Raw genomic sequence first — 67,490 nt, 5'->3', positions numbered from 1 at the left:
GTGTCCTACAGCAGAGGTAAGGCCCAAGGCAGGTCGTGGGGAAAGCAAAGCAGACACAGAGATTTCCTTGGAGGAAGGGAGAGAGGAACTAACCGTCAGCTGGGCAGCACCAGGGTTTCACCTCATCCGATCCACTGCTGCTGCTTCCAAGGTTTATTTGGGAAGGGCCGTGTTGGCAGATGTCTAGGGGACTCACAGCAAAGGGTCAAGTGGATGGTGAGAGACAGTCGTTGGCTTCCCAAGGTCTGCAGTTTCCAGTCCTTCTTCTTTGCCTTATCATGGCAACGTAACCAGTCCACTTACCGGATTCTTCTGTTATGCTCCGAGTTTGATGATAGCAAACCAGTAATTTTTCAGAGAGGATCAAGACACCTCATTCCTGCCAAAAACTAAATCTGGTTCCACTAAAGGATTTTGCATTTTGCTCTGCAGCTTCCACAAGGTGGGGCCTGGGCTGGCTCCTCCTGGCAAGCGGGAGGCAGATTAAGAGGCGAAATCAGGACATTTCTGATAGTAAACATCTTAAAAGTGTATTAATTCTTCTTTTTTTCTTCTTTCTTCCTTCTTCTTGGTGTTTGGCCTCAATCTTCTGGGAATGGGGAATTGCAGCGTGCCTTCTATCTGACGGAAGTAAACCGCTGCGTCTTGTTTGTGTCCATGAAGGCCAAGTGGAACAGCAGCAGCACCTTGAGTAGCTCTTGCTTGGGGTGCTCCAGTGCCGTGCCCCAGACCCATGCATCCTGCTCAGGGACCCCTCCTGCAGTGTCCCGGGCCGTGGCTCCCCCTGCGGTGGCTCTGGCTCTTCCCGCTGTGATGCGCTCGGCATATAGGAACATCATGATGGTTTACGAGGCAAAAATCACGGTGAATTCCAGTGGAATTTTTTCAGGCTTAGCTTCAGCTTCAAGGATGAAACAGGTTTGAAGAAATATAATGAAGCAAGTTTTGGAAAAACACAAAAGTATGTGAGATTCAGTTTGAAAAAGAAAAAAAAGGCTCAGCTGCTCGTGGTAGATTTGCCATCTGTTGGTGGGCGCACACTGCTGCAGTCACTCGCTGCAGGATGTAACTGCTTTTTCCGACCTGCACTTGCCTCGGCTAACCTTAGGAGTTTACGTGAGAATTATAGTTGCTTAAGTTTTAGAAGTTTTTTTCTTTGGTAGTCTTTGGAAAGAGCTGAATTAGTGAAGAAATTCTTGTTGCTGAGTACTTAGAGTGAGGTTTGGTAAAGCTGGGCCTTTGGGTTTTTCACTGAGGGTCGTTCCGTAGAGGTTGGAGCACAGCTGTGGTTCTCTGCTGGGCTTTTCTAAGCACAGACTCCAAAGCTGTACGGAAAGCCCGAGTATCCGTCTCCACCGTGTTGCTCGTGGATGTAAAACAAACTACCATCTACTGCCTACCATCTAGTACCATCTACTTTGAGTTGCATGTCATTTCCCAAAGGACTTCGACAGAGAATGACTCCTCATTACTTTCCTTCCTTCATGTAATTTGTGCACGTTATTGTTAGTTATTTTAGATTTACTTCCAAATCACTAGTGAAAATGTGTACAGAGAAACCGGAACTTTCCCCACCCTTCATTTACGAGTGACTAAACAGCCCAGGAATCTTCAGCCTGGGAAGCAGAGCAGAGCACGGTAGGACGGGGGAGGTGGGATATACAACACACATAAAATCGTGAACAATGTGAAAAAGGTGATTAATCACTCGCCTTTACAATATAAGGCAAGGGAGCATCGGATGAAACTAAGCAGCAGGCTCAGAATGAGATATTTTTGTAATAAGATTTAGTTGTGGAACCTGTTTTGAGATGTTATGGTTGCTGAAAATTAAAACATTCAAGAAGGCTTGGGCAAATTGATGGAAGAAATATCCGTCAAGATTATTCTGTGCAAGATACAACCCCTAGCTCATGAAACCTGAATTGCTGGAGGCTGAAAATAAATCCTGGAGAAGTATTCTTAGCTACCGCTTACCCTGTTTGTATTTTCTGTCTGGCACCTGCTTTCTTGGCCAGAGTTGGAGGTGGGACAGTGGATTTTTAATTTGACTGCACATAGCTTTTCCTTTGACCATACAGAACTCCCGAGATGTGCCAGTTGGCTGGTTTGTAGCATTCACTCAGTTTGGGGGCAGGAAATTATACTGTAGAACGTTTGACTTCAAAATGTACTTGGAAATAAAGAACAACTATAAAGTTTTAAGTGAAAAAAATTTAGATGAGTGTCAAAAAATTTAGTGCCTATCTGCAGTTTTCATTCCCTACTTAATGCAATATGATCAGCAGAGATAAATTAATTGCATTTTCCATATGGCTGAGATCTTTCTTTAGCTCGTTTTGGACAAATGTGGCAAAATTTGCTGCTAAGTTTGCCCTGTGGTCCTAAAATAGCCCGAGAGATGAATGTTGCTTTGATGGTGAGATCTGAAAACATAGAGATGTTTGGTGTTGTGATACTAGTTTCTAAAATTGTGAAAATCTTGTTGTAGTATTTATCTTATTTGACCAGAGCAATTTACATGGCTTCACAGCCACAACTGTGCCACTGGACTTGTCTTACATCCATGTGAGATGTGAGGCTTTCCGGAGAACCTCTCCCTCTGCGTAAATCCCTTCCTCTGGAACAATCCTGGCCTAGACACAGGCATACAACAACACATTTTCGATGCATCAGGACAGTTCTTTTTCCTTCTGGCATGAGAACCCGTCACGCCAACAGAAGCGTGCTTTGTGCCCACGTAAATTCATCCACACAATGGGCGAGAGCGGTACGGCTCTGACTGCGCAAGGGTGGTTAAATCGCCTTGTACAGAAGATTAAAGGTGAAACGATGATGAACTTGAATAAACTTGCTCCAAGAAATTAACTGTATCCCCCCTAAAACTGCCTTCTCAACCGATGCTACAGTTCACGCTCTGCCTTGAACCAGATCTACAACAGCTAAATTTGTACCTGTTCCCTTTCAAGGGCTTTACCATGTAGTAAAAACAGAATAAAAACTTCAACCTGTCGGGCAGTTTCCTCAGACTTTGCTTTGGGTATAGTTTCCTCCCTGGCATCTCGCTGAACTAGACACTGTTCACTGATTCCCATATCCACACTGTTTTTTCTGCTTTGCTTTCCAGGGTGGAGCTGCGCTGCACTCGCCATGGTTAGTGTGGTTCGGATTCCAGTATCCTTAACTGGGGGGAGCAGGGGAACAAAAGACACTGGCCTGATGATAAAATTCTTATTTTTCCTTTCTTGAAAAACGTGCTGGGGGAACGAACACAAAGTTTGCAGGATTGTTCTGAAACAATCTTTTCTGGGGACAAGGTTGATACAGATTGACAGAAAGCTTAAGGGGGAACGCAGTTCTGTAACATGCCTCCCTGAGAAATGTCCTGCTAGGAAATCTGCGGGGATTTTTTTTTTTTTTTTCCTCACAAATAATCTATTGTTCATATTTTCAAGTGTATGACTGCTACTTTCAGGGAAATTGAATGAGCAAAGTAAGCATGGATGTTGTCAGTTGGCTGCAGCCCTGAGGTCTATAAAAGGGACAACTGAGAGGTTGGAGTTCACGTTACTGACACTGAACGAGCTGAATTTTGGCTGCAGATCCTGTTTATTATTATTATTATAATTCCTTTCCTATTAGGCTCGGTAAAAGAGCATTCTCAGCAACTTTGCCATGTCATAGGATTAACTTTAAAGTGAATGAATACATAGAAACTGGTTACTTTGAAACCCTCATCTAATAAAAGCACCTGGCAGAGGAAAAAGTGATTCTACTGTTGTGCTGATCATACAATGACCTGCTGAGGAGCATAATGGGCAGAACTTGCTGAACAAATTAAGGTACTGGAATGTAAAAAATATTCAGCTGAAAACTGCACACCAAGTGAGATCTGATATCCATACAGTCATGGACACGGGCTAGATTAGATGCTCTAGAAAAAGATAAAAAAATATCCAAATATATAATATTTAAATACTCATTGGAACCCAAGACATGAGGCCTTGGTCTTCCTAAATTAATGACTTGCTATTGTATTTTTGATGTTTTATTTCCCCGTAAAAGACTATTTTGGGCGGGGAAGATCTTGCTAAGTTTTAAATGTCAGTGAAGTTTTCCCCTTTTTATTGAACACCTTCTGCTTCTTTGCTTGTGAGACCTTGAGTAAAAGAAATTCTGAATTTACTTTTTCCTATTCAGTCGTTATTATATCTACATGTATCATAATTTCCCTTTTATAGTCTTTGACACAAAATGAATAACAATCCTAACTTATTTGATTATTGCTTTTGTCTGAACTTCTCAAACATTAGTGTTAGGACTTTGTGGATGCAGAACACTTGTTTACAATCTCTTATTGTTTCAGGAAAAAGGAAAAGCCTCAGTAGCATTAAAAAATATCAGACACAGGGAAATGGCAGATGCAACACAAGTTTTAGACATGAGTTCTTGCTGAGCACTCAAGCACTTTCAAAAAGTCACTTCTCACTTGATTTCCTTTATATTTAAGTTAAGATCTGCCTCATGGCACTGCTCGAGTACACACGCATTTAATCTCACAGAAAAGATTTGGCCATTTGGCTTCTTGTGGATGCACACCCGTCGTACCAACAGAGCCACGGGGGTAGGCAGCTGTGTGTGAACCACAGGCTCCTGGAGCTGGGGCTGGTCCCTTAGTCTCCTGTCACTTAACTGCTTGAAAAGCTCCTGAAGTCAGGCTGAGAGAGTTGGGCTTGTCCAACCTTGGGAAGAGACAGCTCTGGGCAGACCTTCGAGCAGCCTTCCAGTACCTAAAGGAGCTACAGGAAAGCTGGAGAGGGAATTTTTACAAGGGCGTCTAGTGACAGGACACAGGGCAATGGCTTTAAACTGAAAGAGGGGAGATTTCAATGAGAACTAAGGAAGAGAACTAACTAATTCTTCCCTCTGAGGGTGGTGAGTGACTGGAACAGGTTGCCCAGAGAAGCTGTGGCTGCTCCATCCCTGGAAGTGTTCAAGGCCAGGTTGGATGGGGCTTTGGGCAACCGGGTGTAGTGGAAGGAGTCCGTGAGACTAAGTACTAGTAACTTTAGTCCTACATTTTCTTGCATACTTTTTATTTTCGGGAGGATGAACATTCCTGGTACACGCTCCCCATTTCAGTCCAAAACATTGGTCTTTCACGGTTGAGTTACAGACCTTTAAAAATAGGTTTGCAATGGAAATGCTGACACACCGGCCGCCTGTGGCTGCGGTGACACACTCACAATTGGCAACTCTTCGGCAGGCGGGGTGGCAGGGAGCCGGCGGCCGTCAGCTTCGTGGAACAGCGCGCTCCGATTTAATCAAGGATACAGCAGCACAGCAGCGTACACTTGTTCCTACGATGGTTGACTTCTGAGTTAAAAAAAAAGGAGCACAGGAAAGCATTTGGGACTACGGGGTGTACTGGCTCGTTCCCTCAGTCGTGCTAATTTCATCAAAATTATTTGGCAACTAAGAACCATAGAATCACAGAATGGTTTGGGTTGGAAGGGACCTTAAAGATCATCCAGTTCCAACCCCCCTGCCATGGGCAGGGACACCCTCCACTACACCAGGTTGCTCAAAGCCTCATCCAACCTGGCCTTGAACACTGCCAGGGATGGGGCAGCCACAGCTTCTCTGGGCAACAAGAATGGTTTGAGACTTCCTTTGCTACCTTTACCTAAAGTGCAGGGCTTCATGCAGGGTGCTTAAATAAAAACTCAGTGTCAGTGAGGCAGTGAGGCAGTTTTCTACCCTTAAAAATACGCATTTTTGATGGCATCGCTGAGTGTTTTCCAGCTCCTAAGATCGAACAGTGACAGAGAAATATTACTTTTTCATCCACGATCTTTTTCCTGCCCCCTCAGCTTTGGAAATACTGCGGTGTTTCTCTCTAAACACCCGCTCGGAGACAAAAGCGCCCGTCCCCGCGGTGTCTGTGACCACGGCGGAGCCGCTCCGCGCCCTCGCAGCCGCGCACACGGCTTATTCCCGCGAAGAACCTCGGAGGAACCAGGCTGCGCTTTCCCACTTTCCTACCACCTCTGGATTTTGAAAAACAAACGAAACTTTCTGGGTTTTACCCCTCTGTCCCGCCGCGGGGAGGGAGAACCTCTCTCCTCACAGCCCCGAGTGCCGCCTCCTCACGCGGGAGCTGCGCCCCGCGCGGGCCGCCCGCGCCGGAGGGGCACTCCGGGCACCAGAGGGGCACTCGGGGCGCCGGAGGGGCACTCCGGGCACCAGAGGGGCACTCGGGGCGCCGGAGGGGCACTCCGGGCACCAGAGGGGCACTCGGGGCGCCGGAGGGGCACTCCGGGCACCAGAGGGGCACTCGGGGCGCCTGAGGCGCGGGCCAGGTGTTCCCCTGCGGGTCTGAGCGGGGGGTTCTTCACTCACTTAACACGATCCCTTTCCCCACTCCCTTTGTTTCGCTTCAAACGCCTCCGTGCCGCTCTCCCGCACCCTCCCTCCCGTCTCCCCTCAGGCGGAACCTCCAGCGCCCCGCTCCCGCCGCCCGTCCCCGTCCCCGTCCCCCCTCAGCGAGGCGCCGGGCGGCCGCGCGAACGTTCACCGCACGCGCGTCACCGCTCCCCCCGCCCCCCCCCTCCCCATGCAGGGGATTCTCCGGCCCGCTCTGACGTCATCCCCACGCCGCGCAGGCCCGGCCCCCGCCGGCCGCCATGTTGGGGGGTGTGCGCGGGGGAGCGCAGAGCGGAGCCGCCCCCGCCGGCCGGCAGCAGCGGTAGCGCCAGCTCCGCCGCCGCGCTCTATGGGCAGGAGGAGCGGGGGGTCCGCCGCGGCCGCCCGCCGCCTCTGAGCCGGGGAACGCGCAGCGGCTGGCGGCGGCCGCCCGGTGAGGAGGAGAGCCGGGACATGGTGCCGTTCGCTCCGCTGGAGGACGCGGAGGAGCCGGAGCCCCGCCACAAAATGGAGCTGTACGTGAGCGGCGGCGAGGTCAGTGCGGGGCCGGGGCGGGCGGGGCTCCCCGCGGGCACCTGCGTCCCCGCGCCGCGGCCCCCCCCGCCGCCCGGGAGCGGCCGGGCCGGGGGCGGAGGGCAGGCGGACCGCAACGCCCCCGCCCCCGGCCTCTCCCCGCGTCCGCCGCCCCTCACCGGTTTCGCGAGTCGTCCCCGTCCCCCCCCCGCCTCGCCCCGCCTCGCTGCCCCCGGTCACTCCGCCGCCCTCCCCCGCCGGATCCCGGCGCTCTCGGCGGCGCCGCCGCCGCTTCCCCGCCTCCCTCGGGATCCCCCCCCCGGCGCTGCCGGCCCCCGCCGCTCGGGCACCCGGCCTGCTCACGCCTCGCCCCCCGGAGCAGCCGCTCCGGGACCGGCCTTCCCGCGAGCTCGGCCCGTCCCGGGAAGGCGGCGGCCCCCGGGCGCGGCTCGCAGCCCCGGCCCGTCCCCGCGGGCCTCCCCCGCCGCCCTTGGCGGCCGCTGCCGCGCAGCCCGAGCTGCGCCCGGCGGCGGCTCCCGGGCTCGGGACGCGACGGCGAACCGCGCTCCGCTCCTGGGTGCGGGCTGCGAGGCAGCGGTCACACGTGCGGAGCGGGAGAGCCGCGGTCGCCGGTACGAACGGTGCCTGTTAACGAGCCGTGGAGGCGGTGGGCTTTGTGTCGCCTTCTCAACAGCGGTCATGTCACAGCTACCGGTTCCCAGTTAACTCTGGAGGGTTGTGGTTTTTTTGTGAACTGCCTCAGTTTGGTGGCCGCAGCTCCTGTGGAAAGTTGCTTTAACTTCGGAAAATTTGGTTGTGCTAAACTGGGTGCGTATCCAGGTAGGTTGGCGCTAGGAGAGGTCCCTTTGCTTTTTCATGGAGTGGTTGTGTGACGATTATCATGCACGCAACTAACAGAAAGAACTAGGAGTGTGTGACTGAGGTTTGGATGCTTAAATGTTGTAAAGAATGAGGAATGACTTCGAGAGTGTCGTCAAGGTATTGCTTAGTACTCTAGGTTCATCCATAGGCAAGTACCACATGCTATTTAAAAGAAAATAAATGGTAAAACTAGTTGTGCTGTAATAAGACGTGTATCTCGGCAGAACGTGACACTCAAGTATTAAAACTTTTGCACTTTTAAATCAGAAGCGTAGGATTGCGGATCAGGTATCATCAGGTATGACAAATAAAAGATTACACCTAGGTGTATTAAGCACACAAAAGATGTTATCTAAATAAAGCTGCTTAAAACTGGTCAGACTTGCTTTCCGTGATGCAGTAGGCTTTTCTTATCATAAGTAAAAAGGTCTGTAGCAAATTTGTTTCGAGGGTTAAAGTTTTGGAAAGAGTGAAAGGATATACTTTAAGGATCTTGTTGAAATTTTATTCTCTGATAAAAAAATTTACATGTAAAGGAAAAAAAAAAAACCCAAGAATTCACAATAGGAATAAAGCCATGAGGTTTTAAATTTCTTGGGGTGGGTTTTTTTTTTTACTTTTCGTAGCTGAGTACTGTAATTACTGAACATGCATTTCTACGCCGTGGCTGCTGCACTGTAACACTTTAAAATACTCTAATGATCTAATAATACTTGCCGCAATCCCTATTCTGTAATGTTAGAGAAATCCTAATTATGTTAGTGAAGCTACAGGTGAGGATTAAAAAGTCAGCAGAAGTATTAAGGCTTATTTGTTAATCTTATGGTTTGTAAAAATAGTATGCTGTAGTTAAGGCGTGAGACTTATTGAAGGTCTGAGAACTTTCTTGGCCCTGTTGATCCGTTCTTTAAGAATATCGTGATACATCAGTGTTAAAATCATCAAACTTAAAGTATGGCAACTGAAATGTGAACACTTGTGGTTATTGCGCATCTCAGTATTTTTTTAGCTGGACAAATGCTCCTCCGTGGAGACTGGTGTGACTCTGAATTGTGTTCAGTGCTGCCTTTATGTATGGATTTTGCTGTAAGTAGTGTCTTGGCAGGAGGCTGGAGAACCAGCCCTAGGTCCAGCACAGCGGAGCTCAGACAGGTAGTTCTGCTGATGGTGTTGACATTTAAGTTGTCTCCGAATTCGTGGCTGGGCTCGGGCTAATGAAGAGACGTGAGCTTGGCAGCGCGCGGCGGTAGGAGCCTGGTTCCGAAGTCACGCTTGTCTCGCTAGCGGAGCAGAGGGTGATGGATGTCCCACTGACACAGCACTGTGTTCATGACATCTGAAGGCAACTGTTGGCAACAATCCTTCTTCAAGTTGTATTTTCTGCAAGCCCGTACATGAACTTATTACTTAACAGGGTCTGCGTAAAACTGTTTCTGTGGTGCTCTGATTAAAATGAGACACCGTGTTGTCCGTGTTGCGTTTGGCTGGCAGCGTTTGAGACTTCATTTGTGCCAAAACCACTTTCTTCAAGCTGCGTATGAAGTTCCCAAATTACGTTAGCAGATACTTGTTATTGTCATAAAACTTTACATTAAAGTGCATCTCAGGGATGTGCAGTACTTTTCACTTGTCGGAAATCTACATTCACATGGTTTGAGGGTTTAACAAAGTTTTGTGTTAATTAATTTTGGTTTGGTTTGGATTCTTCACTTAAATTTTATAGAATTCATTATAGCCTGTAGTACTTACTACAACCTTATGTTGGCGATCCGATAGAGCTCGGTGACCTCAGCCTCTCTGGAACTGCAGTCAACAGTGTTACTGTCAAACAGCCCTACGTTTTGAAGACTAACTTACTTGCGTTTACTAGTGCTCTTGCCCATCACTTGTGGCATAGGAGGAAAAAATCTGAGAAGCAATTTTCTCTGAGGAATCTGCTTGTTGACTAAATTTAGGATGATGTTATTAGAAATAAGTGCGTTTCCAGTGAAGCAGCGCTCGTGTTGACTTGACGAAGTGAAAATAGTTGGCAAGGGAAGGATGCGATCTTAAAGGTCGCAAACAAATTCTCATGCTTTCAAGGCATAAAAACAACATGAACTTTTGGAAGAAATTTAGGATTGAATTAATTTGCCCTTTTCCCGTTGGTGGTCTCTGAAGTGCTGGGGATGATGTTTTGGAGTGTACACTGTGCAGTTCCTGTCTGTTCTGATATTCCTGTGACAGTGCCACTTGTGAAGCGGGTTTGTGACTGTGGGAATTCCTTAAGCCGAGGTAGGAAGGGTTGGTGTCATGCAGTTTAAGCTTCAAATATTGAGTGAGCTTCTTTCCTCCTAAATATAGGATTAGTGAGTGTTTTCATGGTAATAAAAATAAGTACAAGAGTGTTGATTATAATCAACTGTTGTAGATTATGAAAATATGATTGCAGCCTACAAAAAAACAGGAAAGTAAGTGTTAACATTTTATTGACCAAGCTGAATGAAATGCAAAATTACTTGGAATTGGGCAGGATACAGTAATTTTGGAGTTTTCTGCCCCTTTAATAGAAGTAGTCTTGAATTTAGAAGTGTAATTGACTTAAGTGCATGCTGTTTGCAATACATGAATGTTGTGAATTGCATAAATGAAACCTCATACTCAAATATTTATTTTTGAAATAAGTACCTCAGAAACCAGTTGCTTAATTGGCTGACAGGGACAAGGGAGACAAGGCTGGAACAGCAAAGTGGCTGGAAATTAAAGTATTCTGCTAGAAAACTGGGCTGCGTTGAAAGTTGCTGCCTTCCAAAAGTCATGCTCATGGATTGAGCTTTGCTGCTGTTGTACGTGGTCTGTTGCCTGTGCCAATTTAAATAAATACATCTTTGATTTGGGCTGATGATTTTAGTCCATCCTCTTAAGCGTGTTGTGAGCCCGGTCTGTCAAAGGCCACTGAATTTTGTCAGTGTTCGGAGTTGCATAACTCCTTTGTGAGTAATTACTGGCAGTGACGTGGATGACTCAGCTACCTAGTTTTGTGCATCTCTGAAAATCTCCACAATTAGATGGTGTTATGTTAAGAAAAGAAGGTAACAGGATTGCATGTAACTTGGATTGAGTGCCCTCAGCCATTGCCACAACGGACAGTTTTTATAAAGACTTAGGAGAACAAGCGGCCTTAAAAAAAAAAAAAAGGAAAAAAAAAAAAAACACACAAAAAACACAACCAGAAAAAAACCTAAAAAAAAAAGCCCAGTAATACTCTTAAATGGCAAACAATGAGTGTCTTTATGCATTGAAAAGTGCTGCAATATAATGACTCTGTTTTGGTCTACCACTTTTGAAGATCATTTGGGAAATCTGCTATGGTATTCTGAGTCTCTAAAAGGAGCAGGGGGTCTGTTTGAGGGAGCTCACCTTGGTTCCCACGGGATAGCTTTGGAGAGGCTTCACAATAACCTAAATCAGAGGAATGGCATGGTTGTTAACTCCTAATATAGAGAATTTTAGTATTTGCATAGATGTACTTCTTTACTACATGAAGAATAAAATTTCCAGTATGTTGTTTTCCTCAAGTTTAAATTTTGCCCTTTCCCAGCATTCTCTTATCTGCCATTAAACATGATTTCCATGTTCCACGCTGCCCTTTGATGGGGTTACAGTCATCTCCTAGACAGGCGGTAGTGAGAAGATCTCAAGTCCTTTACTGGTTCAGTGATCCCTGTGCTTATGGTTAGGTTTGTGTCTTGTGATGGCTCTAAGTAGTCTGAGACACACGTAATTCGCCCCTGATCTCTGATAATGGGAAGGATCAAAATGTTCTCTTAAAATTATATGTTGCAGAAGGCTTGTTATCCTGCCTGAATATGTGGTTTATTTGCCACAGGAAAAGAACTTTAGAACTTTACCTAGTAATTGGTCACAGGTTTAGGTTGTTGGTGGTTTTTTTCAAGGTAGTTGGCTTTATCTTCCTCTCTCACTTGGTAAGTTTAAAGAGAGCATTGAGTTACCCAGCGTCTTCCTCCTGCGAGCAGAGCCGAGGGGCTGAGGCCACAGCAGAGGGTGGGTGGAGGAGAAGAAGGTTCAGCGGAGACCTGCAGAGCCTCACGTCGTGGGCACCGCAGGCAACCGGACATCCTTCCTCCGGCCACGTCAGGGCAGGGTGGGACAATGCGTCCGGTAACCCCAGCAGCACCAGTTCGCCTTCCGCTCTGTAGGGTCGGCTGCTGTGCTGGGAGAGATTGTTCCTTCCCAAAAGCAGGTGAGCTCAGGCAGTGAAGAGCACCGAATCCAGCTTGGGCACCTGCGTGCCATAACAATATCTACTTTTTTAAAAAAGTAAAAAAAGCCTGTTGCACGGAGAAAAGTTGTGGATGTTTTATAGGAAAAACAGGTGCCTTCGAGCCTTCAGTTTGTTGGCAGTGACTTCTAGACAATCTTCAAAAAATAATAAAACCCCCCACCTGTGTGGCTGTGCACAGAACCCCCAAATTTCTCAAATGTGTCTCGGGAACCCCCAAATTTCTCAAACCTATCTCAGGAAATAAGATTCAGTAGGCCAATGTGTTGCTAATTAAATTAATGATGCAAACTCTCTGCAGATGTAATTCAATATAAATGAGGAACAACTGTCGTCGTCTTAACAGGATTTTTTTTCAAAGTCTTTTCAAAATAATTGGGATTTCTAATGTAAGCTTTGACTCTAACATTTTGAAATACAAAAGTATTACTCAAAATACTTCTGTGAGGAAGCAAACTGGTTTGTCTTGTGTTCATTTGGAAGAATTGAGAGGTGTAGGTCTGGTGACTGTGGCTGCAGTAACTTTGCAAACTGAGTGCAGTGAAGGAGGAGCCGTGGAGGGATGCAGAAGCTTTTGTTGATCCATGTGTAGGATTTTACCTGTTTGAAGCCAGACTAGATTATACGTGAGTGGTGACAAATAACTCTTTCTACTTCTAATAATACTATGATTATAAAATTCCCAGTTGTTTTTCTATAGATTTTTTTTCATTCTGTTTGAATGCCTAGATGAAGACATGTAAAAACAGGGCAGAATGAGCCAGCTTTGTATCTTCTATTTTTCCACGTAGTTAGGCATTTTTGTTGGCTGTTTGTCTAGCTGCTTTCCACCAAAACCTATAGGTCCACCAAACCATAACGCATTTACTGTGTAAACTTAAAAATCCTTAACATGGGGCAGACGGTAATTACAGCAGAACAGACGAATCCCAGTATTACCAAAGACCGAGATGATCAGGGGAAAAACATGTGCAATAATAGTTAAGCTTTTTACCAGCCCACAAAAGCCCTGTGGATGTTCTCCCAAGGTGGCAGGGTATCATCCCAGCTGGCCATGGGACCCAGCGCTGCTATTTAAATCAGATTGGCGTCGGAGGATTGGGTCTCTTAGCCTGCATCTCTGGAAAAGTAAGTTTCTTACCTGCCAGGTTGTCTGACCTTAGCTTTGTTCTCTTTTTTTTCTTTTTTTTTTTTTATGTAGTTGTTTTAGTTATTTTTGTACTGATCAAAAATGTGGACTTTCTCTAATTGAAATTAATTTTATTTGGAAAGTATTGCCGCTCTTTGCCTGAATGTCTGAGCATAGTTTGTGTTTTAATGAAAGTTAATACTTCAAATGTTCAGTTAGTTGTAGGACTTTAGCAGTACTGAAAAGCAAAATTATTTAGGATGAAAGAATCTCCTTCAGAATAGTGATACTTGCTTCCTTTCACCTGTTCTCTTAGAGATATGTTCTTTCTAATTTGCAGTAATAAATTTAATTTGTGTGTTCATAGATATTTACTAAGTAATGACTTAGAGTAAAATATTTCTGTTCTGTATATCTTTCTGCATAAATATTAATGATTAAATCACTCTAAGGGATCTCAGTTGTCTGTGGAAGCAGAATTTGGTTTCCATAAAGGTGGAAATTAAGTATTAATTGTAATTTTTTTTTTTTTTGCCTAATACGAGAGATGGTGGAAACTTCTAGTTACTGAAACTTGGCCAGTATCAGTAACTGTATAGAAGATTAATTATTTTGGTTTTGTCATTGATTTTTTTTAACTGAATAACTAGCCAACTACCAGTTTTTTAAAACTACTAGACTTTGGGTTGTAATCCAACAGATTTGTTGCTGTTTGTTGTTTTGGCTTGGTTTTATTTAGTGGATAGCGACTAGCTTTCACAAGCAAATAAGGCGAAAGTGTAGTCGTGTATGTCGGGCAATAAAAGTAGATTCATGTACTTGAACATCAAATTCTTTGGACTAAAAATTGGCAGGCATCCCAGTCTTTGTAGTTGTAGAGAGACTGGACACGAAAAAAAAAAACAAAACACACCAATCCATGAGCAACAATGAAGGGGGAAAGTGCATGATAGGAAATTGTTAATTAAGATGACATTTGATTACCTGCCATAAAAATCCAATAACTTACTCTATTTGATTTGCCAGAAAGCTGAAATGATGCCTACGTGGCGTGCTCAGGAACTGTGTAGCTCGAATAACGTGCTGATTTTTGGTTCAAAACCCCGTGCCAGCAGCGACAGCTTTCTGTATCGGATCGCCTGGAGTTACGCTACTGTTTTCAGTGTATCTGTCGTTCCTCTGGCTAGTGGTGTTGGTTCCAGAGCTTAAATTTAAGTAAAAAAACCTTGGAAAACGTTGACCATATTTAAGGAAAGTAAAGCTGAAGTGCACCCGTAAGTTCACTTTAAATTAAAGTCCATGAGCGAGGAATTGTATCGTGTTTCTGAGCATGTGGAATAGGAACCCGGTTTCTTACTTGGTAGAAATAAGTTTTTTGGACAATTTTGGTGGGCTTCACATTAATTGACGCTCGATTGTAGCCTTGTGATTTTGTGAAAAGAAATCAGGTGGCAGTGAACCATCTGAAATGAGGCTGGAGTTCATATCTCGTCTGAACTTCGGCGTTATTTCTTGATGTATCTGATTAATTCATACAATGACAAATATAGTGGGCGTCATATCCCCCTCGGTATCTAATTTGGAAAAAATAGTTATGTGAAAAAGAGTAAGATATGTAGCAAACGAGTAGCGTTGTTTTCTGTAGCGTATGTGAGGTTTCTGAAGCCAGGGTAACAGTGATTTTTGGCCTTGGGAAATTAGAGGGGCAATGCATGATACGTATGAATGAGGAACATGTGTTGAGCGTGGCAGCACTGGGTTGAACTGGTGGTTTATAGTTAATAAGAAGAGAATGTGGGTAAACTGGGGTTAAAATAAACAGAAACTCAGACAAGAGTGAAAGTAGCCAAAGCCTCATGTTACTTTCCTTGATTTTTTTTTTTTTTTTTTTTTTTCCAGTGAGGATGTAGTCTGGAAATAAGCACCAGTATCTTGATACAAAAATTGGAGATTTGATTTTATCAAAATCCCTAGTTTAAGACTTGGCTCTTAAAAGCCCTCCTTGAAATGGGGAGTGCTGGGCGAGCAGTGGGAGTGTTTGAGGTTTTGCTTGGGTGACGCAGTCGTGGTGGTATATTCCTGTCCCTTCAGCCCTGCTCGTTAGTCGGGTTTTTTGGCTAGGTTTTAAATCGGAGCGTGGCCTAAATGGCACGTCAGGATTCCTGTAGTCCTGCGTTTTACCGATCCGCACACCGATAATCCCACCAGGTCTCGGTATCTTAGGCATGTATTTCAGAGAAATTCAGAAGTACAATAAAAAGTCATTACCCAGTTCGAGAACTTAATCGCTGCAACTTCTGTTTTCAGGAAGTCGAAGTTTTCTTATGTTACTTGTGGTTTGTATTTTGTGCGAGATCTGTGCTGCATGAAGGTAGTGTTGCTGAGCAATTAACATATAAATAAATTAGCAGTTATCGCTAGCAACATCCATAATCAGCTTCACCTGTTTTGTCAAGTATTTCCAGTTTTTAATGCGTTTTGCGTGTTGAAACAGCATATCCTTTATATTTCTGATTTTTTTTGTTGTTTCAGTTGTTAAACAGCGTCGTTTGTTACTTAAGGAGAGCTTAAACTAAATGACTTCCAAATTATTTTTGCTGTGACTGTGGCTCGGCATCTTCTTTTTGCTTTTGTTTGAAGGGGGGGGTTAGGCAACTGCTAGCAAGTATTGTGCTCTTCAATTTAAGAGCATGTCATTTATTTCCTTCTGTCCACATCCATATCATACTTTTCTGCCTCTTACAGGTGTTATTTTTGAAATTGATCCGCAAATGTTTTAATACACAGTTTCTAAAGTATTGCATTAGAATTTGAGTACTCTATTTGCTAGATATTTAAATAACTTTCGATGCAAGCAAATTTTTAGAGGAATGTAGTTTTTCTAAGGAAATAGGTAATTATTTTTCTGCATAAGAGTTCCGTGATATATGTATTCTCTGTTCTACTTGGTCTTACACTTTTCCCTTTGCCCCCAAAAAATTTGAAATCACTTTTGAATCTTTTCTCCCTAAACTGCAAATTAATTTGCAGCAGCAGCCTTTAGTATTTTAGGTTTCTAAAAGCACCTGCAACATAAATTTTGTGCATAATGGAATAATTTTACATTAGTGTCATCTTGCATGGATGGAATCTATAGCTTTTAAAGAAGGAATTTTACATTAATTCCAATTAAATAACACTACGGAATGGCATTTGCAAAGGGATATGCTAAATTATACATAAGGGAGATGCTAAATATAACAAGTTACTAAGTAATAGTATTTGTTTGAAACTGAAGTTTTGAATTAGAGCAACAAGAACACCTGTTTTCATTTGTGTACTCTGAAATGTAAATTGGTCAAATTATGAATTCTGCTTATTTGAAATTTTTAGGTCTTAATGTTGTTTTTTGTTGTTTGGTTTTTTTTTTCTCTACATTCCCCTTCCTTCCCCTCTGCAGCTAAATGGCCTTAAAATGGCAGATGAGCCCATGGAAGAAGGCGAACCATATTCCTACCACGTAAGTATATTTGATGAATGTTCAGTTCAGACACTCGTTAGCTCGGCTTCCTTTTGAAGCACAATTTATGCGTTGCCTGCTCTCTAATAACTTTTTTGAACCTATCATTTTATTTGACCAGATCTGAAGAGGCTCTAAGTCTCAAAAATGATTTTGAAAATTAGTACCTGGATAGAGGCCGAAAGTGCCTCGTTTGGGAAAGTTTGTTGCACGAGGCAGTGCTCTGTGGGAAATGGATTCTGCATGCTGGAGAGAGCGTTTGCAGATCCCTCAACCTCTGAAAATGCTCAGTCCAACCTTGAGCCTTTTATACACAGGGTACTTAATGCTGCTCTTACTACACTGTCATCTGTTCTTGCGTTGTATTTTTTAATGTAGTTGCTGGACATTCACCTAGAAGGTACTTAATTCCTGCTGTTTTAGAACGGGATTAATTTTTACACTGGTATGTTAATTTGGCTTTTATGTAGAAATATCCCAAATAAACCCTGTTGAGCATGATTTTTGTCCAGTGCCTTGGTGCTGTGCACATGTAGGAGATGCAGAAGATGGACGTTCTGTATGCTGGCTGAGTCTTACACTAAACTTCGGGCTAATTCTGCGTGTGATGGAATGCCTGACTGCATGGAAAAATTGACCATAGCTTTTCAACACACACATCCATATATTTTTGAACAGGATCCTGAAAGAAGGTATCAAGTAGATCTTTTTGCCAGCTGTAACCGCTGCTTTGTATTGCGATAATAACTTTTTAAGTGAGTGTTTTGGAGAATAAACTCTTGAGGGTAGAAACACGAGGTGCTTGGACGTTTCCTGGTGTGGAGTAAGTAAATAAACTGTCGGTGTCATAGTCACCTTACACGTAGCAAAGAGAGATGAACACTGAGTTGTCTCAATTTTTCACTGTACTTGAACCACAAGGATGTTGCTGAGCTTGTTTGTTAGGTGCCTGGAGCTACATACCAGTCAAGCTGTAACGAAGTAAGGTGGCACAAAGCCATAAGTGATTGCGGCGTTTCTTTCAGCGCTTTGTCTTCTCTTGAACCTGCTGGGGGTCGTTACCTCTTCTGCAAGGCGACTCAGTGGGAGCTGCTACCTGAGCCCTCAAATAGATTTGCTGCTCAAGCAGCAGAGCACAAAATCAGATAACCAGATTTGCAGTTCATGGAGGCCAGACTAGAAATGGAAACCAAACTGGCTCGTCTGTCTGTTCAGCTCTTTACATGCTTGTTTCTTGTTGATGATGCAGAGATCTTTTTATACTCCAGTGTGTCAATTTTTAGTACTTTAATGATAGTTAAGAAGGTGAAGTTATATAGACGTCTTTCGTGAAGGTAAAACACTTTATAAAAAATAACTCATTTCGTACATCTGGAGTTATTCTTTCTCTGCACGGAAAACGTTTTCTCTCCGCAGTTCACATTTAGAAATACTCCGTTAGTCTCCGCAGCAACCGCGTGTGATGTCACAGGCTAATGACTCGAGGTGGGTGATCAGCAGAAGAGCAGATCAACTCTTAAAGATGTTCCCTCAGGCAAAGGGTCACAGTGTTAAGAAATACAAATTAGGGTGTCCAAGTGAAAAGGCTTCTGAATAGACTGTTTACGTATTTCATTGAAAGAACCAACCACACAACTTGATGTGTAACTAGAGGAATTGGTGTGTTTATCTATTGTCAGGTGACTTGAAATTGTAGTGTTCTTACCTGCCTTAAATTCCAGGCATGTGTTTAAAAAAGTAAAAAGTGAAGATATGTGCATCTTTCCTATGAATACATATATGCATAGTCAACAAGATGGATGGATGGATGAAATGAAGTTGGGGTCTATGTCAGCTGTTGAATTTTTGTGAACAAAGAGGGGAAATAAAGTAGTTTAGAGTGTGAATTCAAGAATTGACTTTGTTATCCAGCAGTGTCTTGTGTTAATACTTACCTTTGTGTGGGAAGCAGGTGGAACAAACAGGCCTCTTCCAGAAGGAGTATGAAAGTATGATGTAGGGGAGGGGAAAGGACTTGTGCTGTAACAGCTGGACTTCAGTTTGTGAATATACTAAGATATTAGCTTGAACTCTTTCTTCCTCACTCTGGACAAACAAAGCAATTAAGGCATAGACAGTTAATGCAGTGTGATGATTGCAAAAAAATCTTTTTTTTTAAATTATTGCAGTAAGCACATAAACATATTTAGATCATCAGATTTCTACCCTAAATTTCTGTGTAAAGCCTCCTAGAGAATTTCATCTAGATACTTCTGTATCAAGTCTGATAACACTGATTATAAGTTTTAATGGACAGTCTTGGGCAGCAAGACTTTCTGTAGTCAACCTGACTATAAAACAGTATTCTTTCCTAAAACCAGCTGTTTCATAAAGTGGTCAGGTGTTTTCCTGGTGGTGTTCATAGTTGTCATTGAGGGAGAGCAGTGCACTGTAGGTTGGTAGGGTGGTTTCTGGTCTGTACTAAGAGAAGCTTTCAAGAGGAAGACCTAAAGAGAGCATAGGAGCACCATTAATAATCATTTGGATACCCTAAAAGCAAAATACTGCAAATCAGTCGGGCTTTTCTGTTGTGATCAGGTTGTATTTGCTGTGCACGAGTAGTTCATTGGTGGTATTGATAGGGCTGAGAGGTGCTGCTCCTTCTCTACATGCGAGCTGAGGTTGCTGTTGGAGGCCTTAGCATGTGGTTTGCAGTTTCAAGGGTGCTTATTTTGACACCTCACAGAAATTCCTCTTGCACCATAAAAGCTGCAATACCTTGTCGGATTTGTTTTCATCATGAATGTTTGTCTTTTCATAATTGTAGCTGCTGTGCCCTGCTTTGATAAAGATGAGAGTAACAGGGAAAAGTCAATAGAATTCTAAATCTTTTGCTTACCTCAGAATTACCCTCAGCTTTCTGAAGGACGTCTCCACGTGGGATAGCCTTTCTGTGAGCTTTGCACCCCAGAGCTGTTTCTTCTGTTGGATGCAAGAATTTGCAGAGTTCTTAAGATGACTCATATCCTATTTATGCTCTTCAAATGATGCATATTCCTTTAGCTACAACTGAATGACCATATTTGTTATCTGCTGCTGTGAAAAGCAATAGTTACCTAAAATGATGAAATTCAATTTAGCTTTCACTAAGACTATTTCAGGAAAGGGAAAGATGAGAAGAGTAGTCACTGGGAAAATGAAAGGCTGATAAAACAGAGGTGAGGCACGGAAAGATTATCTTAGACTTGGATTAAAAATCTGTGTATTTATTCCTTTCATGTAAGAAAATCTGTCTTTGCTGTAGTTGTAATATTTGTGACAAAAGGAAATGAGCATTCTTTGAGAATTTCTTCAATTTAGAAATTTCAGATGCGTTTATTTAAGATGGATGGGAGAACTCATCATTCAAACAGCTTTCCCTTTGTGTGTTTTTAGAATTTCAAATATCTTGTTTAAAAAAAAAAAGCAAGCAGGCCTTTAGATGCACTTCTAACAAGAGTTTCTTAATTCAGGCCTGTTCATTGTTGTATTTTTGTTTGCCTTCAAATAATAGGATGAAGGAAGTGTGAAAGAAATTCCTATCACACACCATGTGAAAGAAGGATGTGAGAAAGCAGATCCTGCACAGTTTGAACTACTTAAGGTTCTTGGACAGGGATCGTTTGGAAAGGTAAGGTAAAAAATTTTGTCTGCATCTGATGTCCACTTTGAACCTGCTTTATCTTATTGATGTTTTACTTCCCCTGTTTCTATAACACCAGAAGGTTAAGTGTAAATGAGTGCCGGTAGGTGTGCTTGTGGAAATTGCCCTGTTCGGGAGGAAGTTATCCGTCCTGTTTTGCAGTTGGCTGATGTGGGTATTTGGTTTGGTTTAGTTTATACCATGATAAACTTTCCAACTTTGCATTTTTTTTAGAGGAAAAGTGACGTCTTTCTCCATAGATCTGTCCAGACAGTCAACCTGGGAGGAGTTAACTCAAGTACGTTTTTGGATAAGACAGACAGTGCCGTAGCAGAGTCACTGGGAATGTCTGAAAAGTTATTGACAAATTTAATCTCTTTCCAATCTTGCTGTGGTGCCAAGGGAGCACCGTTGATAGCAGGACACCAAGTAATATAAGAGACAGAGAGGCAACAGTCTGGGTCTCTAGGCAGGAGGGTGAGTCAGTAGCAAATTTTAGGAGCTCTGCCATGGAAAGTTATGGTTTGCTTTAACTGGAGAGAGAGGCATGTTTGTGGTTCATCTGGACTCGCGTCTGCAGCTTCATGGGAACGATGGCACCAACAGCAAGGGATTTCACCAGTTGGGTTATGGAGTTAGGAGTGGTTTTTCTGCAACAGCTCTGGTGTTGTCAAGCTCTGTTTGCCTAATGCCGTGGCTATTTGAAATAAAATCGCGGTGTTTTCAACTACCTCAAGACTTCATAGCAGCATCTGGTGAGGAATCGGAATGAAGGATGTCCCTGTTCCATATAGGTTGCCTTATGTCTCCTGTAGGGTAGGTTGATGCTTGGGAGGCACCAGTCGTGTGATAAACATCGATAGACACTGACAGAGGAGACAGCAGTTTGTCCTTTAATAATGGTACTTGACATGCTGTGAATGTTTGACTTTTTTTCAATACATCAAAGGTGTATTTGTGTAGATTCAGAGTAGTGATTGTGGTCATTTGGAACTTGAACCAGAGTAACAATAAAGTAAAGAACCTGGGAAATGTATTTGACATTTTTTGTTTTGCTGTATTTGTCAAGGGATCTGCAGCTAAAAGGCATTAAGTGAACAATTATTCAAATAGGTTATAGAAGAAATACGGCAATTTTTTTTGTTAAAATAATTTCTTTTTGTAATGGGTCACAGTATTTCATACTGCAGAAATGAAATTAAAGATCAAATGTCTTCAGTCACTGGTTCAAAACACATTAATTAAAGTATTAATCCTAGTATATAAGAAGTATATAAGAAGCTAATTTATTTTTTAAAACCAGACTCTTAAACTAGATCTTTTGCAACACATAAAAAATAGACAATCGGCTTTACAGATGTTTCCATTTTCCTGTTCTTCTGCTGGTTTGTCTCTTATTGCAGGAACAAACTTCTGCACAGTTGTATGAGAGGGGGAAAAAAAAAAAATACAAACTAGATATTACTAAAACATTCTGGAAATAAGCGATAGTTTAGAAAATAGGCTTTAAAATATTTCTTAATGTTTTACAGCTTAAAAAGCATTTCTTTATCTGGTAATGTGGGTTGCCAGTTCCCTCAAACACTTCTCCTCTTCAGAGGCTACAAGACTCCACGTGTTTATTGCTCCTGCCTTGAGATGCCTTAAGCTGTCTTGGGGTTCAGCACATCGGTACGGATGTCTTAGCCCTGACTCAGCCAGATTCTGACTTTACAGAGCTCAGACTTGTGATAGCGTTAAGGAACACTGGCTCAGAATCCCACCAGCTTGGTGGGATTAGAGCTTTTGGAACCTGGCAGCGCTTGGTTCAGGAGCCTGCTTTAAGAGTCAGACAGTGGTTGTTGCACATCTGAACAGAGCTGCTCTGATCAGTGTTTGTTGTTTTCCGCTGAAAAGAGGAAACAAACAATGAAGATCAACGGCTCTTGCCTTCACGGTGTTGGTTTTCTCTCTCCAGTTCATATTTCCCAGGGGAAATATCTCCCTTTGGATTTAGCAAACACATGGTTGGTTTGCTCTGGCCTGCTCTAGTGCTACAGCCCATCCTCTGCCTGGCTTTCTGTGCAGGGTTTAACACTGCTGCACAGAAATAAAGGGTTAAACACGTGTCTGGTACTCAGTTTTTCTCATGAGCCTTGAAGAATGTTACAAGGCTTCAGCACCCAGTCTGCTAAAATTTCATAGAAATTTTAAAATTTCTGCTAAAAATGGTCTTTGGTTCACCGAGGTGAATCGCTTTGGGCAGTATGTGTCTGTCCTGATTGTGCTTTGCAATTAACAACCAACTGTTGCGTCTTCACGAGATGTGGGACTACGGAGGCTTTGTCTGCAAATGAAATAGATGGAAAACTTGAAATTTGGGTAGTTTTCAGTGGCAGCTGTTTTCATCCTTATCAGCTCAAATTTGTAACCTGTATGTGAATTCCGTACATTCTTGCAAGTACTAGTTTTTAAGCACTAAAATTTATTTGTACATGCTTATTAATATTTTACTTTTATAATTTTGAGTGTATTAATCTACAGATGTCTTATTTACTGGTGTTTGAATTACAGCCTTTACTATTTGAGCATCAGCATCATATAATGGGAGCGCAGTGCTGTGGGTCAGTGATTGGGCAAGTGTTAGACAAAACAAAAAGCCTGATAACCTTGAAACATGATGACATTTTTCTTCTAAGCAGAGCTTAAAATAAAAACAATCCTTTCCCAACTCTGTACAATTTAGTCAGGGACAATGTATGAATTTCTGATTCTTGAATGGCAAATTTGACAAGCTTATTTGATTATTTTTTTTAAAAAAAATCTATATTTAATAATTCCTAACAAAGTGTATATGTAAATAAACCTGATGTTAATGAAAATCTGAATAAAGTGAGATCAAAGAGGCAATTTTGGTACCTCTTGGCAATTTTTGGTGACTTGTTCTTTTTTTTTTTTTTTACAATACAAACATGCCTCATAACTAATAATAGCTATTATTAGAGCAACAACTTAGAAACAGGAGCTCATACCAAACCATTTTGTAAACTGAAAGACCTGGTAGGTAGAGTATTAGCGAAGATAACATGTATTTGTGCCGCATTGTTCTATCTAATCTTATTCTTTTCCTAGTGTCAAGTTATATACCATCTATCTTTAAAACTCCTCTGGAAAGAAAAGAGTAGAAAAACCTGTTGGAGTTGCTATTCCAGAGGGAAAGGGTGCTTTGATCTTAACTGGTGAGGTTTGCTTGCTTTCGTCTCGCCACTCTTTCGGAGTTCATGAATACAGCCTGCTACATATTTGAGACTTGGGTCAAAAATCTGAAAAATCTCTTAGGAGGTGGCAGACCAGGTAGAATTGTCCTTCTTTGAGAAAGTGATATCAAGAAACACATTTATATAAGTACTTGTTTTATAAGTACCTATTTAAATGGCTTATGAACTATACATTCTTTCTTATAATGACCAATCTGAATACTTCAGAGAGCTTGGTCGTGCGTGCGCCTCTAATCTGATGAAGGGAATGCAATTTTGCCTTTCCTTTCAAGATGTGTGCTTAGGAAAGAACACTGGAAGCTGTCTGAAATTAGTAGGAGGTTTGGAAATGCTTTGTGATAGTTGCTTATTCAATTGCTAAGTTTGCTTATGCAGAAAGACTTATTGTGAATATTTGGAGTCTTCTCATTCCTCGGAGTCTTTGAGGAATGGGATGGGACGAGGGACGTGCCATCTCTTTGTCTGTGTAAATAAAGTTAAAAGTAAGACTTAGTAGTCAGGTTTACATAAAATACTTTTAGCAGTAATTTTAAAAGTGGTGTTTGTTTTACCAGGTCTTCCTCGTACGGAAAATAATTGGTCCTGATGCTGGGCAACTTTATGCAATGAAAGTATTGAAAAAAGCTTCTTTGAAAGGTACGTGTATCTTCTGAATTGAAACTTTAGAAAACGGTTTTCAGTGCATCTGTATCTCTTAAACAAGTCTTGTAAGTACTTATTTTTAAAATCTTTTTTTAAATCTTCAATATTTTTCAGTGAGTTCATGGCTCTTGTCTGACAGTAACTTTTTTTCTAGAGTAACTTGTAAGTTCATGTTTAAGAATTACTTTAAATCTGACCAGGTAGCTTTAATTATGCGGTAAAAAGTACTCTTTCAAAGTTAAAAATTGCATGATTTAATTCTGTTTAGTCTTTTCATTATATTAAATTAATTTCATAAGCAATTTTCCTTTTGTCTTTTGTTAAGCTAGAGCTCTACTGTGGTTAAAATTGTTAAGTCATTAGCTCTTGTTAGAGGTGCCATAGCAAGCTAACTTACTGCTTTGGCTTTCAGAAGACACTGTAGTAGATGAAAGTCCTCTGGGTGTAAATAGGGACCATTACTAGTTGAAGAGGAAAAAGTAATTTTGAAAGACAGAAAGTATATTTTCAGTACAGATAGTTCATTCAGAGGTTGAAGTTAAGTGCCTGGAGATGTAGATGCGAGCTTTATTCTTGAAAGTGATGTGGCTTGTCACAAAATATTGGACTGTGGTGGAAAAAAATGAAGACAAGAAGGAAGCCGGGTCAGGTCAGAAACAAAATAAGAGTTTTGTCGTCTGAAAAGATGTGTTTTGTGGGAGATTTAAAAATCAAAACCATAAGGTATCAAGGAAAAGTATTTCTTCAGACAGCAAAGACTTTGCATATGCTAAGTTCTGCTCCGTTTGTATCACACCTAATACATTTGTTTCATGCTGGTCTTTTGTTTTCTCTCCTCAGTTCGGGATAGAGTTCGTACAAAAATGGAGAGAGATATATTAGTAGAAGTAAATCATCCATTTATCGTCAAACTGCACTATGGTTGGTATTTATTTTTGCTACACTTGCTTTCATTACTAGAAGGCATAGCAGATCTTGTTCTTTCTCAGCCTTGTAGTGTCCAATTTAGTGCCTCAGTTAGGTTCCAGCAACTTCAAATCACAGGACCAAAAAAGCAATGTGAATACACATGTATATACAAGTTTTAGGTTAAGCCCTTTGGAAATTAAAGATTTGGAAAATTCTTACAAGTTCTGCAGAGAATTTTTTTACTTTTCATTGAGTAAAACCAAAACACAGTAATTCGCATACTTGGTGTTTCCCTGTTTGACAAAGGAGAAATAAAAGAACAGTATTTTAATGATCTCTTATGACTAAGATTGTCTTCTGTGAAGAAGCAGGTAATCATTCAATAAATTACCTTCTGTGTTGCTGAATTATTTCAATTTCATAACAAAAGTATTGCCTTTCACTGAAATTTCCAAGTTGTAAAAGCATTCAGATCACACAACTATTTGTCACACAACTGTTGATTTTATTTTTTATTTTTTTAAGCCTTTCAGACTGAAGGGAAGCTGTATTTAATATTGGATTTTCTCAGGGGAGGAGATGTATTCACGCGATTATCCAAAGAGGTAAGTACCTAAAATTTTATCTCCACTCAGTGTTAGATAGAGAGTTTTTTGCCAGTATAGGGTTGTCTTCTATAGCTGTTTCTCCCATATTTCTTCCATAGTCAAGTTTTTAATAACTTAGTTGGGCTTCCCTTATATGTTCTAGAATATATTCCTTAAGGAACATGTGTGTATTGATTAGTAGCCTAAGTTTTTCTTTAGTATCTGCAAAGTACAGTTCTTTTGTCTAAAAATGTTTTGTTGCTTGGAAACCTAGCTGAAGTAAATTAAGATTTAGCAATAAAGAAAGGGGATATATAGTTCTCCTGCTTGTAGTCAGCTTAGGTGCTCCTGGAAGTCTGCGTCTATAAGAGGTTTCTGCTGCATTGTAAAATTTCATAATGCTGTAGTACAAATCCTAATGCTTAATCTCACAAAGTGGGAACATTTAGGTTTTTTGAGACCACTGCCCTTCATCTAACATTGGCATGCGACTGCAACTTTAATTTTTCTATTTTTATTTTCTGGAAAAGAGAGCTTCAGAGGAAGCAATATGATGCAGCCTGGGTTTTTTTGTGGTGGTGTGTTTTTTTTTTTAATCATCATCAAATATTTATTATATGTTACCTTAAGTATTATGAACATGTTTATAAGACTTTTATTTTCTTTTTGCAAACCTTCAATAAAGATCTAAATCTTTAATGGCAATTTCACAACAACCTCACAGTGAAAGAGCTTTTCAATGTTTTCACCAGTGCAAATACATTTCTATTGCTACTGCATAGGAAAAGCCACTTTCTTAAATGAGAAAACTGGATATCTGACTGGTTTTTCATGACTTGGAGGTGGTTGTATCCCCAGTATGTAAGGCCATGAACTATTGTTTTTTTTCCCTCATATACTTTTTGAAAAAATAAAGCTGTACTTTAGGAACAGGCAAAAGAGAAGGAAGAATTTCAAGAGGTTTTTGTTTTCCTCTTTTATAAAAAGCTGACCTTGGTAAAACAGGGATCATCACTAAGAATTGAGCTCAAAATTAATTAACCTTGAGGCTGAAATGGAGGTTAAAAGCTGTCTTAAACAAACAGACCGACTTGTAAAGGGTTATTGGAACAGCAGGTAGGAAAGAGGTCAATCTCTGCTTTGATATAGGATGTCTAATTATAGAGGAAATTCTGGTATAGCAGGAAGAACTATTCACACAGCTGGGATTACCAAGTATGCAACATTCTTAAATAAGGGATGCGAGTCTGTCCATAATGAGACTAGCTAGGTGGTTGAAAGAGGCATGTATTCCCTTTGGGAATAAAGAAGTAATAATTCTCAAGTTCTCTTACTGTTAAGTCTCTACGTGATTTTTTAAAAATATTTCATTTACCTTCTATGATGACTTTTAAACACTGTGTGTATAGATAGGAAAGAAAAATCAGGCCTTTTTATTTTCTGGTGTGGAGACAAGGTATTTTCAAAAGTACATGGTAAAACAAAGACAGTGGACAATACACAAGGATAAATTCCCCATGGCATTTCATATTTGCCACACAAGGATTATTTTACATTAATTCGGTTTAGTACAAGGTTATTAAAACACTTTTGTTGGTCTTTAAATTCTGATGTGGGTATGAGAGTTTCAGCTGTGGACGTGAAATGAGTATTTAATGACGTTTTCATGCGTAATATTTAATGAAGTTGACATGCATTGTATTTAATTTGACACAGAAAGCAGTTTTAAATGAAATTATTATTGTGAGATTGTAGATGACCATTTAGCACCACTGCATTCTGAGATTTGTGTTTTGGCTGTTCCGAGGAGCAATGATATCCAAGGTTCCCTCTTGCCTTTTTGGATATGGATGAAAAACAGTATCAACATTGCTTTTTATAAAATCCAGGTGAAACGTTGTGTAGCATAACAGCTTTATCGTTCGTACAACGTTAACAGGTGTCACTGTGGAGGACAGGAATATTTCTGTTGCCAGCAGAACAGATTTCATGTGTGCCATTCAAAGCACTGCTCAGTTCACTACTAAGTCATTAAGCTCAGTTAATTTAAGTCTCGTTAGCTATCTACCGTGCGGTTGAGATGGCTCTTCTCCTTGTTCCTGCTGCATTCGATAAACAGGGGAATAGTTCACTGAATTTTTGGAGTTGAATTTGAAGTTTTAAAGGTTACTAGCTCCTTCGGTAACTTGTAGAACGTGACAAGAGCCAAAGCAGGCATGATTATTGTATGTGAAATTAGAAGCAACCTGTAGAGTATTTAGGACAGAAATGCATCTCTCTAAAATGCTCTATGTCCAACATCAGTTGGCTTTTCCAGCATCTCACTAGGGTTCTTTGCCTTTCTTCTCCTAAGACCAGAGTAGGTTCTTCCTACAAGTCCTACAGCAGATTCACATCATCGTTGTTTTCAGAGTGTTTTATTTTGCATACTTTTTGCTGAATTATTTCTACTTTTTTTTTTATATATATTGGTAACATGAATTCAGAGCGCTAGTCACCCAATACAGCAGTCATATACTGAATCTTATGATGCAGTGGAAAGCAGTCTCTGTGTGATTGTGGCAGAAGGAGTGCTGGTGGTCAGTAATGCCAAATGCAACAACTAAATTTATTACCTTAAAAGTTAGCTAATGCTCTGGAGTAATTGTTGATGTTTAAGTATTGCAGATAGTTGTTTGGTGTACTTGATGATTAGCCTATATGAGCATATAATTTCTGTTAGGTGAATTCATAAATTACGAGTTCATAAGGTACTTCTAAAACTTGTGTTGATGTTTAGGCAGACAGGTATTTTTTTTTAGATTGCAGTTTTAAAAACTGAAGACAAGATCAGAAGGTAAATCTATACAGTTCTTATTAGGTTATGTTTACAGAGGAAGATGTGAAATTCTACCTCGCAGAACTGGCCCTTGCTTTGGATCACCTTCACAGCTTGGGAATTGTATACAGGGACCTGAAGCCAGAAAAGTAAAGTAAAATGTATTTTACCACTATTACGTGTATTTTGCTTGTTGCTTTGCATTTTCCACTATATGTTATATTAAATATATATATTTCCACTATATAATATTATAAATGTTTTTGTTAGACTACGTAAACAAACATAAAATGTAAAAAAATATATATCTGTGATTTAAATTAAATAATATTGGCTTGTTAAATTAATGATGGAAGTTGGAGATCAAAGTTGTGAACTATTATATTTTAAATGTTATATGTAAGCATTCCTCTCTATGTGTATTGGTGAATGTGAATTTTAATTTTCAGCATTTTGCTTGATGAAGCAGGACATATCAAGTTAACAGGTAGGTAACATTTATTAGTACAGCACTTTGTGAACAAATTTCTTTTTAAGCCTTTAATTATAAGCCTAAGATATGTATAGGGGTAGCTGGATTATGTGTCCCAGTGTTTAGGATTTTTTTTTACTGAACAGATGTTTTCTAATAAATCTTTATCCTTTCACTATATAATAATTCTTTATATAGCATTAAGTATTTGTGTTGAAGTATTTAGATAGTCAGAGACTGTGTCTAATGGTTTTGGTCGTTTCCAGATCCCGTTGTTGGTGCAGGTTCCACAGATCAAGACGTAGTGTTAGCAGCAATATTGCTGTAAAGCACAGATGCTAATTGCTGTAGTAGAACGGAAGAAATGTAGTTGAAAATAAAAAAAAAGCAGACATTGAATATGTTGGATTTTTTCTTTTGGGAGCTCTAGTTCAGGTGTTGGTGTGTTAGTAACTAAAACTACTCGCTGTTCAGGTTAGAAAGTGAGCTGTATCAAGATTTGCTGTGAAAGGCCTTTTAGGTGAAGATCAAGAGGTTATAGGCCAGGCTAACAGTTGCTGACTGTGAGACTTTTAAAAGGCAGATTTCTGAAATACTACTACTGTTTTGTGTTTCTGGATTATCACTTCTAAATGCATATAAAATTGCAGAATAATGTTTTATGAGAAACAATTAAAATATGTATATTCTAGGAGATTATATATACAAAGGACTGACTATTTGGAAAACAAATTACTATGAACTTCTAAAAGCTTTAAATTACATCTAAGATGATACTTCTGTATTACAAATTTCATTATATATTTTGATCTATAGATATTGCACTTAGATTCCAAGAGAAAAAGCAGCTTTTTAAACTCTCAAAGTTTTGATGGAATAATGGAAATCAGATTTATAAAATGCATAACTTTTAAAGTTTTGCATTATATATTTAAATCTGATTCAATTCTAAAATTCTCACTTGCTTCTGAAAGTGGAAAGAATAATTGATGGGATTATTGATTAGCAATGACTTACCCTTTGAAAAAAGGCTTGAGACCCTCGTCTTGAGAGTTGGGCTGGTATCAAGGACTTGTGTATGGAATAGCACTATTCAAACAAGGAAAAGGATTCTGGAAATAAAGTGAGCAGATATGGAAGACTCTTTACCGAACTTGAGTCAGGTTGCAAAACTGTGTTGTCTTATATAACAACATTATTTTTAGTCTAAATTTAATTATTCGTCATTCAGTAATACTAGACCATGCAGACTGTGTTCTCTTTGAAACTCATTCTTACTTGTATCCTTTTTTTGTGTGTTAATAAAGCAGGCAATAAACAAAAAATGAGAATTTTGGATTACCTTAAGGCTCTAAATGCGTAATGTTTCAAATAGAGCCGTTATTATTTTGAGTAGTAATATCGATGGCTGTTCATCAATTTAATGTGACTTGTAGAATGGTTTTGGTAATATGTAGGAAACTAAATGTCTGAGGTGTCTGTAGATATCTGCAGCTTCTTGTTTCGTGAAGAGCTAGGATAATCACATAACATTACTGACAGCAAACAAAACCTGTCAACCCTTTGATTTTGACATATTGTATACAATCTTGTTGGTTTTTTTCTTTTCTAAAGTTCTTTACTGGCTATGTTCTTGTACTGCTGTTGTTGTAGACTTTGGACTCAGCAAAGAATCAGTAGATCAAGAGAAGAAGGCCTATTCTTTCTGTGGTACTGTAGAATACATGGCACCTGAAGTAGTAAACAGGCGAGGGCACAACCAGAGTGCTGACTGGTGGTCCTTTGGTGTTCTCATGGTACTGTACGCTTCGTTGTTGTCTCGCTTGAAGTCACAAATACGCTGCGTGTGTCTGAGTGAATGCAAAACCGTGTAGTCAGAATACACCTGAGCAGATCTAATTACGAATGCTGGGGTAAGGGGGAGAGAAAATTCAGTAATTGAACTGCTACTGAAATAGCAACTGGTTGGAATAAAATGTCTTTTTCATCTGTTTAGCCCTGTAAGGAATACTTATCGGGACCCATGAAAATCATACATGTAGCCCGTTAGTAGTTTAGAATAGTTGTAGTCAGTGTGAAACTTAAGTTTGTATATTTATTTCGCATGGTACTGGATAGCTAAAGAAAAAAAAAGACTTGGTTTATTGGAATATTTGCATTTTTGTAAGAGTAAGCCTGTTGAATGAATACTGGAGCAGAGGAGTGAAATAAACCATTAACTGCTCGCACTGATGCCTTTGTCATGATGTGTTAGAGCATCAGGCTGAAATGTGCATCTTGACATTAAAAGTAAAATACTGGTTTAGAATTTTTTATTCTTGCTTTTTTCAGGGTATGGCAACATCTAAACGGATGGAGGGGATTTTATTACTTTAAAGTAACTTGTAAATGTAAAATATTCCTACTTCGTTACATTGCACTCGCCACTCTTGTTGTGTAAACTGCCAAAACCAAAATTTTGCATTTATGAAGTTTTTTTAATAATATTTTAAAACCTTTCAAAAGCTCAAGCCAGTGTGTCTAAAGCAGTGATAGGGAAGAATACAGTACTTAACACTTTGTTTGAGCAGTTGGGGAAAGAAGTGTTGATTTAGATTAACGTTTGTTCTTTTCAGTTTGAAATGCTTACTGGTACACTACCATTTCAAGGTAAAGATCGAAATGAAACTATGAATATGATCCTGAAGTAAGTATATCTTCTTACTTTTTGGAAAAATCAGAAATGTAATTTTAATTTTAACAGCTTGTGACAACTTCTTATGCTTAAAGAGCATTAAGCTAGAACGGGAACGAAAAAGCCAAGCCCTGCCCCAGGAAGGTTTAGATCCCAGACCATGCGAATATTAAGTATCTACAGGAATTAAAACCTTAGGGATGTGCTTGTATTTTCATTGTAGGTATTGAATAAAGATTAAAACAGTACAGTAAATGAGATCTGCATTATTTGCTGCTCGTGTTGTTACACTCTTGCTGCTGTTACAGCATACCTCATTTTGTAAGCAACAGTTAGTCAGGTGTTGCTTTGTGTACGTATATACAGCGAGTGCCCTTATGTGCCCACATTTTTCATATTACATCACCTCAGTTACAACAGGAGCTGTCCAGCAAGACAAACTGGGTGAGCTGGTGATTAGTAAGTGAAGCTGTTGGGCAAATATGTTCTCGTCTTAATTTGTGCTTGGCTAACAAAGAATTTCCTTGAGACCACATGCAGAGCCTTGGGCCTTTTGAGGAGGTGAGAGGGAAGGGGATGAGAGAGCAGCTCTGTTCTTACCAAAGAAGGGCAGTTTGAGCTTACCCTGAGTGTGAGGTCACTGCCATCCCACCTGTGAAAGCAGATTAGTTACATCACTAGCCTCTCTTGGAGCTCTAAGTGATGCTGGAGTTCTGCAGAAGGGATTCTTGCCTTCATGCAATTGTTTTCATAAAATAAGCCTTGTAAAGTCAGTAAGCTTTTATATGATGGCTTAATGAGCTACTTCTTGAGGCTCTTGCTTCAAGAGGAACATCAGCAATCACTTCAAGGACAAGTAATTTTGGATTTGGTGAGTCTCTTCTGGCATTGATTCTGGTAGAAGTAGTTTGGTTATAACTTACTGGTGACGTGAAGATATCTTTGAAAGTACTTGAGTATTCCTGATATAATTGGTTTACTCTATTTTAGCGTAAAGCTTGTTTTGGGGTCTAGAGGAGTTTGGGGTTTTTAATCTGGTGTGGTTTTTGCTTGGAGTGGGTTTTCTGTTTGTTTTTTTGGAAACCACTGGATGTGAAAACTAAAAATGTGAAGGATGTCAAACTTAAAAGCTGATGAGTTAAATGTATACACTCTACAAGACTTTGGAATAGATCCTTGATACATCAAATTGTGCAATGAAGTCTATGTAGACAATTTTTAGAAAGATACATCTCTTCTTCTTACTTGTTCTGTTTTCTTTTAGAGCAAAACTTGGAATGCCTCAGTTCCTCAGCCCTGAAGCACAAAGTCTTCTGAGGATGTTGTTTAAAAGGAATCCGTCAAATAGATTAGGTTGGTTCGTTTATTTGTATCTTAGAAATAAAAGTATTTGAGTTGAGTTGATCTATTTAAAGAAAGTAGCTGCTAGAAACTATCAAGCTCCAGATGGTCAGTAAGATTTGTGTTTACATACCACTTCTTGTTAGCTTGGATCATGACTTCCTGGGTTTGGCTAATGAATAGTTACTGTCTTAGACCAGTGACTCTCAGCACTAAGCCAAAGCTTTGACAGTGTCAGAGCAAAGAATATTGACTCTCTGTATTTATGGGCTTCTTGCACTCTATTTGCCTTCCTGATGAGGTGTACGCTACTTACTTGAGTGTTTTACATTCTTGGACTACTTCTGCGTTGACAATTCCCTCAAATAACCATGTCTATGCAAATTTTCTAGAAATGCACTAATTTTTAGTGCAATCTTTGTCAAAGACTTTACCCAAAATTGCTTTAAATACAGTGTTTTCCTTGCTCAGGAGCTGGTTCAGATGGAGTTGAAGAAATCAAGAGACATCCCTTTTTTTCTACTGTTGACTGGAATGTAAGTACAAAATGATCTGAACGATAAAGCTGGCTTTAATTTTTTGATGTGTTGTAGCATTAGAAGTATTTGCATCTGAATAGGGCACAATAAACATTGCAGTACTGCTGACTGTTACATTCTGGCTGCTTCCATAATCTTACTTGGCAGATACTTGTAGTGTGTATGGTATAGAGAGTATTAATTATGAATTGTGCATTTACTTTTTAAACAATTAACAGTTGCAGCATTCTAAAGCTTAAATAGTCTGTTAGAGCATCGTAGTTGGGAGAGGATGCTGGTGTTCCCTGTGTGCAAGAATCCTTCTCTTCAGTAAGTCTCTATCTAGTGCTTCTGTGCAGGGGACAAAAACTTGCTGTGACTGTAATTCTCTTTGACTTCTGTCTAGTTAGCCACAGCACATTCCTATTTTATCAGGCATATTCCATTCACAGTTGAAGTATTGACTCTGGTGCTCTGAGACCATCAGAAGTCTGTACGAGTTCCTGATTGCTTGCTTAAATTTTTAACAAGCACCTTGATGCTTTTCCTCTGCGGCTCTCTGAGCTTTTGAGACGTGTTTCCCAGAAACGTTCACAAAAACTGAGATGCTTTGTATGAAATAAATCCGCTCTGAAAACACTCCTTTGCTATAATACCTACAAAAGGATAGACACAATAAATAAGATGATGTGTGCTGAGTACCTGCAATGGTAGCCAGTGCTGTGCTCAGCTATTTCTGTAAAGCCTGTTGTCGTTATCCTTCTATTTATCTCTTATATTTCCTTCTGAGAAGGTGGTTTCCTAGCTGTGTTTGTGCAGCATCTGCCACAGAGTCCTGATTAGCAAGTAGAGTTTTCAGTAACAGCAGAACTTCACTGTTTTATATGAGCACACTTTGTAAGAGAAGCCTGTGTTGTTATGGCTTCATCTACTTTTTGTTTTGTAAGGCACTGACATTGAAATAAATACCAGCAAGGATGCTTGCAAGATCTGCAGTTCTAACTCTCTTTTTAAAAAATTTTTTTCCTTTTTTTTTATTTTTATTTGACAGTGCTTTGTATTTATTTCCCTATGGTGGCACCGCTGACCACTTCGGTATTTTATCTCATTATTTCTTTGGGATGAATTCAGGTCCCTCTTCCTTGTTTTTGTTTTAAAATTGAAATACGTTACATGTTCTTGTGCTGGAAGATCAAATGGGGGGGAAAAAAAAAAGTCTGAAAGGATGAGAAAAATGCCAAAAAATGTTCTCAGAATTTCCTGAATTTTGCATGGGGCTTCAGCATCATTAGATGCGAAATTTTCTCTTCCTTAACTGTAAATGGGACTTATTGCTGATTTGAGATTGCTTGGGCAACATGTTTTTCTAAAGCATGGTGAGTAAAGGAGGAGAAAAGGAGAAGCTGTTCTGTTTCCCTTACCTTTCCCCAGCTTACTTTAGTAGATTAGGAAAAACCTGGAATAGAGCTTTGAGAATTGGCTGTCCCTTGCTAAGAGGGACACGTCTGTCTCTCGTGAGAGGTCTTTGGGACCCAGAATAGAGAGGTAGAGACTGTGTTCCATGTCTTCCCTTTGGGGTGGGTTTTTAAGGGTGATGGCAAAACAGCAGTGGACCAGGTCTGAGATGATGATTGAAGGTCAAGTGTACTATGACTGTTCCATGTTCTTCTGAATAAGCCAAAGATGAACCAGGGGTAGGAAGCAGCCTGCTGTTCTAGTTTTAAAGGTACACATCTGGTAGATGAGGCAGATTCAGGAGAATAAGGAAAAAGAGCTCTGTATTGTTTGACTTCTTTGATAACATTTCCTGTAGCATTTCAAATCAAAGGTAGGTGAAAGTAACTCAGTTTTTTTCCGTATATTTGTGTTTTCTACTTGCTCTGTATTATTCAGTCTTTCAGAAAACTGTTCTAAGGCAACAGTAACATTTAAGCTGATTACCTTTTAGCTTGGCAAAATTACAGCACCCATGGAAGTTTCATTCACTCTTAATTGTATGACTTTGTCCTTCCACTTTAGAAACTGTTCAGAAGAGAAATTCAACCTCCATTTAAACCTGCTTCTGGAAAACCAGAAGATACTTTTTGTTTCGATCCAGAATTCACAGCAAAAACGCCAAAAGGTAACGTGCATGGTTATAAATTGATGAGGTTCATAGGGCAAGAGGGGTCAAATTAATGTTACAATAATAAGCTTATTAAGAGAAAAAGCCAGTGACAAAATTGAAGGGTACAACAGGGTTCCAGTACTTTGAAGGAGTATATTCTCCTCAGTGGGTTCCTATTCTTTGAAATATTCTGCTAAACTTTGATTCATTAAAAAAAAAAGAAATATTAAGAGCTGAATTAAGGTTTCTATTTATGGTTTAAAGTCAGACATGCACGTTTTGACAGGGGGAAGTGTTTAACACTGAAAGTAAACTAAATTTGATTCCCACAGTTGTTATTTTTAGGGTCAGTATCCCACTGAAAATGACTTGCTTTAAGTAACTTTCTTGAGCCTATTCATTATTATCGGTATTAAAATTAAAACTAGCACTATAATAACTTCTTCATTGAGCTACTCCCCTCACTACCCGTGCTGGATTTGGCTTCTCTGTCATCGTTTTCTCAAGAGTAAGGTGGGGAAAATGTTCAGTGTACTGGGTACCTGTACTGCTAGGTCAGTTGCAAAGACATCTCAAATAGTTTCAAGAAGTTTATTAGAATTTATCTTTAAAATATCCCTTAGATTATTGCACTAAAAAAAATTTCCAAGTAACTTACTTTGCAAACGAAGACATTAAGTGCCAACACTTACTGAGTCGAATGCTTCAAGTTTCACTTCAGACTTTCTTTTATGATTTTTTTTCTTTACTGGTGCATCCAACTTACAAAACCGCTTGACATGGTTGTTTGGAGAACGTCTGTGGTTCTAACAGACTACGCAGAATTATCAAGCTGTGCTTACTGTGAAATTTCACACAGTGAATTCGGAGGTGCACATAACATCTGAGGGAAAACTTGGTTCTAATTATTCAGTAGTATCACTAATTGAATATTCTTGTATTGCCTCACTCCTGCCTTGCAGCACACCTACCGCTGAAGCAGCAAAGTCTGTGGGCACTCTTCTTTTGTTATGCAGTCCTTGAACATAAGACTATGATCTTTATTTCTCTCTCATAAGTAGTGTTGTGCTTCAATAAACTTCTTCCTAAAAACATGTACTCGTACATCAGTTCCCCAAGTGTTTTGCAGTTTCAGATAAAACCCAGGAATGCTTGCTTTGTGTGTGTTGCTGGAAGAAGAGAAGACAGATAACTGACTAGAAGTCTCATTCAACATCTGGTGTTGCTCTTGTTTACTTCCCTTCCCTCAAAATGTTTCTCCTAACATCTCTCCTGAATGTTAAATAATAGCCTTGTTAGGATTTAGCCACGCTAATCAAATGTGTGTGCCACTAGATTCTCCCGGAGTCCCACCTAGCGCGAACGCACATCAGCTCTTCAAAGGATTTAGTTTTGTTGCAACTACTACTGTAGAAGACCACAAAATATCACCACTCACCAATATCCTGCCAATAGTACAGGTAACGTTTTGGTTTTTGAGAAACTTTTTTTGACATGCCAAAGATGGGCCAGTATCTAGTGTTTACAGTCTGTTCTTTTTGGCTGGGGAGACTGTTACAAAATGTGCATTATTAAAATGCCTCTGTAGGATATTTTTAAATTTTAAAAAGCAAGTTGCTGTTTTTCTGAAGGCAGAATTCAAAAGAGAAAGCATAGGCAAGCAGAGGAAACTTTTGCTGTTAAAAACAGTATCATGGCAAAGAGTGTCTTGTTGCTTCAGATGACAGCTTGTATGTGTTTGTTTTTTTTTTTTAAAGCAACTTCACGGGAGCAGTGCGCAGTTTACAGATGTATATGAACTGAAGGAAGATATTGGTGTTGGTTCCTACTCCGTTTGCAAGCGATGCATACACATAGCTACAAATATGGAGTTTGCTGTAAAGGTACTCTGGTTCTGAAATTACTGTGTTGTAGATTTGTAAATGTAAATGCATGAATTTTCTAGTTGCAGTAGCTGTAAGAAGTTTAAAACGGTGTTTTCTTCATTTATTTATATTGTGTATTGGCTTCTGCAGCTCTTCTTTTTGTGGGTAAAGTTGTGGCCTTGAAGAGTTGGCTGTGCAATTAAAATCTCGAAGCCTGAAATATTGTACAATGATGAGTACACCTGAAATTAAAAAAAAAAAAAATCCAAAAGGATGGAACTGGGCTGCAGGGAAGCAGTGGTGCTTCAGACAGTCCGTTGTGTTTCCTTGTCCATTGGAGAACAGACTGCATGAACAATACAGTTCTAACTGGTAGCAGGGACAGAGCAAGAAATGAATAAACAGTGGGATATGAAGCTGGGAGATGAATTAGTCATGGTTGGTAAGAAGGATTGAACTCTAGAAAATTTTTAATCTGTTATTGAATTGAGAATATAAATAGAAAAGAAACTTCTTTATTTAATAAACTTTGTTTAGCCAAGTTGTTTTTCCTGTTGCTATATTTTGCAGATAATTGACAAAAGTAAGAGGGATCCCTCAGAAGAAATTGAGATTCTCATGCGTTACGGACAACATCCAAATATTATTACTTTAAAGGATGTACGTACCTCTTTTTCTCTGCTGCCTCTTATTACACAGTAGTCAGTAAGTAAATATAGATGTAAGGTCTTTATTGGGATTTATTAAATTGCCGTTACATAGTAGAATATATTGGGAGAGCAGTACTTACAGGAAAGTGAGTATTTCAAAATATGATATTGTCCTGATAGTCATTTTTTCTAAGTGCTGTTTTAGTGAACCTGAAGTGGGAAATGGTGTGAAGGTTACAAATGTTGTATTTCCTCTTACTTCAAATAAGTAGCTAACGTGTTGGTAATCTGAATCTGAAAAAGCAGTTGCATGTCATCCTGTATATGCAAAAACTCCCCACGGAGGGGAAGAGCAATAGGGAGTTGTCGGGCTACAACAGAAGTTCCAGGACTGAAAAATTTAATTCTGAGTCACGAATTAACAGTCGATTACCTCAATGTCTCACAGAATGACACATCAGCTTTCTTCTACTTTGTGCTTTAAGGCTGCTGAATTATAGAATTAGATTTTTCAGTTCCTGCTGTTTGTACTTCATGTTCATATGTGAGTAGGTGAATGATCTAGTCTGTAATTTCCACATTTATCAGGATGTTTGAGTATAGACTATCTTTTTAATATATATGTGTGTATTTATATACTTATGCACTTGTTAAACTTCTCATCAGGTGTATGATGATGGTAGATTCATATACCTTGTCACGGAGCTGATGAAAGGAGGAGAGCTGCTTGATCGAATTCTCAGACAGAAGTTCTTCTCGGAACGAGAGGCTAGTGCTGTACTATACACCATAACCAAGACTGTGGACTACCTGCACTGCCAAGGAGTGAGTGGTTTCTTCTGCAACATAGCTTCTTTCACACTTCTTAAAATTGACATTTTCCTTTTGTTACGTGCTTTGGTTGGCTTGTCTTTATGGCAGAAGGGAAAAGAAGATTTGAATATTTTATGACAAAGGTGAATAATAGAAACAACTCATCCTGTTATTCTGGCAAGCCCTTTCGACTCCACTTTTGCAGTTTATGAAACAGCAGGTACTTGTTCTCCTGTGCTTGTCGGCAAGTGGTTATGTTAGTTCCAGCTGCGTTACGAGCCAGTAAGCTTTTTTATGATGTTACTTGAACTAGAATTTTTTGTCCCTTGAAATTTATATAATTATGTAGAACTGTTAATAGGTATAGTGAACTAGAGAATATTTGATTATAAATTGCAATTTACGTGCAAATGTACATGCAACTTGGAAATTATAGATTTTAAAATTTCTTTGTTTAAAGGTAGTGCATCGAGACCTTAAACCTAGTAATATTTTATATACGGATGATTCAAATAATGCTGATTCTATCAGGATTTGTGATTTTGGATTTGCAAAACAACTTCGAGGAGAAAACGGACTACTTCTAACTCCATGCTACACTGCAAACTTTGTGGCACCAGAGGTATCTTAAACTGCCATGTGTTTTCCCTGTGCTATTTTTGATGCATCAAGTACTTTTTAGCAGTGCTTAAAAGAAAAATTCTCCTAGTTTTCTTTAATCTAAGCACTGATGCACATGTTTATTATAAACCTGCTTTAAAAATAGCAGAATTCACCCTCAAAAGTAAGATGCAAGCCTGTTGAGAGTCTTAAGAGGTGATGTTCTCGGAACAAGAAATATTGTTGATAGTTACTGTAACCTGTATATTGAAAAATAAATAATCAAGCCTCAAACTATCCTGGAATTAACTTACCTTTCCTTAGGCTGTGTGTAGTGGTATTGGGTTGGGGGGTGGGGGAGTCTTAATATATGAAAGGTCTTTAACACTCTTTGTTTTACAGGTTCTCATGAGACAGGGATATGATGCTGCTTGTGACATATGGAGCTTGGGTGTTCTTCTGTACACAATGTTGGCAGGGTGAGAAGTGTTTCGTGACTTTTTTGTTTACCTGGAATTCCAGCATGCTGCATGAATCCATGCTTTCATTGAAATTGTGAGGTGTTACCTCACTGATTTGAATGCAGAATGACAAAGACACTGAAATGAAACAGGAAGCTATAAGTAAATGTGTACATAAACTAGTACCCTTGTAGTCCACCTTCTTGTATCTCCTGCCACAGGCTTGACTCCTGGCCCTTTCACAGAACGCACTGGGTTGTAACCTCTGAAGTGTCCTAAACTTCTAAACTTTCTCTTAGGCACTATGAAGTGCTTAGTGGCTGAATGATAAAAGGTTTTCTGAATTTTGCTCTAACAGAAAAATACTAGATAGTATTTATCTATAAGTAAAAAAAAAAAATAAATCTATTGGAAACTATTCCTCTTGATAAATTTGTATTTCCACATGTAAGATCACCACCCCACTACAGTTTTGCTATCAAAACTGATTGTTGTCTGATTTAAGTGCAAGTATGCAGATATCAGGCAGTATAGTGCTTGCACACTTGAGGAACACTGAACAAAAGATGTGGCAGGTCAAAAGTATGGGGGAGGAACAGTCCAGCATGATTTCCTGTCCTTCCATTTTGCTCCTCTTAAGCTCATCAATGGAAAGACTAGAACTAACTGGCTGGGATAGTTTCCAAACCTCTGTCGAAGATCAACCAGCATCATTCTTCTATGCAGAGCTTTCAGAGTACTAAGATAGAACTCATTAAGCTCTAATTGTTACAGTCTGCAAGCTAATTAGAAATCTACGGGGTATTATGATGTAACTACTTAATCTGAGTAAGTAGTTAACTTTTTTAACTATAAAACCCTATAAAATTGGGTTTTATAGTTAAAACTAACTTGTTGCTAGCCTGTGATCATAGGAGATGCCAGAACATCGTAATACTCTTGACATTGTTAAAAGGTGTCTTTAAGTGATTCAGATCAGTTTTCAGATTTGCCAATTTCGTTTTTTCAAGTTCGTTGCAGCAGGATTTGTAGAAAGTAAGCCAAATTTACAGGAAAGCCTGTGAACTGTTACAAGCCTCCAAAACCAATGACCTTGTCGTTTAAGCCTCTCAAACTCACTTAAGTCAAAAAAAAAAAAAAAAAAAAAAAAATTCTTGTAGCTTTTTCCCAAATGATAAGATGTGTGTACATTGTGCTCGTTCTCTGTCTCATTAATTGCACATCCCTAACCACAGTATTACTCCGTCTTTATTGGGCCATTCTGCTAGGGTACTGTTCCAGATTTGGATTAATTTACATGCTCCGGTAATCCAGCATAATTTGTGTTTATGAATCACTTCTATTTAACTTGACAGTCTGCACTGATTAGAATGCGTTATTAAGATATTAATTAAGACATCTTTTTAGTCTGCATTTCCAGTTTATTCTACTTGATTAACCACAATTATGGGGAAAAGAAAATAACATAGTTTCAAAGATGAAATGCTAATATAAGAAGTGTTCAGTAGTATATAGTGTGTTTCTGTCAGCAATGGGATATCTACTCAGAATGATTCATGAGACTTTACCCATTTCTTGCAGCTTCTTACCTGTAACAAGGTGTGGGTTTGTTTTCTTTTTAACAGCTACACTCCATTTGCCAATGGTCCTAATGATACTCCAGAGGAGATCCTGGTACGGATAGGCAGTGGAAAATTCTCTTTAAGTGGAGGCAACTGGGACACCGTTTCAGATGCAGCAAAGGTGTAAATGTGTTTTGTTTTGTTCTTAAAATTTTGTAGAATTCAGATGAACATCTACTGAACTTTATAAAATAGCCTAGTCTAACACAGTAGTTTGTTATTATTACCTGCAAACTTTATTGCAAGAAGGTCGTCTAGGTCCAGCCTCCTGCTCAAAGCAGGGCGAGCTGTGAGATCTGACCAGGTAGCTCAGGGCCTTGTTCCATCTGATTTTGGAAACCTCCAGGGGTGGAGACTGAAGAGCTTGCTTGGGCAGCCTTTTCCACAGCTGGACTGCAGTAATGAGGAGGAAGCTTCTCCTAATTTCAAGCCAGAACATCTCATGTTCTACTTTTGTCCTCTGTCTCCATTCCTTTGGCCGTGCTGACTAAAGGAATGCGATTACCTCCCTCAGACTACTCGCTGCGCTTTGGCCCAGGGTGCTGTCAGCCTTCTTGGATGCCAGGTCACACTGGTAGGTCAGGTTCAGATGACTTCCTGGTCCTTCTCAGCAAGCCAGTTGGTCCCTATTCTGTACCTTGGTGACAAGTTCTTCCTTTCCAAGTGCAGGACTTAGCATTTGTCCTTGCTGAATTCTACGTGGCTCTGGTTAGCCCATTACTCCATCCTGCCGAGGTCCCTTTGGATGCCTGCCCTGCCCTTGAACTCATCAGCTCTTCTCCCCACACCTCCAGTTTGGTGCCCCACCGCAGACTTGGCAAGAGTGCGCTCAGGTGTTTCCCCCAGGTCACTTTAAATAAGATAACTCCCAATATAGGCATTTCTAATCGTCAGTATTTTTTTATTCCTTATTTTTATTGGACCAAAATCAGGTGTTTGTGGGATTCTTTAAATGGAAGGGCGACTTTTTACAATTAGCTGTTAGTTCTACTTGCTAACTAGTCTGGCATTAAAAGGTTAATTTTTTTGTAGTGCGTTTCTTTTTTACATGTTGTTCAACACTGAGGTAGTCATGTCTTTTGTCTTTGTTAGTACTTACAGCAATTAAACTAGTACTTGAACAACCAAATATATCTGGGTATCTTGCCAGAAATCTTGATGAGCTTGATTATGTGGCTGTCCTTTTGATTTAAAGACTGCAGCTCTCATCAGTTGCTGTGTGCGTGTTCTGGGTTTGCTGTTGGCCTGGTCTGTAGGTATCTTAGTCACCACTGTTACCTTTTATAAAGCTTGGCATTAATATTAAATCTTTTCCTGATCCTTTGGAACTGCACTGTTTGTTCATTTCAGTAGGAGTGATTCAGAATACTTGTTGGCTGATGCTGTCTTAGCACAACTAATTCACTTCTGTATATTTAAGAACGCTTAACATTTTGTACCGAAAACAAAGGGAACATTCTGTCAGCTTGTTCATATTTTGTTTTCTTTCAAGCTATTCCTGTCTCTGTTCTGTGCCCTTCCCACCCAGCTCTTCTTTTGACCAAGGTTGTAATTAGTAGCTTATTGCTAATGCTTCTAAACAGGCAAAAACAAGTGCCCATTTCTGTTGGCTTTTCCCTTTCTGTAGCCCCTTGTAGGAAAAACTCTTTGGTAGCGTATCACTGTATGTGAATTCAATTGGAATATGTAGTCAGCAGACCCCAAAATGTGTAGTGCAAATGAGGAGAGATCTTTGCAAATAACAGCTTTCTTCCGTTAAATGTCTGCTAAATTTTAATAGGATTTCTAGTATTTTAAAGACTATATTAGTAATAAACTAACTGAAATTTGAAACACACAAACAACAGTAAGTTTCTTTACAATAAAGGCTTGCTCTGTTAAACTGATTAAATAGTACAAGGCATTGTTTTCAGACTTCTGCGGTGTCAGGGCACAGAATGATCCAATTTATCTGCTGATTTTTCTGTGTGTGTGTTTGCATTGTGTTAATCCGTCCCACACAGGGTACTTTTTTCATTGCTGCTGTAACTACTGCCTTAAAGTCCGTGTAAGATTATTTTAACTGAATAATACGTGTGGTTTTCTTTTTTATCTAGGACTTGTTATCACATATGCTTCATGTCGATCCACATCAGCGGTATACAGCAGAGCAAGTGTTAAAACATTCGTGGATAGCCTGCAGGGACCAGTTGCCACACTATCAACTGAACAGGCAGGATGCACCACATCTAGTAAAGGTAAAACAACCTGAGGGCTGAATGTTGCTGGAGCTGCTGGATGTGCAGTGAATCAGGTCACTTTTAGAGCTACAGGCAGAGCTCGTTTTCTTTCTTTAGAAAAGAAATCAACTTTCTTTTGTTTTCCCTAGTACTTACATATTTCACTTACATAAGCAAACATTATTGGTAAACTAGTTTTTTTTTTTAACCTGTGTGTAAAGGAATAGATTTTTCTGGGTGTTTTTATTTTCAAAGATCACGGTAGCTTTGGCCATGTAGGAACCTGATAAGACAGTTAGCTGAGACTGAGCCTTCCACAGGTCTCCTGGCATTAGTCAAGAAATCTCTTGGAATTTGTTTCTATGACTGGTTCATATTCTGCTCCCCTAACTGCACTGTAGTTTTTCCACTGGTATTTTATCTGTTGGTTCTGTGGCTGTGTTTCTGACTTGTGACGCAAAAACATTCTGCTGTACATGGACAGCTTTTAATTTGACTTCATTAATTTTGTTGGATTCGAAAACAAGAACCTGTGATAGCCACTCTTAAAATTGTGTTGTGTTCCTAAGTCGGAACCCGAATATCCACATAAGTGGCTGTTTGATAAATTGATGCTCATGTTTCTTGGAAGATACTAATTCTGATCCACATTAAAATGTTACTGCTAAATCTAAGGTATGTAAAAGAAATGCACAGGAAAGAAAAAGAAATGTCAGATACCTGTGCTTAGAAACTTGAAGGATTCAGCAATAAATAGTGGGTTTTTTCAAAACAAAGTTTAGCAAATGTGCATGACCTGCCATAAGTCCTGTGTGGCTTTTTTTATAGCGTTAATTAAGAATTTAACATTCAATTGCTTTACTTTCTGATAAAGATGACCTTTACAACCTTTTATGTGTTTTGTTGTTCTCCAGGGAGCCATGGCTGCTACATATTCTGCGCTGAATCACAAGACATTTCAGCCAGTGTTAGAGCCTGTTGCAGCCTCAAGTTTAGCTCAGCGACGGAGCATGAAAAAGCTAACATCAACAGACTTATAGATCCACTGGGACACCTTAGCAAACAGCAGCAAGGGGAAAATCCAATAAGTGGCTCTCTTTCTGCCTGACCTGTGATCAAAAGGCATCTATGGTTTCCTGCTACACTACTTGAATTCTGTAAAAGTCCTTTTTTTAAAAAGAAAAAAAAAAAAATCCACAGGTTCTTCATACTGTGTTGTTTTACAGGCCGTATCTGTTAAATTAATTTAAACACCAGGTACACCATAATGAATTTCTCTACACTGTCCTTCAAGAGATCTGTTGCAAATATTATTTCACGTTCTGTATAGTTTTGCTGGGTTCGTTTTAAAAAAATAATAATGGTTTAGGGGACCGTTGCCAATGACCAAGTTGTACATAAAGTGTCAGTGTAAGTTTTCTTTTCTTCACACCTTTAGACCCTGCTGTGAAGGACAAATTCTTAATTTTGTAATTGGGCACTTAAGTCATTCAACTCAATTCATTTAACTTGTTCATTACTATTTTTAAAAGCTGACTAATGTATTGTGCCAGTGTTAAATGCATTAGTGTTAATTTGGAAGGTCTGTGTTTGCATGGTGCCAGTAACTGATAAGTTTATGTGAAAATACAAACAAAAGGGGTGTGTAAGATTCTCCACTTTGCCTATAAACTTAATTTGATCACTTGTGACCCAAAAGAAATGCTGCTAAACAAACCTCTTACAAGAAAATGAACATTTTTAGTTGTTACCACAAATGGTGGTGTGTCCTGCATTGAGGTGGAGAAAGTAAGTATGTGTATAAACTGTCAGAATTAAGGATCTAACATTGGTACCACTTAAGGCAACATCATGCAGTCCAATAATTTCTGTTATTTATAGTGTCTACCCATTTGTACAATGACTTTGTTACTGTTTCCTCAGCAGTCGTTCCCACTGAACATACCCAATATTGGCCTGTAAGACAAACTGACACTTTATTATGACAAACTTGGCGTGTGGATTTTAGTTTTTATTTATTTGATTTTTATAGAACGTTGCTTCTATCCGAATCTCTTGCCGCATGTACAAATAATACAGAACATAAATGCGAAAATTCTATTTGCCTAACTGTAGGGGTAGTGTGGGAAAATAAATAAGCCTTGCAGTGTGCCCAGGCAAGGGAATTCTGACCAAGGAATTTCACAGTTACGGACAAGTTACTGACAGTATCCTGTCGCCAGCACTCGCTTGCCCTCTCTGTCTTGGTGTTAGGACTTCAGCTGCTTCTAAATGCTGTGATGGAGAGGAAATTAATTTCAGGGCCAGAATTATCTTGGGGTTTTCTTATTCAAAGCCAGTGCTAACTGCTCATAGACTGGTAACTAATGCTTTCAGAGATGATGAGCTTAAAAATATTTTTAAAATTTGTAGACACTACTGTGCAACAGTACTGTCACAGTAGGATGGTACGCATTTTAAATATTAAGTATATTGGTGACCAGCAGTTAGACCGTGAACAGTTAGAGAATCCAAGTGACCCAAAATCAAATGTAGTTGACTAATTTGCCATCATTGAATTTTCTGTTTCGGATACCTTCAGTAACCAGTTACAGGACAGCTGTGATGGCACAACTTGGTGTTTTGAGACAGGAAGATCAGCTCGCAGGAGGCTTGTGTCCCAACTGCTGAGAGTAGTGGTGGTAACTCAGCTCTTACAAGGCAGCGGGTGCTGGCTGGTTTTTGTTTATACCTGTGAAGTACTTGGTGGCATTGAAAGTACTGTTAGATAAGCTGCTTTCTTTTGTGGTGGGGGAAGATGGAAATTATCTGGCCAAATAGTTAGGTATGAGTATATGTAGACTTGAGACTTAATGAATATAGCAAACATAGGTGTGCGATTCGTATCATGCAGAACATACCCCATACTAAATTTCTTGAGTGTTTGATAGATGTTGGAAGCTTTAGGGGCCATTTGTGCCTAGTTTTGAGGTGCCTGTTTGAAATGCTTGAAAGCTTATGAAAGAACACGACTGCTTCCTGGAAAGCTTGTTGTTTGGTACAAATTCTGCCCCTTACGCAGCTGGCTCATCCTTCTTTTCATTACTGAAGACCTTTGCCTTTACAGAATGCCTGTAAACCTCTTGTCGACAGTCTGTTGGTATAATTTTTTTTTTAAATTTACAAATAACTGCCAGAAGAATTTGAATTCACTTTAATAATAGAAAAAAAACAGTGGTGGAAACAAAGCCACCTTAGCCCGAGGTCAAGGTATAGTGTGGGTTGAAATGTTGAAATGTACTAGTAGAAAAACTATGCTGGCGATGGAGGGTAATGCGAGGCACGGAACACAACGAAAATGTCAAACTTGAATTGTCTTCAGCTTTCCTGTAAGGTAGCAGCTGGTCTTTAATGGCTTTATTCATGAATCATTCAACAGTGTTTGTATTGGTATTTTCTTTTAGCTTGCTTAGAAGCACCACGTTATAAGCACCTTAAAAGCATTTTGCACAAAAGCAGCTGAAGGTACTTAAGTTCTTCTCGATGTGCAAAACAAAGGTGGTAAGAGGGAAAAGTACACTAACAAGATGGATATTCTGATCCTTAGCAAAGAATTTAAAACATCTTCTATAAAGTTATCCCTGCTGGTTTTCTGTCATTACTAGCCTTTAGTGCAAGTGGTACTCCTGAGGTAAAAGCAAAGTTTCAGTGACTGCAACATTACAAAGTTGTCTTCTCCCAAGGAAAACATATGGACAAACACCTTTGTTGTATCTGACAGGCCAGTGTACCCTGGTATGCCAACTTTGACCCTTAATTTCGGGGAAAAGTTCCCTTGCTATGAATATTTCAACATATCAATCTTTGAAACATTTTGGATATACAGGGATACAAAAGAGTTCAGTTGCAGTTTACTCATATAGCATTTAATGATCATTGTCTTCGTGATATTTCTTTTGGAATTTCTTGCATACTTCTCAGCTTTTTTTCAAAGTTAGGTTTTGATCAATTAAGCGATTATTTTAAGCAGCAGAATGGTCTGCTCTTGAGTGGTGATTTAAATGTTTGAAATGGAAGAACACTTACTTGAACTTGATGTTGGCTGGAGTGAAAGGTTAGTGTAAGTTATTTCACTTTCATATGGTCTTTGCACCATTCAAGATTACCAACTAGTTACGATTTTATCTGATTTTTTTTTTTTAAAGAGTGAAATTTTTATGAAGGCTTATAATTACAAAGAAATAGATATACATGTTACATATTTAGAGGAATTTCCAGAGAACTAATGAATATCTTAAATGATCTAATTCTTTGGATGTGGCTTGTGTTACTGCCAGCAAGCAAAATAGCTTCTAATCTGATGTTTGGTAATGGCAGTTATAGATCAGTGCTAGTTCTTAAGTGCGGTTCTCACTGAAGAGAGTAGATTCCCACAGACATCAGCTGTAGCTGGAGCAGGATCCTGACGTGTTTTGCTTTTCGTTCATCCCTTGGGTATCACAGTTGCTGTCTTGGGTTATCCTTTTGATCAAAAGTGAGGAACTCTGTTGTATTCCTGTTATCCAAAAACTCTGCATCAGTATCAGCCAGTGGTGCACGACAAGGAGTGCCCATACCCCAGAGCGTTGCCATGGGTGGATTCATGCAAGCCACTCTTTTGTGGCTTGTGTAGTCTCAATGCCATTGTGAGAATCTTGTGTCGGGTTTTTTTGGTTGGTGGCTGTTGGTTTTTTTTTTTTTCCCCATTCTGCTTGAAGCTAGTAAACTCTCTTTAACCACATGAAGAGCCTGAGGAGTAGGTGGTTGAAGTGTACTGTCCAGTTGATTGTCTTCCATGTGTTAACTGATTTTTCCAAAGTTAATCTTCATATGTCCAGTAGTTAAAATTACCTCTAGCAAACTTCAACAATTGGAAGTTACTTGTAATATAAACTGGTCGTTTGCAGTGACAGGCTGCTGCATCCAGTGTTCTGCTCTCTGCCCTCCAATGTTACAATTAAAAAGTTGAGACAGCTTGTAAGAATGGAGTTAAATGAATTATGCAATACTGTAGTAAATGTCCCGATTTGTATCGCTGAAATTAGGCTAAAACATCAGTGCAAACGTGGAGGTTTATGTACTTCTGTAGCACTTAAGTTTTTCAGTCCTACCCAGAATTAAAATGTTGCAAATATTTGTGTTTTGGACAGGAGGAGCAGGCTTTTCTTCCTGCAAGTTTTTTCCTCGAAGTTTTCAGAAGGCTTCTGAACCTGTGATAATAGAGTCCTTAGGTAATCCAGTTGCTCCTTGAAAGTTTATTAGAATCCCAGAATCCTGGAATGGTTAGGGCTGGAAGCTACCTGTGCTGTCGTTCACCCCGTACCATCCGTCAGCATTAACACCTGCTTAGTTCAGTACCTTCTCATGCTGTTTGTCCCTATTTCAGTGTAGTTTTTAAACATTCACTCTCCCAAATAATGTTCTTGTTGAGAAGCCTACGTTTTCCTTCGGGAATAGAAGAATGAATCCAATATTAAAAAAAAAAAAAAAAAGACCCACCCTTAGTGTATAGCTAAAGCTGACTTGGGTATTGTAATAATTTATGTAATTAGAAGTCCCCCCTCAAAGTAATCAGTGGCTGGTCTTCTTGGGACTTTTCCAATGTAGTGAAAGCAAACTTTCTTTGAAAGCTTTAAAAGATATTTAATTGATTTTTGTCTCTTAATTATTAAAATTTGGGCAATAGCTTATTACCAATAGTGAGTCCGAATGACATCGAATCCTCTTTCAGGTTTGTATTTTGAAAGTGAGAGCCGGAAAGGTGCTCGAGGTGGATCTCCTCTGCAGGACAAAGTGTTCCTGTTTTGTGTGGGTTTGCATTAGGCTCACGAGCAGCGTTTGGGCAGGAATCGCGTTGCCGTAATATCCCAAGCACTTTGGCGTCTTGCACTGATACTCTGGTTAGAGCTAAAACTCTTCTGGCACGTGGCTGGCTACAAATCTCAGTCTACGAAAGGGCATTAATTGAAAACAGTGTGCAATGAATTACATGCTCTCTGAGGTACTTCAAAGATGAAACTATACAAAAGGTCCCCGTTATCGGATATTGTAACTCGTCATTTCTTTCTCTAAGCATATTGTGGATTTTGTATCATATTGTATTTATTTCATTTAATTTTAAAAAAAAAAAAAAACAAAAACAAAAACAAATGTTTTCTTTAAAGCTCTGTATATATTGACATTAAAGTTTGCATTGTACTACGTTCTCTTCTCCTTGTAAGGCTGAATCTAGTAGTGCATTGTATGGTATGTTGTTTTTCTTTGCACTGTGCTGCTAAAAGATACTATTGCCTTGAATTACGACATGCCAAAGACGACCTCAAAATTGTATTTATTTTTGTTAAACTTTGTGAATAATGATAAAGGTACAGTTTTAAATAGCTGGCACTTCCTTGAGTACTAGAATAAAAAGGTTGCAAATTCATAATATTTTATAATTGACAAAACTCCATCATTTATGATTTGGAAGTTCACCAACTCCTTTTTTTCTTTTTTTTTAAATTGGTACAAGAACCAATGAGCAAACATTCCTAAATTAAATGTACTGTCAATTGCATTATTTGGTAAACCTTGCCAAAAATCTCACCTACATCAAGAGCTGTTTATCAATTTATACTCACAATCAAGTGTTTCATGCCACACTTTCAATAAAACATACATTCACTGATAGGATTGATGTATTACTTCAGGGTGGGATGATCTGCCTTCTGTATGTTTTTCAGGTGTCCAGATTTGACTTTAATGTACTAAGAGGAAATAATTTTCCTGCAAAGACCTGCTCCTTTTGAAAACACAGGTACTTGCATTCCGAATGAGAATTACCCCATTAAAACCAGTGACTGCACCTGGTCAGAGCTAAGCCTGTGTGTCGGGATCTGCCATGGGAGATGTGGGGAGCTCTACACCGTCCTCACACCGCTCCATCTTTGGGTTGGAGCTGCTAAATTCCTGCAGATTATTGAGCTTTTCCATCTTATATGTGAACGGTTACTGTGAAGCCAAACGTGGTTGATGACCTCACTGCCAGGTGGTGGTTGATGACCTCACTGCCAGGTGATGGAACAGCTCAGCGTGCAGCTAAGGATCCCCGTCACGGGACGAGAATAGGAGGTTTTGGTACCACAGCAGTGATGTTGAACTGGCAATACTTGGAAGGTGTTTGGTAACTCGTGTTGATGTTTGCATTCCAACAGATGCCTCGGCTTTCGGTTACCCTCGCAGCCCAAAGACACAGAAAGGATTTTTCCACAATCGCCTAAAGGAAGCCCGTCTCCTGGATGAGGTTTTCACACATGAGGCTTTTTAGGGTTTAGGTTTTTTTTTTTTATGGTTTCATTAATAAATTGGTAACTGAAATAGGAAAGAAAAAATAGGAACTAAACGAGGACCAGGCTGTTTGTGGCAGAGAGCTGTTCCCCTGCCTGGCAGTGCCAACCTGCAGTGTGCTGGGGGGCTCCTGTGCCAGGGGGTGCAGGGGTCGGGCTTGGCAGAGCGGTGGTGGTGGTCCTGGCGTTTCCTCCTGCACATGGAGAGCAAACGCTGTGCCTTCAGCTGGGAAGATCCAGATGACTAAAGCCATATAGGAGGCAAGTTTCCAGATCAAGTTGACATCATCAATAGAGACGATGATGTATGGCCATGCTGGACACCGAGGAACTGGGACATTGAGGAGACTGGACTGTGCTCCTCCTTGAGCAGAACCTGTTCAGTGATGAACCTCGAGGATGGAGAGCAGGAGGTAAGGACTGAGAGCAAGGTTAGATGATGCACTGGTTGTAGCAGAAATCCTGAATGAAGAGCTCCCTTTTCAGACCATTCCTTGTCTTTGTGAAGTGAAGGTGGTGGTTTACTACTCACTGGGATGTCCCCTTTAGTAGGGCTGCGGTGGAGCAGTGTGTCTGCTGCTGCCACACCATCCTCCTCTTCAAATGCATCTCTGCCCTAGCACTAGTGTGCAGCAGGAAGCCTGTGACTGCTGGCCAAAATACAGAATTAACTGTATGTATTTCAGTTTTTATTTAACAACAGAACTTCTGGGGAATTTCTCCTAAAGAAAAAGGCTGGGGCTTCATGTATGCTGCTTGAAAGACACTAGAAAACTCTTTTGCCAAAGGTTTCACCATGTGGAGCCCTCAGTGTTTAAGCAATAGGGTTTAATGTCCCAATAGCACAAATCGCTTTTCTCCTGAACCAGTATGTTTTTGGCTCTCGTGGCTGTCGACATCAAAGTTTGTGTCCTGGTTTCTGCTGGGATGGCTGGGATTCACAGCTACAAGGGCTACGTTCCTCTTAATTTGAGGGGTTTGTGTTTGCTTTTACTTCTGAAGGCCTTTGAAGGGGGGTTTAATGGTGTTTGAGGAGCACGGGCACTGCATTGCTGACTGGCAGCTGGATGTGCTGAACACCTGAAGGTGAGTTTGGAGGTCGTTGCAGTTCAGCTGAACGTTGGTGGTGTGGGGAGGTGGTAGAAGCAGGTGCTGGGTTGTCTTTCTCTTCTTTGTGATCTGAGCTAGGTGGTCCTGCTCTGGCAGGGGTTAAGGACATGGAGCTACTGGAGTGAGTCCAGAGGAGGCCACGAAAGATGATGCGAGGGCTGGAGCACCTCTGCTATGGAGACAGGCTGAGAGAGTTGGCATTGTTCAGCCTGGAGAAGAGAAGGCTCTGGCATGATCTTATTGCAGCCTTCCAGTACCTAAAGGGGGCTACAGGAAAGCTGGAGAGGGGCTTTTTCCAAGGGCGAGTAGTGACAGGACAAGGGGCAATGGATTTAAACTGAAAGAGGGGAGATTTAGATTGGATCTAAGGAAGAAATTCTTCACTCAGAGGGTGGTGAGGCACTGGAACAGGCTGCCCAGAGAAGCTGTAGATGCCCCATCCCTGGAAGTGTTCCAGGCCAGGTTGGATGAGGCTTTGGGCAACCTGGTGCTCTCTCGTTGCTCTCTGGAAAAACCGGTACCGGTGGGGTACAGCAGCCTCGGGGGCAGGTTCCTCTTGCCCCCCACCCCTCGCAGCGCCTGCGCGGGGCTTCCGTGGGCTTTAACGCGGTTTTCCTCGCCTGGAACCTGCCCGGCGGGGGCACCCGCGGGGCCGGGCTGGCTCCTGGCTTCGGTGCAAGCGGCGCTTCGGTCCCAGCGGCCGCCGCCCGCCCCGCTCCGGCCCCGCCGCCTGCGCTCCCCGCGCTCTCCGGGAGATGGAGGCAGCGCCCCGCTCCGGCCCCGCTCCGGCCCCGCCGGCGGGAGGGGGCTGCTGCGACCCCCCCGTGCAGCGTCCTCATCCGGTACGAAACCGTGCAGGGGCCCGCCGCGGCTAAGCCATGCGCAGCAAAAAAATATTATTTTTTTTTATTTTTTTTTTTTTTCACCTGCGGCTGCGCAACCTGCTGTACTCCGCGTTGTGGGGTCGCCTCGCTGCTGGTATCCCAGAACCATGTTCCGAAGCGGCCTCTTCCCAACTGGCGAAGGGCGATTCTGCCGATCTTGGCTGCGGAGCTGGGAATCCCCTCGGGGACCAACTGCTGAGCAGCTCCAGGAAGGCGATTCGCAGCCCCCCCGGCGGGGTTTGCCCGGTATTAGCGCCCGTAGGGGAGGGGGAGCGGAAGGATGGAGCGTGGCGGGGCCAGGGTGGGAGCAGCGCCCAGCGGGGTGCGGGACCCGCACCGACACCTGGCGTCGAAAAGTTTGGACAATACCTGGATGTGGATCTTGCTGCTTCTAACGCTCCGTCTGCTCTTCCTTGGCAGGCAAAATGGGTGCAGCCAAGCGCAGAAACTTCTCATCTGGCAGCAGCAGCAAGAGGCAAAGTTGGAAACTTCCCATTTAGAGCAAAACCCTCAAAATACAGATTTCTGAGATAAACAGAGGTATTTTGAGATCAAAATAGAGATCAGGTGTATGGTTTTTTTGTGATCTTTCAAAACTATTGAACTCTGCTTCAGCAAAAGTGACTTAAATACCTGTATGCTTGTAAATACGACTGTGTACACATTTACTTTTTCAAGTAGGGAATTTATTGCAATTTAGTACACTAGGATACTCCAGGGTTTGTCATCCGGAGTAAATTCTACAACAGAAAGGCTCTCATTAAATCCTACTAGTAAGACAACACTTTAGGAATAAAAATATTTGAGAGCTTGCCTTGCCAAGTGAAAAAAGCACATTATGGGGTTTGCTGAAGGGCGATGGAGAGACACCACTGCCCTGTGTCACCGTGTCCTGTAAGGGCTGGCGGGGGGAGGAACTGTAATAACTCATGAGCTAAGACCTCTCTTAGGTGTACAGCACTTCTTATATCTTAATTTATACTTATTTATACCAGAGGCTGCCTCTGTGTGGGGCACATGCATCTACTTTTAACACCACGTATGTCATCACTTGTGCCAGTCTTAAAATACGTGGTTTTATCGGGCTCCGTGGCGTGGATGGGGGAGCAGAGAATGTACCTGGTGTTAATAATCAGCTTTGGTTCGTTAGTTCCCCCGGCACCAAACCAGGAACGTATCCTTTAGCGGTCTTGCTAATTTTCTGTGCCTTGTAGAAAATGATCAAACTGGAGAACAGCTGAAAGAATTAATTTAAACGCACTGGCGATGGTTGTCAGTGATGGAATATGCCACCAGAAGGGCATATTATCAAGGAAATTAGTAATGTAACTGAAAGTTCCTAGCAAACTCCTGACAATGTAAACTTGGTTTCAAATTAATTATTGCAAATAAACATTTGAAATGCTACAGGCCAAATTAATATTTCAGAATTCTTCGCTATTTATTACTGTGCTTAATTTTCTTACTTAAACATATTTTGGGCCTAGGGCTGTTAAGAATTTAATTTTTGAGGTACTTTAATGAATTATAAAACATGTTTTAAGCGGAAATGAATAACTAATAAATGCCAAAAGTGATTAATTTTCTGAAACGTGGAAAGGCCTTTGTATTTAATTTAAAAAATTGCCCTAAATTGTTGGAAAGTGAAGAGAAAGAAAATACAAAGTGGATCAAATGAAGTTTCGATTAATGTACTAAATCACAAACGGTTTTCCCTTCGCTGTGGGGAGGCACCAGCTCCTGGTGCTGTGCCCTGCTTCACCACGAGCATCTCCTGCATCCCCTGCACGCTGCCCCGGGTCAGTGTTGTCGAATGAAGAGTCAGTAAAATGATGCTAGCAGTGAAACTGAAAACTGTCTGGGAGCTCAGGATGAATCCTGGTTCTGGCAGATAATTTGTTTGTTGTTACTAAACATCCCCAGGCTGCTCATATTGGCCAACAACCTCCTCTGTTTGTGCAGGGTATGAGGACCTACTCCTTTCTCCGCTGTCCTGGGACACCCTCGTGTTTTGAGCTTGATTTTAAATCGGAGAAGCACAGTGACACTTTTAAATACTCGTGGTAACTTTACAGACGTGTAACTCTGAGGGTTTTGATCGAGGCTTCGTCCCTGGGCGGCTCAGCTTTGGAAACGCCAGAGAAAAATTCATCCCTCGCTGTCGTGTGAAGTGAAAAATTCCAACATCTGAAAATTAGACAGAAGATAGAGACAAGCATAGAAAAAAGTAGTTTCAACTTCCACACGGCACTCAGGTCTAGACATATTTACATAATGAACATTTTCTTGTAGCTTTTAAAGTCCATGAGGAAAAAATTGTTCGCTCCTAAACTAGTGGCAAGTCATGTATCGGTAACGACCATAACGGACGAGTAATGTTGTAAATAAATAATAACAACCCTTAAACATACATTGTTGACTTAAAATGACGTTTTTAGCTAAACATCAGCTAAGCTCTTGCTCTCTCCTGCTCAAACCCTGTTCTGTTTAATCTATGATAGTGATGCCCAAGGTACAGCCCCAACAGGGAGGAGGCTTCGTGTTGTGCAGCTGCTCTTTGTGTTGGTGATTCCCGGTCTGGAGGAAGCTGTAACCTGGGAGAAGACACCTGCTTCCTTCTCCAGCTGAGGACAGCTCAGTTTGTGCGCCCACGTTCATCCTGCGTTGCCTTTCGGGGTTTCCTCGCTTTTGGGAAACGCTCCATCACCCTGCCACGTTGGATTTTTCCAGCACTGTTTTCTTCCATGAGTCCCCAGCACATTCGTCATGTCCTTGAGACACGGCGGTGACACACGAGTGGATACAACCTCGCTCTCAACCACAGCTTCAATATTTAAAATTGGTGTAAGTAAACTTTTCCTGGAATAGTACAGCATCAAGGATACTTGATTTTATGAGCCCGTATCTTTCTGACCATTTTAATGCGTTTGGGGTTTTTTAAGTGAAGAAAAATAGTTGTGAGAATGAAGAGGTTTTCATAGTTTAGGTGAGCTTTTAATTTGAATTTTGAGTCTAGGGCTTGTGCAATGCTGAAAATTATATGAGCCTCCTCTTGACGTGGGGATTTATGTGCGCAGCTTCCTGCACATTGAGATGAGAATACCTATCATTAATTTTTGTGGCTTGAAACCAAGCTTGATTTAGATGCTTCCTTCCCAAGGGAAGAGGCATTTTATAAAATCTCCACACTGGCAATTGTTTGGAGTTCAGAGTGAACTCACTTAAATTTCACGTGAATCAATTGTGTACTGTAAATGATTTATGCCCCAGCACATGCCTTCGAGTGTCCTTACAAATTACAGGGAGCTAAGAATAGGATGATTTGCTGCCAGTGACACTTTGTAGATTATTCAGCAAAAGTGTTTGCTTGCAGATCTTGTTGTAGGAATGTCCTGATCATCGATGGGATCGATAAAACAAAAATTCCTTTCGAGTTTTCCTTTCTTATGTGTGCATGTACATCCCAACATCTCTTCTACAAGGAGTTACTTCTTAGCAGGAGTTGGGTTCACACCTCACAGCCACTGTTCCTCTTCAGCAGAAGACACAAAACCTTGGAGAACCAGAAGTGTTGATGCTTAACAAGGCTAGAGGTCTGCCGAAGGTGTCCCTGCGAACCCTTTTCCAAAGGTGAGTGTGTATTATTTGAGGTGCAAAGATAAAAAGCTGTGTGTGATTTAGTGCTTGGATGAAGCTAGAAAAGGGAAATTTAAAATAAGATATCAAACAAAACTTTTTCATGGCTTAGAGGATACAGTTACCTTAGAGGAAAAGTAAAAAGACATCATCAGGAAAGAAGCACTAGAAAATCAGTATATCTACCTGTGAAATTTTGCGTTTCTTTAACCTGTTGTATCTTTCCCCTTGTTTTTTTAAGATAGGATTTATGGAAGAGAGAAAAAGTCTTCTTTTTTTTTTTCCCTCTGGGCTTTGAAATTTCCTAAATTCTTTTTACTTTTGAAATTATTTTTCTTCTGAGCCTTTTGAATGCTTGAATCGATTTCTGTTTCTTTTCTTATTAATGAAACCATTCATCCAAGAAAACTTGGGAGAAGAGAGATCTAATTTACAGACCTACCCTAGTGAAAAGAAATAAGGCGAACAATCAGCCGGACCATCCGAAGGATTATTACTGTTTCAACATAAGCTATTTAAGAAAAACGTCTATGGGGAAATATCTGCAAATGTAATAACTTAATCCTAAATATCATGAAAACAAAGCAAATAACTGAGTATATTGTAGAGACTGAGAACATGAGCAGACACAGATGCTCACATGGGAGGTTTGTTTTAGGCAGGCAGCAAGTTTTTGGTTTGTTGATATCTGGCCCTGAAAAACAGCCTGTCCTGAAGCTGGCAGTGATGGCACACAGGTCACTGGCTTACTGGGAAAAAGCTCTTCTTTTTTTCAGTGCCTCGATGCTCTGCTACTTGTATATGATGTGCTTTAAGGCCAGAGGGATGATCAGTCGTGAAGATGATGTTGAATTCAGTAGCTTTTGCTATGGCAAGGGCTGAGTTTCTGTCGTTTATATAGAAATTCTCTTCAGTTCAAAGATTTCAAATGTGGAAATACCAAGCATCCTGCATGTCCCTCTCTGCTGTTGCATTACCTGATGTTTTAGAAGCATGAACCTTTCTGTCTGGATTGTGGTGTTAGTGTATCAGGAATTATGTGAACCCATTACAACTGACCTAAATTTTTGTTGTTATTAATATTATTACTTTTTATCTTTAACTAACCAACTATTTTCCTCCTCCTTTTATCAGCTCTGCCAAAAAAAAAACCCAAACCCAAACCTTCTTTTTCTAGCTAATCTTGAAGGAGCGACATAAAGCTGAACTCACAAGAGAATTTTAGGGATTGAAGAAGAGATGGACACAACCCCAGCGAGAGTGACAGCCAGCGAGCCTGGGCCATGCATGATCTCTAAGGTCTTTTCCAACCTAGAAATCTATGAAATCTATGGTTTAATGGGGGATTAGGGACGGTTGGACTGGATGATCTCTAAGGTCTTTTCCAACCTAGAAATTCTATGATTCTATGCACACCGAGTCTTCACCAGCATCTGGAGGTGGCCACAGGTCAGAGGGAGGATGCCCAGGCGCCGGGCAGCTGAGGGTATTTTGAAGCCCCCTGTCCGAGCTTCGTTGTGGATGAATAGAGGGATCCTGGCAGGAATGCTCGCTGTAGGATCGCGTCCTACCGCACTGCAAATCCCGGCTCGCTCAGTGCCCACCCTTGCGACGCGCCGTTTCCCGAGCCGAGCTCACCCGCCTGCCAGGAGGGAATGGAGCCAGCTGGGCCAAAGTCTGACTTTGCTGTAGAGATGTCAAGAAAACCTGTGCTCTGCCCATTGCCAGGGATAGCAGAGCGATTATTCATGCTGGAGACCCAATGCTAGGAGACATGGGCTCGGAGAGAGGGAATGTCTACTACTGGTAGGACGAGATCATTGTACTGCAACTTGAATGAAAGGCTTTTTTTTTTTTTTTTTTCTCATAACAAAGATAAGACAGGCTGTGAAAGACACTTTTTTCCACGAAGGAAGAAGGCGTTATCCTGCTTAAATGATTTAGACAGACTTTATTTTCTAGGAAAGCCATGAGTCTCTTCATGGATCATTGTCCCCAAGCTGAGTTGCTCAGTGAGACCTTTCGTCTACGGAAAAGAGACCCAAATAGTGTGAACTGAGCTGGTGACCTTCCACCACTGTAAGTCAGCAGCCATAGAAATGTTTGTCAATGCTTTGAAAAGGAACGGTTGTACTTGAGATGATTTACTAGGGAAAAATCCTCAGTATGGAGCTACAACGAGGATAGATTTTGGTGCGGATCTGCCAGGACACACAGATTTTCTTTTTCCTTTGAAATAAAATATGAAAGTCAGTTAGGGCCTCTGAGCTTTTGTGATATTATAAGGAAAAATACTAAATGTACCTTTTTTTATTTTTAATTTGGGTGAGGTGAGCTCTGCATACAATTAGCTTTCTAGAAGTAACATAAATAGATTTTTAATGCTGGAAGAAAAACAGCATGAAAAATTCTCTGTATGAGAACTTGGTTTGGTGGCCTCCCATTTGGGGAGTGATATGCACTAACCTGCAGAGAGAAGTCCCCAGGTCCCAACTGAACCAAAACGTGAGGCTACCAAAGGCCTTTCTCCACTAATGGAGACAGGATCTCGGCTGACGAGCGTTGTCACTTGATCTTGGTCAGGTTAAACTCTGAGGTTAGTGTGAAACATGAGTAGCTCTTAGTTTACTTCTGACAACTTGTGATCCTAGACTGGTCCAAAAATGGTCGTTTTTCCTCCTGCAGAGATAGTTACTCAAACTGGGTATTACACTTTTTTGCTTATCTCCCCTTCCTTCCCCTATTCTTGGCACGTATAGAAAAATAGATTGAACTGTGGGCTAACATTACTGTGTAGCATATATTTCCAGTAAACAGGATTCCTGCTCGTCATTTGCAATACTCAATAATTACTGCTTTGTCCAAAACCTGGTTTTTCCCTGTGTTCCCTTTTCAAGCAGGACAGCATTCCAAAACCACACATCGTAGGCTGTTTCCAACACTGCTGCATTCTTCCCAGTCGGGCGCATTTCCCCACTCGGAATCCGTGAGCACTTACTCCCTTCCCATGGATGACATCTGCTTTGCTTATATGACACGGCTGCCCCGGCAGATGATGTCATCAGGAGGGTGGGAATCCTGCCCAGGGATCCTGTCCAGTTTCTGTATCAGCCTTTTGCACGTGGCGCTTGGGCATCGCAGCTCTTTAAATGCTGTGAGTTAGGGAATGAGAATCTTCCATGAGCCGTGGAACAACTGAAAGTCAAAACTGCATTAAAAATAAGTTCTTCCATAATATAATATTTTGTTAATATGACAAGATTAACCTACAAAGTTCATTTATCCATATTGCATCAATATGGAGAATGGGCGATGTGAGAAGACAGGTGTCTTGCTTGATCATGATCTGGTGTCAACCTTTGAGTTTCTATCCCTTAATAAATATCTGTGGTTTATCGATAGAAAGGAAGGAGAGGTGGGGATTAGTTGGATCCATCCTAGGGCTGGCGTGGTGCTAAAATCCTGCTGCTGTTGGGCATACCAAGCAGGTCTGCTCGGGCGTACTGAGGGCTGATTTGATTTGTATGCGAGGCTGCAGCCGGGGAACGCGTTGAACGGTTGCCCGTGGGGTGTCTGAGAAACATCTTTTTAAGAAAATCTGTATGAAAATGGAGGAAATGCACTGCTGTATAGAAGAGGTTCTTTTCTGTGTGAGATCATGTGATTTTTTTTTTTTATTATTTTTTTTTCATCAATGATTAAGCCTAGTTAGAAATTGCCTTGGTTGGGTTTGTAGGCAAGAACATCATTTACTCGTGTAAATGATCCATAATGTTAATTCCTCCTTAATCATCACATCGATATTAGTAAGTTGGCAAATAACGACTCAAAACTGGCATGGTTTGACCTCTAGGTGAGGCAGCGTTCGGAAGAAAATTACTTGAGCCATCTTGAAGTTGTTTTAAAATCGGGTGTGATTTGAGCAGAGTGAAGGTTTTAATCAAAGACTCCTGCCTGGTTGGATTTGCTCGTCCCTGGAACAGGTGGCTCCAGAAGACACTGTCTTAGTGCTTGGGCAAACGAGAAGCATCAGACTGGCTTTTATGAGGAAAAAACAATCTTTTCCTCATAAAAGCCAGCAGGTTGAAATTCATAGTAGATGGGAAAAAAATGAGCCGCTTCTGCTTCCTTGCATGCAAATTACAAGAATAAAGGAAAATAGTAATTTTTTTGCAACTTTTATTAAGACCAATGTTATTCATAGTCTAGAATACTGAACACCCTGAAGTGGGTATCGTGTATGGAAACCCACTGAGGGTCATGGGGAACTCTTCCCTGAGAGCAGCCATCTGGGAGGGAAGATTTCAAGGCCAGCAAGGCTTGTCTTGGCAAGTTCCTCTCAACCATGTCTTCTTTCAAAATCTTTATCTTTCTTCTTCTGGTATTTTGCCTTATTGGGCACATACTGAGCCAAAACTAGAGTGTCTGTTAGTCAAGTTGCTCTAATCCACAGAGGTAGGAACAACATCTTCCCAACACATCAAGCTGGATGAGATTTTCTGCAGGTTCCTGATTTTTTTTTTTTTTTTTTATGTTTTGTCAGACTATCATAGGTTATGGGTTTAATGTATTACGTGATTTTTTTAAGGTTGTTTGGGGTTTTTTTAAATAGGTTTATGTTGGAAACTTTCTCATGTTTCAGTTTAATGAAATAGTAGCGAGTTCCTAACTGATACGCACACAGCCTTGGGTGGAAGAAAACAAATCTGGTTTCTCTCAAAACTTTTTCACATTTCCTTCTATAAATTAGCAACATATTGGAAATCTTTTTTAAACCTGGGCAAAGCCCATTAGCATTGTCTTGGCCTTCAATAAGCAAAAGGGAAGGAAGTCTCCATTCCCCTCCTTTGGTAAGGGAAGTACAGTAATATTGTTGTATGTAAGTACAAATTGTTTACTTTCTGTTATAGATAACTTCTTGAAACTGTAAGCACAGTTCTGGAGCCCCCAACATAAGAAGGACATGGACCAGTTGGAGAGGGTCCAGAGGAGGGCCACGAAGATGATAAGAGGGCTGGAGCACCTTTCCTATGAGGACAGGCTGAAAGAGTTGGGGCTGTTCAGCCTGGAGAAGAGGAGGCTCCGGGGTGACCTTATAGCGGTCTTCCAGTACCTCAAGGGGGCCTAGAGGAAAGATGGGGAGAGGCTGTTCAGGAGGGCCTGTTGTGATAGGACAAGGGGTAATGGTTTTAAAATAGAGGGAGGTAGATTCAGGTTGGATATTAGGAAAAAATTTTTTACCATGAGAGTTGTAGAACACTGGAACAGGTTGCCCAGAGAGGTGGTGGATGCTCCATCCCTGGAGACGTGCAAGGCCAGGTTGGATGAGGCCCTGAGCAACCTGATCTAGTTGGAGATATCCCTGTTCCTTGCAGGGGGGTTGGACTAGATGACCTTTGAAGATCCCTTCCAGCCCTAACCATTCTATGTGAACATACCTATTTTCTTACTTCACCTGATATGAAAAGCAAATTTTAATTTCCTAAGTAAAAACTTTGGATGCTAAGAACTCTTTAAAAGAGTACAGAAAGCTATTTCTTGGTGTTACTTGTTGTTCTGGAATCTCTTCAACCCTGTGAGCAACTGGCACATGCAACGTTATTGCGTCGTTAAATGAGAAAGCATTGTTTTTATGACGTCGTACTTCACTTTTCTGGCTTTTTTGAGATCTACTCCAGCCAATTCCTAGATATTCTCCAAGTGCAAAAGGGCTTTAACACCTGTGTGAGCCATGGTTCATGTTGGACCCCGTGAGCACTGGCTGACCAGGGAGCCCTGCGCCAGCAGCGGCATCGTTCTGCGGGCAGGTTTTATTCCATCTTCACCTCAGAGGGGGACAACTTTTAGGTTGAATGAGTTATTGGCATTAAAGGTGATAAATTATTTTGTGTTCCAGATGGGGCAAAAAAAAAGTCAAAAGAAAAAAAAAAAAAAAGATGTACTTTCTTTTACTGAAAATATGTGATACTTTATTTTGAAGTGATGTTTTGAGCCTGTATTCATCTAGTTACCAAGACTGATCCGGTGATGGCTGTGACACTTAATAGGTCTCTCTGATTGTATGGGATTTTGTACCTGTAGTCTATGATTCTGCAGGTCAGGTTGGTGAGTGGGGTATTTTTTTTGGTTTGGGTTTTTGGGGAGGTTGTGGTTTTGTTTGATTGTTTGGGGATTTTATTTTTTTTTAAGTCCTTTAAAAAAATAACACCTCTTTTTGGTCACAGCACTGCAGTGCATTGAACTGATGAGCCTCTTGGGGAATGAATGGCTGTTCATGCTGGGGAGCAGCTGGATGGGACCAAAACCTCCCAGCTTGCCTCCTGCCTCAACCCCATCCCTCTCGCCTCCCAGCTGCACCACCAAGGTCTTCACAGCATCAACTTCTAATAGACTTGGCCCAACTGATGCAGGTCAGACACAAAAAATACACTTACATACATATGTGCTAGTGGCCACCTTTCTTCTAATGTCACACTCAATCAGGTGGCCATATGTAGCCCAGATATAGTTGCAAATGTTTCTCTTTAGATGAAATTAGAGGTGATTATAGTCACAAAACGAAAGCTGTAGGGGGAGAAATATTTAAATAATCATCCCTGAAACCTTGGACCCCGTCGCTGCATCACAGAGCAGATTAGATCATTTATTTTCATTGTACAGTGCAATGAGCAACATTCATGCTGAAAAGTAAACCAGATTTGGAAAATGACTGCATCTGAATAACTGTAAATTTTATTAACAACATAGATTTAAATAATGGCTTTTCCTGTGTTTTCTATCCTGTTTGTGTCCCTCTCTGCTTGCCCAAATCTCTAAATCATTCATTTGATCACTTGTTCAAAATTTATTAAAATTGATGACCATTGTTTTCACACACTGAATGAATTTTCCAGGTCATCCCCATCACTTTAATCCTTGGACAGCTCTTGCCCTGTTGTGGTCGGGTGGGATGCTCTGGGACGAGCGTCTCCCTCAGCTACAAAAGGTTGAGCACAAGGGTTGAGCCTTTGTGGACCCTGGAGGTGGGGGAAGCAGCTCCGAGGGCTGCTGGGGTTGGGACCCCGACCAGGAACAGGGTCTCCTCCGCAGCCTCCTGCCCCCCAGTTTGCCCACTTCCATAGCCTCGCAGCAGCCTGCCACGCTTCGTTATCCGTGGATAGCCAGCAGGTTATACACGTGAAAATACTCAGTCATGGGCATTCATGGATAATAACTGTAGAATCATTGTTTTGGGGAGAAAAGGGAGCTATCCTGCTCACAAACGTGTATCTTTCTTCTTAATAACAGTAGACAAATCTGTTACATTTAAAAAAAAAAAAAAAAATTGGAGGTAGGAAGTCTGTGCACAAATATACCTGAGCCCATCATCGTTTGAACCTCTGACTGTAGGGATCAACAGGGTTTTGCAGGGAAAGGTCAGATTTCAGGCAGGGAAGGAGGACGAGGGGACAGAGAAGCTCCGGCAGCTCCGCTCTCCATCGTGCACAGGGATGGAGGTGGGAGCTCTTCCCCCGAGGCTTCTGCTCGTTTGTCAGCACCTCCTCTCCAGGAGGGAGCTGTGCTCTGCTCCAGCACGAGGTGGCTTTTCCCTTTGGGAACGTGGTGGCTTCTCAGCCCAGGCTAGCTCGGTCTTCTGGTCATCAATGAGAAGGATATTCCTCCCAGCACAGTGAGAATGGGACCTTTTGGAGAACAAAACCAGTGTGAGAGATTTGTGATATGGGATCCTGAGAGCTGTCAAACTGCTGCTACTCCTCATATCTTCTTAGAGAGTCAAAGGGTCTGGATGTCCTCTTGCTATGACATTGAAAGGAAACTGGAGTCAGTGGCGAGAGGAGACTGTCGTGTGCAGGAGTCTCCCAGTCTGGCCAAGAAGATGCTGAGCAGGTACAACCTGAAGGTCCAGGCACCTGCCTGTCCCCTACACGTGATGTTCTCCAGCCTTCAAGGGCTGAGCTGCTTTCTCCTGCCTGCGGTGCTGGTGCTCGGCATGATGCTCTGAGCAAGACGTGACGGGGCTGGAGGGCGACCCCTGAGCTCCTGCACAGCCACTGAGCCACGGTGAGGGACAGGATGGTGCTCAGGAAGGTACAGGTGTGGACAGGTAGGTGCATGCTTACATTTGTAGCAAATGTTATGCTTCATGTATTTAGGGAGGAAAGGTAAACGGAGGAGGATGAGCATTACAAGGCAATGGAAAGTAAGTTGACTCTAAACTTTGTCGTGTTCAGTATTTTTATATAAGAAGGCTCAGAATTTTGCAAAGAAAGCAGACGCAGGCTTGCATGGAAAGTGGCTTTTGTTGCAAATTTTAAAATAATGAAGATTTTCTTTTCATTGGTGGGTGTTCTTATTTGGACAACACTTAGCTACTTGAGATACTAGAGTTCATCACTGCAGATAACATTAGAAAGTTTTTGGTAATACCTTTTTTTTTTTTTTCCTGGAGCTCTTTTTTCCAAAGTCTGCACTAGGCTTTGAGGTTTCAAACTGCTCACGGGAGCTAAAGAGTCTCCTTCCTTCAAAGCCTTGCTACTGCTTTAGGTTCACCCTCCATGGATCCCCGTATCCAACGGCACGCGTTCAGGTGTCCCCTCCTGGCTCCCTGCAAACGCTTCTGCGTTCCACTGAGGCACCTCCTCCTTTTGAGCAGCTATTTACTTCATCCCTGGTTTCTGGTTTATGAGGAAAACATAAAATGCTTCCTGCACTTAGAGTCGTTCTGGTAACGCTCTAAATTCTATGCTTAAGGATGCATTTAATTAAAGATTGACTATGGCATAAAGTGTAGGTTAATTAAACACCAATCAATTCCTGTATAAAATATATATAAAGGGGTTTTGGCTCAGACAGTAAAACGAGTCTCCAGGAGGAGATACCCTCTTGCACAGTGTACAGCTGAAGAGTGACTTCCCAGACGCTTTTCCCCGCTGTATTTGCCATTCAAAATGCTCAAGTACCTGTTTAAAAGCTCTCTTGATGGAAACAAAGCCCTGGTCTGACCTGTTCCTGCTCTTCAGAAGAGATTTCACAGAGGCTTTTCCACTGATTTCAATCAGATTCTCACTTTGTTATGGTGATGCTGGTATAATTAGACAAAATTCTAATTGAGGAAAGGATAAATCTGAAGTGCTGTAGTTAATTATTTCCAAAGATTTTTTTTTTTACAAGGTCCCTCATAGAGTCAATGCCATGAGGGGCATCAAATGAAGCCAGAATGTCCAAAGTTAATGAAACGAGATGACTTGACAAGAAACAAGTTGTTAAACTGTAGATGGCCTTATCGTAGGATACTGTGTGTGCTGAAATTTAGATGAGCTCCAGGGAGGAGAGGACTTTTGGAGGGTCTGGAAGAGGAGCCCAGTGTGGGCAAAGCCTCATGTGGTTGTCCCATTCCTACATTCCTCCCCGGGCCCACGAGGGGATGTTTCATGGTTCAGTGGGACGTTGATCTGACCCTCTCCAGCCGTTCCTCTGGGATACAGCTATCTCTGTTTCACTGGTGGTGGCAGTGAAAGCCCAGATGTTAACGCTGAAATTTCAGGAAGACAGACACCTGGAGTTTGTGCTTCTGCACTGGTGGCCTTTAATCTGAGGCCAAATGGGCAGTCTCGAGACAAGAGGTCTTAGTCTTAAAGGCTACACAGTGAATCAAGGGCAGAGTTTCTTTTCCAACTGAGTCTACTTAAGACGACCTCAGAAAAATGGCTTCAAGATGCTTAATGCTCTCCTTGCTCTGTAGTACTTCAGCAATGTTGCTTACATGTTGAAAAGCAAAGTTACCCTATTTCAGAGTAATGCCTTAAAAGTGAAGTTGTTTGGTTCTGTTGTTTGCTTGGGTTTTTTTAATTAAAAAATCCTCAATTTTAAAGTTGTTCAGAACTTTTTTGTTGGATATTCTTATGTTTAGCCTTTCCTCCATAGCAAGTCTTTTAGAGATGTCCATCTCTTCCTTTAGAAAGCTGTTTTGCAACGCTACAGGGCTGTCCCTCCAAGGAACTCAAGGCACCTGGTCAGCCTGGCAGGACCTCTTAGAAGTAATTTTCTGGTTTTGCAGAAGGGGAAATATGAGCTAGAAGGTTGTGAAGAACTTGCCTGGGATCTAGCAGCACTTTGCCATGCTGGAGCAAGGTCTGGACACCACAGCCCGTGGCTGTTGGCTCCACGCTGTGCTGCCTTCTCCTACCATCACGGTTCCCAAAGCTCCAAGATTTCTACACTTGCATGTCAGCCCATGACCTGCTTCTGAGCTTGTGGGTTTTCTAACTAGCTTTGAGGGTGCCTCTCTGCTTTTCTTTGTATTCTTCTTTCCTTCTCCTTTTATTGTGTTTCATCTTTTAAATTGTCATCTCAACTTCTGCACTGGCTCCCTCCTTTTCATCACATCTTTACCTCCCCGGCACCACGCGAGCAGATGTCCAGGGTGAGGAGCATCCTCCTACACCATGTTTGAGCCAGCAAAGTTAAAGGGAGCTCGAAGCAGGCAGAGATGAGGCCCAACGACTCTGCATGGCTTCTTGTCGATACCATGCCTGACACATACGTACGAGGTACGGGTTGCAAAAAACGA

At 41.0% G+C, this 67,490-nt stretch overlaps 1 protein-coding gene across 1 annotated transcript; it reads left to right on the top strand.

Annotated features, from left to right (window-relative positions):
- The first annotated feature begins 6,879 nt into the window (after positions 1-6,879).
- On the top strand, positions 6,880-48,663 carry RPS6KA6 (ribosomal protein S6 kinase A6). The gene is made up of 22 exons (XM_086619941.1): positions 6,880-6,960; positions 16,672-16,731; positions 20,264-20,380; positions 24,204-24,285; positions 25,132-25,212; positions 25,726-25,805; positions 28,648-28,754; positions 29,055-29,092; positions 30,731-30,873; positions 31,693-31,763; positions 33,016-33,104; positions 33,564-33,628; positions 35,630-35,732; positions 37,053-37,177; positions 37,475-37,600; positions 38,153-38,242; positions 38,899-39,057; positions 39,506-39,667; positions 40,048-40,124; positions 41,732-41,849; positions 43,825-43,965; positions 44,862-48,663. Exons 1-22 carry the CDS (start codon positions 6,880-6,882, stop codon positions 44,985-44,987), a joined length of 2,241 nt encoding a protein of 746 aa, XP_086476067.1. The 3' UTR covers positions 44,988-48,663.
- The last annotated feature ends 18,827 nt before the right edge of the window (positions 48,664-67,490 follow it).

The sequence above is a fragment of the Tauraco erythrolophus genome, chromosome 13 (assembly GCF_009769465.1).
Source record: "Tauraco erythrolophus isolate bTauEry1 chromosome 13, bTauEry1.pri, whole genome shotgun sequence".
Classification (NCBI taxonomy): Eukaryota; Metazoa; Chordata; class Aves; order Musophagiformes; family Musophagidae; genus Tauraco; species Tauraco erythrolophus.
Note: the sequence above shows the minus strand (reverse complement) of the source record. Positions and strands in the feature narration are given on the sequence as shown.

Excerpts from the sequence above, each read along its gene's own strand:
- RPS6KA6 (XM_086619941.1), top strand. The coding sequence starts at position 6,880 with ATGGTGCCGTTCGCTCCGCTGGAGGACGCGGAGGAGCCGGAGCCCCGC. Across the intron at positions 25,806-28,647 it reads TCACGCGATTATCCAAAGAG|GTTATGTTTACAGAGGAAGA; the intron begins GTAAGTACCTAA and ends AGTTCTTATTAG. Across the intron at positions 39,668-40,047 it reads CAAACTTTGTGGCACCAGAG|GTTCTCATGAGACAGGGATA; the intron begins GTATCTTAAACT and ends TTTGTTTTACAG.